Source organism: Antechinus flavipes, chromosome 4, assembly GCF_016432865.1.
Source record: "Antechinus flavipes isolate AdamAnt ecotype Samford, QLD, Australia chromosome 4, AdamAnt_v2, whole genome shotgun sequence".
Lineage (NCBI taxonomy): Eukaryota > Metazoa > Chordata > Mammalia > Dasyuromorphia > Dasyuridae > Antechinus > Antechinus flavipes.
Genome location: NC_067401.1, coordinates 324,282,045 through 324,354,133, shown reverse-complemented (window position 1 = coordinate 324,354,133; position 72,089 = coordinate 324,282,045). Strand labels below are relative to the sequence as shown.

At 35.6% G+C, this 72,089-nt stretch overlaps 1 protein-coding gene across 1 annotated transcript; it reads right to left on the bottom strand.

Annotated features, from left to right (window-relative positions):
* Window positions 1-14,098: 14,098 nt before the first annotated feature.
* HECA (hdc homolog, cell cycle regulator) lies at window positions 14,099-64,929 on the bottom strand. The gene is made up of 4 exons (XM_051997857.1): window positions 64,548-64,929; window positions 32,755-33,795; window positions 23,099-23,253; window positions 14,099-18,009 (listed from the first exon to the last, which is right to left on the bottom strand). Exons 1-4 carry the CDS (start codon window positions 64,840-64,842, stop codon window positions 17,845-17,847), a joined length of 1,656 nt encoding a protein of 551 aa, XP_051853817.1. The 5' UTR covers window positions 64,843-64,929; the 3' UTR covers window positions 14,099-17,844.
* Window positions 64,930-72,089: the final 7,160 nt, after the last annotated feature.

Sequence of the window (72,089 nt, the reverse complement as noted above, 5' to 3'; positions counted from 1 at the left end):
GGCTATGCTAGGAAGTGAAGGGGGAGTTTTCTCAATGGTACCTATAGGTTGCTGATGTCTACAGTAAATCAAAAGTTAAATTATAAGCAGGGACAGGATAGAATGAAGTAATGTTGGGGTACAGATAAAGCTGTCCTTGAAATAAGTTGTACAGATGGCTGTAGGAAGGAAGGTGGGATGCAATCCACTTTTCCACCCTCTAATTGATACATACATACTAGGGTTCTTGCAGGGCCCCTTATAAGTATATATGGCCACCACTTTGGAAAGATGGCAAAGAAGAAGCAGTAAGAATAGAGAGAAGGCAATAGATGGAAGAAATACTTCAGATGTAAATTAATGGGACAAGAGAAGAAAAGAATAATCAAAGATAATATCAATTTGTAAACAAAGAACATAATTAGAAGAGCAAACAAAGCAAGTGACCAAGGAGATAAAGCATCACAAGATTGTATATTTTAGAAACCTCAACAAGAAACAAAGCAAAGCAAAACTAGGGAGCTTAGCCTGGAGAAGATTTAGAGAAGAATATAATAACCATCTTGAAGTACCTGAAGGATATCATATAGAAGAGGGATGAACCTTGTTCTGCTCTGCTCTGGAAAGGCAGAATTAAGAGCAATTACTTTCTTAGCTGTCCTGTCATGCTCCTGAGTCATCTTGACATTGCAATTAGTAAAAACTTTGCCTACATTTTTTCACATGAATTTCTCTCCAGCTATAGCTATATCTCCTACACCCATTATTCTTCAGGTGAATTTTTTAATTCAAGAAAAATTCACATTTATAATTAATAAATTCCATGTGGTTAGCTTCAGCTTACAGTTCTAACCTGCTGAGATTTTTTAATCTCAAATCTGTTATGCAATGTATTAACTATCCATCTCATCTTCTGCTTCAAATTTCATATAAATGTCATACCTTTATGCAGATTATTAATAAAAATAGTGAAGAAAATAGAGTTGAGAACAGAGCCCCTTGACTACAGTCCTATTTTTCATTCCATTAATGATCACAATTTGGGGCCAGTGAGTTAAGTTGATGAAATGCCATTTAGCTGCCTATTTTCTACTTCATTATTCTCCATTTTGTCCACCATAAATGACTCATTTCTTTAATATCTTCCCTAAATTCCTTTCTTTCTTCTCCTTTCGTGCCCTTTTTAAAAGACTAGCAATCCCTATCTCACAAGGGTTTCACTACAGGGACTATTTATGGGCTTAGCTCTGCATGCTGTTTCTGACCCAGGCTGAACCACCTAACCCTAGGCAACTTGGTAGTCTCTCATTTCTAAAGCCTCACCATATTAGTTTTAGAATTAGTGCAGATAGCTAATTGGCTTAGCTTATCTCAAACCTCCTGAATTCATGAGCTCTACCCACCCTAACCTCTCTGATAGTAGGAATTACTAGGTAGAAGGCATGTACCACCATGCTAGACCTGAATCAATTTCTTGCCACAGTCACAAATTGAAAGAATTATCACTATCATCTTCATTATCAAGGCAGAAAAGAGGGAGTTAACAATCTTTCATTCTTCTTAATAATCTCATCAGCTCCTATGGGAGCTAATCTTAATGCAGATAAATCTATCATAGAGTTTTCTTGACAAAGATACAGGGTGGTTTGCCATTTCCTTCTCCAGTGGAGAAAGAAGTTAAGAGTCTTGCCTGAGGTTACACAACTAGTGTCGGAGACCAGATTTTAACTCAAGTCTTCCTGACTCCAATGTTCTATCCATTGAGCCACCTAGCTGCCTGTATAGTTGGATAATCTGGGTTCAAATTCTAACTCTAATACTTAATTATGTGGCCTCAATTGCTATATCTTAAACATCTTAAATATATACGTGTATATATTTATGTATATGTATATACACACATATATGAGAGGGTCTAAGATCTAAATTATCCATCAATCTTCTAGTAAATGATGGGCAATCATCATCTTTCTTACTTAGTAGATGTCAATCATGATTCTAAAGAATCACATCTTAATCTCCTCCTCCCCTTGTAAATAATTTTGTGATCAGCAACATCATCCTTGGTAAAAGTGATATTCCATATCTTCTTGTTTTTCATCTTGTTTCATTCTCCCTGCTGATTCAATGGCAGAATATGCTTTGAAGGTTAATTACCTCAATGGACCAGACTGGAAATCTGACCTAAAACACTTTCATAAAGAGCATGCTGAGAACCTCATTTACCTAAGGGGATTTATCCAACTAGGCAGCTTATGAGTGTTTCTGGTACAATAATAAATGAGTACATCTTACACAAGTCTCATAAGTCAGCATGTTATCAAATAAAACTTTCAACACAGAACTAAGAAAAATGAGTAATAAGCTGCTTTTTTCTTTCTTTTCTTTTTCTTTTTCTTTTTTTTTTTTTTTTTACTGCTGCTTCCAATTCTCAGAGGTTTCTAATAACTAACTTGAGATGATTTTCTAATCCAATCCACTGAGACACAGTAAGCATTTATTAAATACCTATAATGTAAGAAACACAAAGACAAAACCAACAGTCCTGAATATCAAGGGGTTGGGGGTAGGGAAGAGAGAGGTACATTAACAGATAAGTGCCTGTGTGATCATTTTAAAAGAGTGGAGAAAGCCTTTGAAGAACTAGTAGAAAAGGGATTCCAACAGTTGATGGTACAAGAACTGAGAATTTATCTTCAATTTTACTCTTAAAAAATATCATACCTTTAAAAATTTTAAGATTAGCAATTTTGAATGAACTCCCTCAAGGAACTTAGGTGATTTTGTTCAACAATTCTTGTCAAACTTCCCACAAATGCAAATCTGAACATGAAATGTGAAAAAGCATTAACTTTATGAAAAATTATAAAGTTTTAAGTAACCGAAAATAGACAAGTATGTGGAAGCGAATTTATCACCAGTTTGGTAATGTGTTATGCTCTGAAAGCTGTAATAAAGCATTATTACTTCCAACACTGTCACAGGAACATTTATGTTCAAAGAAAACAACTTCAAAATCAAAAGAATTAGAACCACAAGCCTTTATCCCTCCTACATAGAACATCACAGATTAAAGATGTCTAGAAAATGACTAACATTCTAACACAAATCTTCAAAATGTTCATTTCCCCTGTACACAAAGCACTACCTATGTACTAATAAAACTATCATAATTAAAATCAAAGACATACTAAACTGACATTTCCATTTCAGAAGTTTTCATTACAATATCCTTCATAACCATTCTCTTTATTGGTTTCCCAAACTCCTCCCTGCATTGAAACCAAGGATTCTGCCTCTTTTTTGATGAACTTATCTAGTTATTTACCCTTCCATAAGTAATATGCAATGATCTCTAATTTCTGTCTCCACATAGAATGATAGATCCTCTCTTTCCCCAGAGCCATACTACTGTTTTTTCAACTCTCCCAATGGCCTCTCAAATTAAGCTTAGCCAAAATTGAAAAAAATAAAAAATAAAAAAACCTTACCCCTTCTCTAGAATTAGTCTTAGACCAAAAAGGAATATTTTGAGTTACCTAGTTCAATTCTTCTCACTTTACAGCTGAGGAAACAGATGCAGAGAGCTTAAGTGATTTGGAGAAGTAACAAGAAGTAGGAGAAGCAGGATTCAAATTGGTATGAGTGACATTATCTGACATCCACTATGCTTTATTCTGTTGATTCAATTTTAGCCATCTCAAACACATATTGTTCCACTTTCATTACAACTATCTTCATTCACATTTTTCATCTCTTCTCACAGAGATAATTATCACAGCTTTGGAATTGGCCTTCCTGCTTCTGATCTGTCCCCTTGCAAAATCATCTACTGCATCCCTGCACTGCTAATCATCCAAATCTCCCAATTTGCCGTCATTGCTCCTCAAAAACTTTCAGTGGGTCCCTATGGCCTACTAAGCATAAATAACTGATCTTAGCATTCTACCTTTTTAGCCTTATCTCATAATTCTTTAATAAACTACATTCTAGTCAAATTGGAACTACTTTCTTCCCTATGTTCTTCTTGACTCTTCTCTTATCTATCTTTTATCCCATGCCTGAAATGGACCTTTGCACCACACTTAACTAAGCCTATTGAAATCACTCCTTTTTTGTTGAAGGTCCATAACAAATACTACCTTCCTCCTGCCCCTAGACTCTCAAATTTCTCTCTCCTTCATCTATTTCTTAAAATATTTTGGCTAGATTTCTTCTTTACATTTATCACACTCCCTTAAATTAGTTGTGTTTCACATGTACTATTATAAGTTCTCTGAACTGTGTCATATCCATGATATTCTCAATTCCTTGAATACAGTACCTTTCATATAATAGACACTTAACATTTAATCCAAAATTGTTCAAAATTGATCTAAAAATATTTTAACAAGAAAATTCACATTAATAATGGGGTGTGTGTGTGTTGATGTATATGTATGTATATAGATAGAATGATTGATAGATCGATTTAACTATTATAAAGTGCTTTACAATTATCTCATTTGATCCTCACAACAACCCTGGGAGGTAGGTGCTATTATTAATCCCCATCTTATAGTTCAGGTCACTGAAGCGGATAGAGGTCAAGGGGCTTGCCCTGGATCACACAGCTAGTATCTGTCTGAAATAAGATTTGAACCCATTCTTCATGTCTCCAGGCTCAGTATTCTATTCACTGTACTACATAGCTGTCTAATAATCACTCAGCTATCTATATATGTTGGGCACTGTGCTAGACCCTGAGCATATAAAGGCATCAATAAAACAGTTCCTGTTCCTAATGTGCTCACAGTCTGATGAAGAAATAGCAGGTATATAAATAGCTATATACAGATCATATATGCAAGGCAACCTTGGAGGTAAAGGTACTAATAGTTGGGGCCCCAGGAAATGTTTCCTACACAAGGTACATTTGAGTTGTTTTAATGGAAACCAGGGATTCCAAGAAGTTAAGAAAGAAGTATATTTCAGATAAGGGAGATATGATAGAAAAGGCATGTAGAAGAGAAATAGAATTTCATGCATGAGAAGCAAGAACACCAGTTTGTTTGGACCAAAGAGCATGTAGAGGGGAATAATATGAATAAGGGTGGAAAAGTAGGTTGTAAAAAGCTTTAAATGTCAAGCAGAGGAGTTTGTGCTTGATACCAGGGGTAACAGGAAGTCCATTGGATTTTATGAAGTATGTGTGTTGGGAGAGGCTTAAAACAGAATTAAATAGGAGACTTTCAGTAGTCCAGGCAAGAGATGATCTGAGTCTTAACTAAAACAGTGGTGATATGAAGAGAAAAAAGGACACATGGGAAAGGTATTATGGAAATAGAAATGATAAGATCTAGAAATCTGGAAATAAGATCTGAATATCTTGGAGGAATTAAAGAGTGAAAAATGACACCAAAATGGCAAACATGGTTAACTAGTGGTATCCTTGACAGTGACAAGAGATGCTCAGAAGAAGGATGGGTTTAGAGAGAAAGATAAGAATTGTTTCATGCATGCAAGTCAGGAGCTAGCAAATGTTTTAAAAAGCTGTTGATAGCTACCTGAAAATCTCCAAAAATCTTTTAGAATTTTGAATATAGTTATGAAAGGGAAAATAGTAGTCTCAATGGTTTGCATTAATATTTTATTTCACATTTCACAGTACATAGAAGCAGCATGATCTATGATAGATAAAGTAATGGACTTGGAGTCAGGAATTCCTTGGTTCAAACTTCATGGTTTTATAACTATGGGCAGCTTACTTAACTTCTTTGGGGTTCATGCTATTCTCCACAGTCTGGGATTTCTCAAAATTACAGACAGGTTATAATCTGTCTAGTACTATAAAAAGGACAGAGTTTTCCTATATTCAGCTCATATTACTACCCCCATTTTACAGATAAGAAAACTGAAGCTGATATAAAGTAATTTGCATATAGTCATACAATTAATAAGAGATACATTTAGCACTTAAAATCCAGAAATTCTGGAGCAGCTAGGTGGCACAGTGGATAGAGCACCAGCCCTGAAGTCAGGAAGACCTGAGTTCAAATCTGACCTCAAGATACTTAACACTTCCTAGCTTTGTGACCCTGGGCAAGTCACTTAATCCCAATTGCCTCAGCAAAAAATAAATAAAAACAGAAATTCTGGGTCCAATACTCAGAATCTTTGTACAATACCATGCTGCTTCTCAAAGTAATGTATTTGAAAACATGAGGAATTTTAGTAAATCTGCACCTTTGTTGTTCAATCATTTTTCAATCATGTTCATGACCTCTTTGGAGTTTTCTTGGCAAAGTTACTGGAGTGGTTTGCTATTTCCTTCTCTAATTCATTTTACAGATGAGGAAGCTGAGGGAAACAGGGTTGCATGTTTTGCCTAGGGTCACACCAGCCAAATTTGAACTCAGGATAATTGGTTTTCCTGACTTTACACCTGGAATTCTATTCACTGCTCACCTAGCTGCCTTGAGTCCATACCAAAAGTCAATCAATATATTTATGTGTATATGTGCACAGTAGACAGGTCAGCACTGGAATAAGGAACTGTCAGTTCCAATCCTTCCTCTGATATACTAGCTATGTGATCCCAGACAAGTCACTTAAATGTTTAGTCTCCTAAAGTAATTTTCTTAAATTATAAAATAGGAGTCATCAATCTGCCCTTATAGAATTTCACAGTGAAATCACAGGCCTACTCAACACATTTACCAAAAAATACAGACATTTATATATAGAAAGACATACATAGTAGATTCTGATGGATGAGTAAGCATATGCCTGTGTAGAGAAACCCCTCATTAATAACTTAGGCACTCTAATTCTTCCTTCATTTTTAGGTATAAAAAAACTAAACAAGTAGGGATTGTGGTAGGTCAATGTACCTTTCAGTTTAATACCTTTTAGATATATTGCTCACCTAATTTGAGCACTTTGATTCTTCCTTCATTTTTAGTACAAAAATAACTAAACAAGTGGGAACTATGGCACATAGGTGAATGTACCTGTCAATTTAATGCCTCTGATGTGTTCTGCTTCTCTAAGTTTTAGGAGGAATCAAAGTGAATTTACATGTTTGCCCAAGGAAGGCAATGATCCAAAGGAACAGGTCTCAAAACTACTTCCTGGTTTGTTGTTGTTGTTGTTGTTGTTGTTACACTTAAGTAAGGAATTCATAACTCATCTTTCTTATATCACCAAAATGGGGCAGATTGACAATTGTTTATATTCTTACTACAAAAGAGATCTTCCTGAGTTATTTCCTAGCCTTGCAGGAAAAAAAAAATGTTTCATATATAGCCTACTTTTGTGGAGTGTGATAATCAGGCTTACTCAGAATGTTTTAACGAGCTTCAAGAAGGAAGATCTATTTTTTCTTTTTTTGTTGTTTTAATTTTTTTTTATTTTCCCCAGTTACATGCAAAACATATTTTTACATTTGTTTTTACAATTTTGAATTCCAGATTCTCCCCCTTCTTCCTCACACCACCCTCTGCCTTGAAAAGGCCCATGTGTACAAAACATTTCTATAAAAGTCATATTATGGAAAAGAACAGATTCCCGTCTCTCTCCCCCCCGCAAAAAAAAACACTCAAGAAAAAAAAGTTTTTTTTTTAAAAGTATGTTTCAGTCTGGGTCAGACACAATCAGTTCTTTCTGTAGGTAAGGATAGTATTTTTCATCATAAGAAGGAAAATATCTATCAATCACAGAACCTTTCTATACTTAAATGACCACTTATACCTCTCAACTCCCTTCTCCCTTAACTAATTTATTCAAGGAAAATTTTATAAGTAGGGAATTACCTACATGGTATATGTGATCAGCACTGTATATGGTCCCCAACCCAAAAATATCTCCTCTACTATCTACTAATAATGATATTTGAAACTGCATCAATAGTGATTCCTTTCCTCAAGCCTGAGAAGCTTTTTGGGCTTGAAAAGCCATTAATTCAAATACACTTTGAAGGAGTAGTTACTAGCTAACACTTCAGCAGGACTTGGAGTGAAACATAATGGAAAGAACACTGAGAATCCATATACCTGGATTCTAGTTTCAATTCTACCAGTAATGCAACTTTGAGCAGTCGCTTAAGTCTCTATTACACTGTTTACAAATCTAGAAAATGATTTTTTTAGATACGATTTAATTTTCTTTGTAGTTCTTTCTATCTCTGACATTTTATTCTATGTCACTAGATTAAAAATAAGACTCTGTAGAATGGTCTATAGAAGTGGTGTCAAACTCAATAGATATAGTTACTAAGCCATACAAGGCTTCCTGCTGTCTACATATTGACTTGAAAACATCTATGTTTAATTGTATTTTTAGTTCTATTAAATGTTTTCCAATGACATTTTAATCTGGTTCAGCAGCACAGCAAATGGCATGTCTGACACCTCTGTTCTACAGCATGGCACCTCAGGCCAAGGCCAGCAAACCCAAAGATGGGAGACAACCTATAAAAGAGCAGGAAAGAAAATCAAGCTAACTACCTACTTCAGAATTTGCTAAGTGCCTGTATTAACCTCATTCCAGTTCATCAATCAGCTGCCACAGCATGATCCTATAAGGGCTTCTGAGCATCAGAGGATTGATTAATGAGGTACAAATGAATTTGTATGAAAACCCCTAAAAGGAAAGTATGTACATAGCATTGATTTTTAAGCCCAGTTTTCCAATGTCTTACCTCAAGGGCTGTTAACAAGAGTTCTCAAGCAAAATTAGTTTAAATTCACATTAATTTTAAAAGGACTAACAATAGTTTCTTTGGGAACATGTACAAGTACATACATGTAAAATGAATTAAAAAGCAGCACTTATTAAGCCAAATACTATTGAAAAAAATAGAATACTAGAAGCGACTCTGATGGTGAGATAAAAAAGATTCATTTTGCTAAGGATAATAAAACTGTGATATAAACCCAAAAGGGAGACATGTAGCCTAACCCGAAAAGGTAGAAAACAGAATATGTGGCATTCAAAGACATGCCTGAGTTTGAATGTCAGTTTTGCCACTTAAACTACCTAAATGACCTTAAACAAATGATAATCTTTTTGTTTCTTCATCGTTAAAGAGAGTAGAATAAACTGATTAAAGGCCTTTCCATAACCTATATTTAATTTTATACCTACTAGAATATTTCTGTTGTTAAAATTAGTTGGGAGAAGCTTAGCCCTATGAAGGGGCCTTAGTTCCATCTAAATTTTGAGTGCCTACCATCTGATGAAGAGGACAACTAATTTTCCATGGCACTTTCAAATTATCGTGTTTTTATCATAATGTGATATAGCTGAATGGATTTGAAACCATATATTAGTAATTAATGTATCAATGTCAATCTGGAGAAAATTTTCTGGTAGAATGTTTCCTTGCCCCCACTTTACATAACATTTTTATTGATAATTTAGATTAGGAGTTGGAATATTTTTTTCTGCCAAGGGCCATTTGGATGTTTATAACATCATTCATTGGCCATACATGAATGATACTTAATACATACATAATCCATACTTAAAAACTCAACCAGTAGGAAGTTGTTGTACCTGATGAGGTGTTTTAGACCAAGAGAAATTAAAGAATTGATCCCTGAGGCAAGAAGCAGAAGGCTCTGATAGAGATCAGTTTAGATCCAGAGTCCTATCCTTTAGGAAGATGAAATCCAAATTACGTCAAACTCCTGAGATTTACCATATACATATATATGTATATACATATTTCCTACAAAATCTACTTGTGAGCCATTCCATGGTGGCTACCCTGTGGGTCAGTCCACCACAGCATTCTGCCTTGTAGTGTCTTTCTCCTTATCTCTCCTCCTCCATGCCAAGTGGAAATCTCCATTGTGCTTCCCAAACCCACTTTTTCTTACATTAAACTGTTTTAGGGTGCTAATTTCCTTTCAGGATTTAGCCAACTAGCTAAGGGCATACCCCAACTTCACAAGGTGCTCCCTTTCTCCTTGATAATTGAGAGTTCCACTGAGGAATTTGTCTTTTATGTGCTCTATTTCACATTTGCCATTCCTGGTATCTATTGTATCTATTCATTTTGTCTAACTCTTTCCCCTAAATAAATCTACTTTTGCTGAAGAGAATGGTCATTGTGAATTCTTCTTATGACCAACCCCCAATTTTTTGTGCTTGCCATCATTTGGAGCCATAACTCCACATCATAGATCATATCACTACTTAGCTTTCAGCTCATTATCACCTACTGTTGCCTTGGCAGAACCAAACCAAATGATTTTGAGGTTCTTATAAACCCATGGACCAGATGTTCCCCATTTCCGACTTAAATGAAGAAATGGCCTGGTTAGCAATTTTCAAATGCTGAAGATGAATATACTGGATGGACAAGGAAGGAACAAATAATTTCTATAGTTTAGAATAGTGAATTAAACTTAGTAAGATGCAATTGCTATAGAGAAAAATGTAATGTTCTACATTTAAAAAAAAATAAAGCTTCCCATCTCTAAGCTACCAGTATTTTCTTATAGCTGATTTTAGTAACTTTTTTTTTTAGTAGACCTTTCTTTAAAGATTCAATAGTGTGACCTGGCAGCCCAAAATTCAATTTTAGACCGCACTAATATCAATTTTCTTTTAATTTTTTTTACTTCACTGGTAGGTAATGCTCTCTAGATAAGAAACTCCCCCTAGCAACGCAGATGAACAACTATTCTGTAACTTAACCTCTTATACCTGAAGTTTAGAGATTAAGCAGCTTTTTCAGGATCATACACTTAATAATGAAAGAGGGAACATTTGAACCTAGATCTTCTTGAATCCAAGAGCAGGCCTCTATCTATTCTGTCATCCTGCCTTTTCCTTTAGAAGGGATATGTTCAAGCACAACAAAGTGACTGTACTTGTCTCTGTCTTCACATCTAGAGCCCTGTGCTCAATTTTTATTTTAAGAAGGAAATTGATAGCTAAAGTTTAGAGGATATCCCAAATATTACAAAGAGTAGACAACTGCATTTAAGGATTTGCTGAAAGAACTAGGTATGCAATTTAGGCTTGTGAGGTGATTTAGAAGATATAATTGTCTTTTTTGAAGGGCTGGCTAGACCTGTTTCTTCTTGACCCCATAGAATAGAATTTGGTGAAATAGCTAGAAATTGCAGAGGTAGATGTAATTTAACATAAGGAAAAAAAATTTTTTTAACAATTCTAATTGTCTATAAGCAGTATGAGCTAACTCCTTCCATTAAACCACAAAGTGTCTTTTTTACTTATCAGTCATAGGTTACTTTTTTTTTCTCACATATTATAGATTCAGAAAGATTTTTGAACAAGAGGAGCTTCCAAATACAAAATGACTATCTTTGCCACTACTGAACTGTTGTTCTAAGGACTATGCTTATGGTACAAATAATAACTGCTTTCTTTTACATGTTGAAGGCCATTATTTGTCAGGCTTCCATGTCTGCCCTGGTGCCTTTTACAACTCCTGGTCAGTCTATTTCTATTTGGTATTGTGATAGGAATATCTTTACATTTGTTACTACAAAAATATATCCTTAAGTTTCTTTCCATCAAGGTCATCTTTGGCTTATCATCCAGAAAATTCAAAATTCTGCATGGTATTTCTCTCCACTATGTGTCCAGCATCATGTAACAGATCTGCAGCCACATTTTGATTATAATTCGCTCAGCTCTTTGGCTCCATAAAGGAGCCTAGCATTTTTTTTTTCCAAGTATCTTTAAAACACCAAATAAAACAGAACACATTTTCAACATGGTCAGATCATTTTATTCACATAGACACTTAAGAGTAAAAATGTATGTGTCCTTTTTGAGACACGGGCTTTTTTTCCTACTCCATGAACTTAGCAGCAGTTCACTCTATCTTTTGCCTCTGATTTTGTTAGATTCAGCAGGAGGCAAAATGAAAAGATAAAAGCAAGACAGAACTGAAATATAAAGGTCCAAAAGATAAAGCACTGAAGAGCAAAATAAGTTTCTCTTAATAAGGTAACAACAGGAAGGCAGATTTGGCACTCTGCAGGGGAGAAGGGAGGAAATAAGGGAATAAAAGAAAGGAGGAAGGAAAAGAGGGAAGCAAGAAGGGTGGGATTTATTAAGTAATTACTATGTGCCAGGCACTGCTAAGCACTTTACAAATGTTCTCTCACTTGATCTCACAGAATTATTCTGGGAGGGAACTGATATTATTTCCATTTTACAGCTGAGAAAATTGAGATCACTAAGTTGACTTGCTCAGGATACATAGTAAATAAATCTGAAGCTAGATTGGAACTCAAGTGTCCTTGATTCCAAGTCTAACAATCTAGATTCCTCTAAAGGGAGCAGTATTTCAGTCTTGAAGAACTTTAAGTTCAAGGCTTATCTCTCATACATACTAGCTGTGCAATCAAGCTAATCATATAACTGCCCAATTCCCTGGGCAACTAAGAAAATAAATTACACATGGTTTGTTGATTTGTATGGGATTCACAGGTCCCCATCCCCCTCTTCAAACAATGAAAACAGATAATTCTAATCAACTTTTTCAATTTACAGATTCAATCATCTCATGACTTCAGAGAAAAATGAGTCACATTTCAAGGACTGTTTTTCAACCTGTTAAATTAGGGCATAATATTTAATGTTTCCTATGAGTTTTTTCTAATTATGGCTTCTATAACCTAACAAATAATTTAAATTACAAATGAAATTCTCTAACTCTAAATTTCATGTTAAGAGATGACTATAACTGAATGAGAAGAATTTAAAGCACCAGAGCCAGTCAATGTTTTCTCTAGGAAGTATAAAAATGGCCAGCTTCATTTTAATCATAAGTAATATACTTTTTATAACAAAATAAATGAGATTGCCATCTATTTGTCACTTCTTTGGCTTGGAAATGCTAAGCAAGTCCCAATAAGATGATGATTTTTTCCTCAGTAAATCCCAGGGATTGTTATCAAGTGAATAGTGGTTCTGTGGGCTTAGTCATACTATATCTTACATTTGTTTAAGAACACTGGATTGAGTTGAGACGCATGAGTTCTTGACCTGGCTCTGTTACCAATTAGCTATGTAACCTTAGGCAAATCACTTCACCTGGATCTAGAAATCTTAAATTACCTAATCTGGAGAATAAAGTTATTGGATGAACTAACTTAGGTTACTTCTAAATTTAAAATTTACAAGTTTTGTAAGTCAGCTGTTAGTTCATTTATCTATCTACATATACACACATATATGTAAAATGATACATATAAAAATAAAGTGTTATATATACATATATGCTCACATTTTACATCTTCACATATGCATGTATGTATATACTCTCAGGTGTACATGTGCATAAATCTAACATGCTCACAATTTACATTTTCATATATACTTTAAATTTTTCAAAGAGTTTTCTCACACATTAGGTCCAAGTAGAATTAAGCAAGGTATGGCTAAGAGAAGCAGGATTAGAATATAATTTATCTGATCTCATATCTTTTTATAAAAATCTCAATCTATCTTTCTTTTACAAACCCCAGACCATGATATAATAGATCTAAAGATTTAAAGGCTAAATAACTAAGTACCTTCTATTAATCTCAATTGTTATAAACCACTGCTTGTTTAATTTATCTTTAGCTTTTCTTTTAATTATGGGAAAACCTTCTCTTTCCTTACATTTACTATGGAATTTTGTCAAAATGATTACATTTCTAGTAACCATATCCTCAGTAAGTAAAACCTCCAGATGAAACATTCTTAACACACGAACTCTGTGTAGAGAGAGGTCACAAGAATCCATTACTTTTCTTCCCTGAGAGTCTAGACTGCTTTATATGTTTGGTTGGGTTTTGCTTAGGAGGCCAAGATGTCTGAGGCAATTTGCTTCTTGAAGACAATACAACAAAAAGACAAGAAGCTTGATTACATCTAAGTTTTCCTTTCTCTGCCTATAATGAAACCGTACATAATCAAGTTTTTTTTTTTTTGTTTTTTTTTTTTTTTTTTAACTATAGGATGGTTGTTACATGGAAACAGGACCAAAGAAATGACAGTAAACCACAGAAACTTTTCTTCACATTTTTTTTGATCAGATAACCTTCCTTGTTCAAAATTCTTATGCCAAAGAAAAAAAGACAGTACATTCACAGAAGCAACAATGTGAGGTTTTTTACAACTTTATTATTTTTAATAGACAGATGACAAACAGAAATCCTCTTACACCACACACAACAGTACCATAACCAAACATTTCAGTTTCATCAACATTCATTTGCTATATACATTGTCTTTCCTTTGTGAAAGTGCAATCCAAGACATCTTGACAAGAAACCTTTACTGACAAGAACACATTTCTGAGCTGGTTTAAATAGTGCCCATCCGCTATATCTTCTCTCCATTGCCTGGCAAGAATAACAGTCAGCAGTAAATGGAAATCAACTGGGTTAGGCAACATCCTGCTGCAGGTATCCATACACAGAACAGTAGTAGCACTCCCCTCCCCCTCCCTGTATCCCACCCTCCCTCCACCCTTTCACTTCCAATCAAAATGACTGAAGGAGCCAGTTGATTATATAAAAGAGATATGTAAACTGTGAGTCACTGATCTAAGCAGAGCAGAATCCAGATAATACTTGAAATGAGGCTCTTGGACTAAATGAAGAATTGATTTCTGCAGGTCAGTTATTTTAGGTGGTCTGTCAAGTTACATATCAGTATATCAATTCCAGATATCCCAAAATTAATATGTCCAAAGTTTAGATCACCACCTAAAATAGCCCTCCTTTTAAATATAACTGTTAGTACTGGAAATTAAGGGAAAATTTTTGGTCACATCTGAGTGATATTGGGAGGCGGGAGAGAGAGAAAGAGAGAGAAGAGATAGAGGGAATTTGGGGGAAGAGAAAAAGTACTTAAAAAAAAAAGATTGGTATTCCACTTGGCTATATAATACAACTTCTACCTCAAGAGACAAGTACATGGTGTCTTCTGCTTCAGAGGGAGGTAAGGACAAGTAGAGTGCTTTGTAAAGGTTGGGCTGAAAAATAAAAAAAGATCTGACATCAAAACTATCTTTTCACTGTACTGTGACTTACAAATGCACAGAATTTTATTTGCTCATGATGCAACTGTACAAAATCTAGAACAAAGGGAAAATATCAAAGAAAACAAAGAAAGTCATCTTGAAAGCAATAGTTGCACTTAAAGAATGTTTCACTATAGAATGTCATCCTTCTCTATCCTCTTAAGAAATAGAAACTGCATTTTTCAGGTAATTCATGTCCCTTAATGCTTTTTCTTTCCCCCTATACCCTGCCTCCATAACTTTCTCATTCTCACTCACTAAAGGATCAACTATAGTAGATATATTTCTTATTCTTATCAATATAATAGCCAATAAGAAATAATTCAGCAAGTTACTTTGTGAGAAAGTTAAGAAAAACAAGTTTAATTGGTTGGCAAGACATTTACCCACATGCTGCTGTATCCCAGTTTTATTTTATATTCCAAAATAACAGTATTTGCAATAGCAGACAACCTGAAGGCCTACAATATCTTTAAAGATTCAAGAACAGTAGAATGTATTATCTTTTTGCTAAAAAAGATAATAAATATATAAATTTGTCTACAAAGACAATCCATAGCATCCTGATTTCATCACAGTGCCTTGCACATAAGTGCTTAATAAATGTTGGCTTGAACTGAATTCATTTTTAAAATAAAAAACTAAAAAAGAGATTTTACCCAATTATAATAAAAACTTGCTATACTGTTTTTCAAAGGCCTGAAGAAAACAAAAAAGAAAACACATGGTTTTGTGGAGAATTTATTTAATATGTCCCACAGGAATATTATAAACAGGTTTCAATGTAAAACTTTGTTGGGAAAAGAAATGTGCTACAGAAACTTTACTCTCTAGGCCTCTAAAATAATGTCCAAATGGTACTCTTAAGACAGAGAAGTTCTTTGAAAATTTAGATTTCGACACCTGATGCACTCAACATCAAAACTGTTCATAATTATAGCTTTGTGTCTTAAAGACAAATATTCACAGTCAGCTTCCCATAAACCTCTTTTGGTTCAATCAAATATTGGCAGACTAAGTGCAGTCTTTGGCCTCTCACAAACATTTCAAGTATTTTCTTCATGGTGAAACATTTTTCTGACCACCAAACTGCCTACAGCAAAGCACATTTGAAATCAAACGAAGCTGAGAGATAAACAGCATTGGGTAATGCTTTTGATCCTCCAATGCTACTGCCTTTCCACAAAGTATCAAACATTGTCTATGGTACACCTTCAAATCACTGGGAGTAAAGCCTCAACAATGTTAAATGAAAACCCAAACTTGGTTCCTCTGGGAATATAAAACTGGTATAAATTGGTTAAGCAATATAAAATGTTCAAATAAACCCTGACTCTAGTTTCCATTCAAGTATGTGACAATGTTTCTGGTGTTCTTTGGAAAATATTTACCTCAACACACTTGAAATGGCCAAGTTACTAAGGTCATACTTGAAATTAGCAAAATTTTTTAAAGCACATTCTAAGTCAAAATTTATAGTTTTTGAAAGAGAGGGAGGGAGCTGTGGTTCCTTCTAAAGTCACTAACAGGGAGTCTAAGGCTTTTTATAATTTAATTAGAAATCTTGAATGGAAGTCTGCATCTTAGAAAGACAAAAAAGCCAACTTTCTAAATGCTTGATATTTCTCTAGTAAAGCCAACGAGGTATTGCAAAAATCCTTAAAAGAATAACATTTTAGTATATACCTCTTATTAAAAGCAATAACTTCCCCATGTGAAAAGGATAAATCCCATATAGAAATATTAGCCCTTTTTTTCTTGAACATTCTTTAAATATACCCTCTCCCACCCCGACTCTAGTCAAATATGCGATTTTAGAAGGCTCAGTATTAACTAGGCAAGACGTGGCCATAAGTGATTCTTTGGAAAGTATGGCACTGACTTCTTATGAAGCTCACCAGCATTTTTAAGGATCATGGCTGTGAAGTTCACCTGCAAAACACCAGATGCTACTACTACCTTGCAACTGGTATAAACTTATATTTGTCAAGATCAGACTAATGGTGAATTTTTCAACTTTTAAAGCCATTTTAAACCACTTTGAAGGCAGAATTCTAACTTCTGCAGTCCTGCCTTTCTGAACCACTATGCATCAGTATAAGCCATTTAATATGCTTTCTGGATAATGAGAAAACCTTGCCTAAAATTATTTGCACCATAAACAGCTCCAAACTGATGTATCATGACTTGGAATTTAATTCTGGTAAGAATCACTTGACCTGACTGCTAAACTACAATACTGATGGAAACAGTACACCGGGGCCACTTCCAAATGATCTGTCAGTGAAAGTAAATTCCGTGTCAATGTTCACTGCAAAGCATTATGCCAGGTTGTAGACTCAAACACTGTTTTGCCTCCTGGCATAGATTTACATTCACATGTCACAGTTTTCCCAAACCCCTGGGAAAATCTAAAAATAGATCAGCTGGAACTATCATTTTAGTAAGGGCTTCTTCCCACCTCCTCAAACTGCTGGACTCTACCATGTGATCAGTTTATACCCACACCATCCCTTCCCTAAAATCTTCCCACCCTCCCTGTCTTCTTTTAACTTAAAGCTCTATCAAAGACAATCAGTGATGGTGATCCCCCTTCCCCAAATTCATAAAGTTACTCACTGGGGTTCAGGCCCTAACCACTAGCTAAATACTTAGGTGTCAAAGGAGAGTACAGGGTCAGCCCTCAGTTGTAGTAACATCCACATACAAAGAAATTCTTCTTTAAATTAGAAAAGAAACCAATGTCAACAAAGTTTCCTATAAAAGATATGTAATAAAGTAGTAATACCCATAAAATAGTTATTACTAAACCAAAGCTTTTGTCAATAAGCCTCCAGAACTTTAAAAGAAGAAAATGGCTTCACGAAGTGGTAGTCTAGGTTCCCACAATGTGGGCACTGCTGGACATTACTGTATTCTGAGAAATACTGCATTCCAATCCGTACATCTATGACTGGCTTTCCACAGTGTTTACAGTTCAGTCGGGCCTATAAGGGGAAAGAGAAATATTGTGAATATAAGCTTTCTGTGTTCTTTCTTTCCATTAAAAAATATTATGTTAGCTTTAGTAAAAAGAAAAAGAAATTGAAGGAATTAGAGTAGGTATGAGAAAACAAAAAACTATTACTCTTTGTAGATGATATGATGGTATATTTAGAGAAGTAACTAAAAAACTACCCGAAACAATTAACAACTTTAGTCAAGTTGCAGGAGATAAAATAAATTCACATAAATCATCAGCATTTCTATATTACCAACAAAGCACAGCAGCAAGATAGAAAGAGAAATCCTATTTAAAATAACTGTAGACAATAAAAAATACTTGGGAGTCTACCTGCTAAGACAAAGACAGAAACTATATGAGCATAATTATAAAACACTTTTCATACAAATAAAGTTAGACTTAAACAATTGGAAAAATATCATTTGCTCATGGACAGGCCAAGTTAATATAATGAAAATGACAATTCTTCCTAAATTAATCTACTTATTCAGTGCCATTATCACTCAAACTGCCAAAAAATTACTTTATGGAGCTAGAAAAATAATAACAGAATTCATCTAGAAGAACAAAAAGTCAAGAATATCAAGGGAATTAATTTTCTAAAAAATGCAAAGGAAGATGCCCTAGTCAATCCAAACTTAAAACTATATTATAAAGCAGCATCATTTGGTGCTGGCTAAGAAATAGAGAAGTGGATCAGTGGAACAGATTGGGTACACAAGACACAAGTCAATGACTATAGTAATCTAGTGTTGGATAAATCCAAAGACTCCAGCTTCTGGGATAAAAACTCACTATTTGACAAAAATTGCTGGGAAAATTGGAAAATAGTATGGCTGATACTATAAGCAAACTCAGATCTATAAAGAGAGTAATTTAAGGCCAAAGAAGAAATAGAAAACATAAAATACAAAATGGATATTTTTGATTACACTAAATTAAAAAGGTTTTGTACAAACAGAACCAATACAACCAAGTTAGAAGGGAAGCAGAAAACTGAAGGGGGTGGGGAGGGGAAGAGGGAGAATTTTACAGCAAGTATTTTTGATAAAGGCTTCAGTTCTAAAACAGAGAACTGACTCAAATTTATACTACTCTGAGGTATCACTTCACACTTCTCAATGGATAAGATGACCGTAAAAAATAATGATAAATATTGGAGGGAATATGAGAAAACTAACACTAATACATTGTTAGTAAAGTTGTGAACTGATCCAACCATTCTGGAGAGCAATTTGGAACTATGGTCCAAAGAGCTATCAAAATGTGCATACCCTTTGATCCAGCAGTCTCACTCCTAGGTCTGTATCACAAAGAGATAATAAAAAAAGGAAAAGGACTTATAGCTACAAAAATGTTTATAGCAGTTCTTTTTGTAGTGGCAAGGAACTGGAAATTGAGTGGAATGCCCATTAGTTGGGGAATGGCTGAATAAATTATGGCATATGAAGGTAATTTTTTATTCTATAAGAAATGATGAGCTGGTTGATTTTAGAAAAGCCTGGAAAGACCTACATGAACTGATGCTGAGTGAAGTGAGCAACATTGTATACAATAACAAGAAGATTATGTGATGAACAACTATGATGGACTTAGCTCTTCTCAGCAATTGCAGTGATCCAGGGCAATTCCAATGGACTTGAGATAGAAGATACCAATCAAATCCAGAGAGAGAATTATGGAGATTGGGTGTGGATCAAAGCATAGTATTTCATCTTTTTGCTTGTTTTTCCTCCTCATTTTTTTTTCTTCCTTTTGGTCTGGTTTTTCTTGCAAGAAATGACAGATGTGGAAATATATTTAGAAGGATACACATATTTAATCTATATAAGACTGCTGTCTTAGGAGGGAGGAAAGGGGGGAAGGGAGAAAAATTTGAAATACAAAGTTTTACAAAAATGATGAAAATTATCTTTAAATGTATTTGGAAAAATAAAACACTATTTTTAAAAATTGCAAGTACTAGACAAGTACAACTCACAAAACTACATGGACAAGCAATTAAGCTAAGCTTACTTCCTCTGGAATAGAGGATACATGTATTACTTATTCCTCACCCTCACAACACTACACAGATGTGAGAAATGTCTTTCAATTCTCAAGAATTTCATATTTCTGGTTTTTTTACACTTTTAATGACTGAAATAAAAATTAAGTTCTCCAAATTTACTTTCTAGTAGCACACAACACTACTTGTAAATCTCATGGCAATGGCAAGAACAGAAAATGGAATCATGGAAATGGCCAAGTTAAGCATCGAATAAAGGTGCTATGTTTGGATTCAGGAGGACTTAGGTTTAAACACCATATAAGACACTTACAAGCTGTGTGATTTTGGGCAAATCATTCAATCTTTCTGTGTTTCCCTTTACACTTCTATAAAACAAAGGTGATTGTACAATCTCTGAAATCTCTTCTAAGTAAAAAAAAATCTATGATCTTATGATGATAGAGGTCTCGATCTAAGCAACTTAACTAAATAATCTAGGACTTGCAAGTAACCTACATGTATCTCAATAATGATGATTTTCACTGACATGGGCTCATACTAAAAATATTCATCAGCAAAGATAACCAAAACAGGCTGCTATAGCACTAAACTTCCTGAAAATACTCACACCTCTGAATACTATTGAAAGAGTCTAAGAAAATTTTTCCATTTTGTTCCTCCTTCTTGTTTTGCATTTCCTCCCAAAATACAATGCTATTTTTTAGGATGACTACCCTTAATAACGTACACATTTAGTAGTATTTTCACAAGGAAGTGTACAGACTGGTAATTAGCTATTTTCCCTCCTCGCTGGAGGAAAAAGAAAGAGATTCTGAGTTTAATTTGTAATTATAAAAGCTATTAACTTATGAATAGTAGTGGGCAACCTGAAGCTGTATTCTGTGCACTCAGGTTTTTAGCCTGAAAAAAATCCCCTTACCTTTCAGCAGGTTCACTAGCCTGGGGTAGAAGAAAGAGCTCTTGTGAGAGCTGGGTCCTAATTCTTGGTCAGCCATAACCAGCAATATGACTTCTATGACCAGTTAATATAACCGAGCAAATCAGTTTCTCTCAACAGATTTCAGTTTCCTCATCTATAAAATGAAAGGGTTAGACTAGATGGAATCTAAGATTTCTCCCAACTCCAAAATCTTATAAGCAGGATAAATGATTTTTTTTTAAATTTTTTAAAGGATACAAACAAATCTTCACTTCCTTTATCTGTCTCAATTCAAAAGCAGCAGCATTAATTAAAATATAATAGTAATAGTAATACCAGCCATTTGTACAGCTCTTTTCAATTTACAAAGTATTTTAACATATATGATATTATTTGAATTTCACCACAAATTTATGAGAAGAGCTCTAATGATACTATCATAAATTAGAGAGTAAATGGAGTTGGAATATTTTGGTTCATATTCCAGGACCCAATGTTGTATAACTCTAGGGAAGTAACAAGCCTGAATTGAACAAGAAAACCTCTAAGGTTCTTTTATAAATCTGTTATTCAGTGAATAACAGAGTTTAAATGAATGTTCTAGCTTTCAAGCAGCTGACATAGGCCTCAAACCCAGTCTCTTAACTCTTACTCGTCTAAAATCATACAGATAGTAGATGACAACAATGGAATTTGAAATTGTGTTGTTTAACTACATATTTATTGATCTTTTTTTGATTCCCTGCATCCTTTAATTTTTTAAAACTTTAGTTTCACCTCTAAAATGAGATACTAATCCCTTACTTTCTCAACTAACAGAGAATTGTTATGAGAGAAGTGCTTATAAAACTATAAAAATATAACACACACAGTTTAAAAAAAAAAAAAACAACAACATAAAAACCAATTATACCAAAAAATTTCTTGAATAAAGAGTCAAATATGCTGCTAAGTCTTGAAGATATAAAGACAAAAATGAAATAATTCCAGGCCTCAAGAGGCTCGCATCTTCTGAAAGAAGTCAATATATAAATAAGTTTATATGAAATAGAAGAAAAGTAAATTTTAATCAGGATAGGCCTTGTGTCACCTGAGCTGAGTTTTTTCAGAAAACAAGAGATTCCAAAAAGGGGAGGAAAAATGGGAATGTATTCCAGTTATGGGACATTATATTATTAAATTTAATTTAATTTAAATTTAATTAAAAATACTAAGTAAAATTTTTTTTGATTATTGAAAGGCTGCAACATCTAATTCCTTTGAGATTTTTAATATGTTTATCTATTTGGAATAGTTTAAAGCTGATTAATTAGTTATAACTAGTAGTAGAGAAATTAAGCTCTCCACAACCTTTCCAGATTTTCTTATAGTCTCCTGACTCTTAAGGTTATTGTGGTTTCCTAGGGAAAACTCAATAGAATTATTACCTCAGATCTCTTAGACTATTTATCTTAGGATTAAAGTTCATCTGGGAAAGGAGTTTATCTGTCATGTTTCTTCCAAACAAACCTCTGAACTTCAAATTAATACCAAAGATCCTGCCAACCTGGAACTCCCACAGATATAGAAGTCTATATTCTGATGAAAAATTATCAATAAAGGCATTTTCTTTTCAAAATCATTTTATTCCTTAGAAGAATAGGATGTGATAATCAATAAAAAGTTAGGCAAAGCTACTTTGATGAAAAGTTACATTTCATTTAAGAAAACACCCACTGTTTTCTTGTTCCCCCTAATGGCAATTACTTGAAGACTGCCAATTAAATAGCAATTGTTATTTTTTAAGCATTAGAAATTACTCAAGATATTTCCAAAAATTCCAATCAAAAGTTTTTGTGAATTACCTAAATTTATTCTTTCATTTTAATCTTTTCTTCTTCTTTGGATGCCAGTGGATTGAAGGATTCCCTACTGGCATCAGAAACTGGAATGATTAGTATGAACTTCCTTGTCTCTTGGAGAATGTGGAAGCACCATCTTGCAAGCTATTGAAGCTGCTTCTTCATATGCCTCCCACCTCCACAAATAGTAGAAACTGAAAAGATTCACAGTGAATACAGTAATGCCACAGAGCCCCAAAGAACTGAGACAAGAAATAGAAAATTGACACAACTTGTTATTCTGTTGAAGAGTGATACCAACCTGACAACATGGAGAGGCTGCCAAAATGTCATAGGTATACATGGTGCCCAGCTGGTGCCAGCTTCCATCCCATCGAGATTTACACTTGATGCAGATTATTTTATGAACCCCTTCTAAGCAGTCTACACATACAGCATACAGATGCATAAGCCTCCCTGTAAATAAAAAGCAATCCTGAAGGCATTGATATTCTAAATAAAGATTTTTTTTCTCTTACAGAATAAGATATTCTCCTCTACTAGCTATGAGACAGATTTTTAAAAGTTAGTCTTTATGGTTTCAGTTAAATATAAAACCAAAATACATTAGGTATATCATGTGATCCAAAGATACTAGATGGCGAGTTGACATCCCTATCAGCAGACCACACGCTTTGAGCTAGTACACAAAATTAGGTTGGTTTTCTCAATAGTAATAATGGATTAGGCTAAGCTATCCATACCTTTTGAAAACAGGCATTTCTGAGATAGCTAGTTAGGGTCAATGACTTCAGTTTGGAACTACTCACCTTCTCTGAAGAAAATTATATTGATTATATAAAAGAACAAACCCCAAACCTTGGATTCACTGGTTCAAGCAGCTATATAACCATAGTTAGTCCCTTGACTTCCCTGAGCCTGTTTCTTCATCTGTCAGATGAAGATAATAAAACCAATAGTAACTATTTTTTTACAGAGTTTTCATGTAGTGCTTTGGATTTTGGAGCATGTTTTTCATAATTATATCACTACCCTAATAAAAAACTCATGGTAAATATCATTAATAAAGTCTAAGACCTTCCTATTCATCAATGAGTTAGGTGTTACCCTACAATGAAAAGTATTGCAGTAAAAAAGGCCAACACATGCTTTTGTAGACTTTGTCAAAATACAAACTTAGAGCCCCAAAAGTTGTGGTACACGCAACATAACCCTTTTCTGCATATTAACTTTCTATGTTTCCTGATTTTCAAGGATTCATCAACAAGAATTTATTAAGTTTCCACTATATTTTAATTTCTGGGTGCTGAAAATTAGGCTTATAGATTTAGAACTATAAGATACCTTAGAACCCATCTGGAACCATCCCCTCACATTTACAGATGAGGAAAACTAAGGCCCATTTTTTTTTTCATTGTAAATCTTAATTTTTTTCTAACACATATTTTCTTCAATTATAAATTTCAACCACTGATTTGTCTTCCAACTATTCATTAGACTCTCTTTAATGAATACAGCCCTCTACATGAATGAACAAATCTACATGGTAATAAATAACCTTGATTTTAATGGAACTTTCTATATTTTAATCAATGCATGTAATCTATATGTACTGTCAAGACCCATATCAATAAGAAGAGAAAAATGTTCCTGACACATATATGAATCAGGGGGAAAAAAAAAAAACAGGTAGTTCTTATTAAGGTCTTACTTTCAAGGAACTGGTTTCCTCACATGATAAAATAATCTAAAACTTGGCTATTACACTGTCACCTGCAATACAGGACAATATCTTCTGAGTAATTAGTATTAGAGAACCATGCTCCAAGACCTATTTGGCTTGGTGCTGAATTGCTTAGCACAGCAAGCAGTGTGATAAATGGCAAGGCTCCAATATCTCATGTGCCTATATTAAAAAATCTGAGAAAGATCAATCAATCAAAAAGCATTTATTAAGAACATATATTCTGATATATGAGACATAAATTAGGTACATACGAGACAGAGCCCATTAAGGGGATCTCAGAGGTAAGGCAGTAGGAGAACCTGGTAGAAATATCAAGAAAAATCTCTTGAAGAAGGTGGGATTTAAGTAAAAACTGGAAGGCAGGAAAACCAAGAGAGAGAGATGATGAGGGAAAGTATTCCAGGATTATAGAATAACCACTTTTTAAAAACTGAGATGGAAGATGGAGTATCAAAATATAATGAACAAATAGGCCAATGTAGCAAGAGCATAGAATAAATGGAGGGAAATAAATGGAAGAAGACTGTGAAGAGAGGAATGTAAAGAGAATCTATTAAGACTTTAAATATCAGATTCTTTTACGAAGACCTTATTTTTGATCCTGGAAATAATGGATAGCCACTGACACTGACTAAACAGGATGGGGAGAGGGAGGGGAAGTGAGTAATATGTACATGCTGTGGCTTTAGCAAAATCACTTTGAAAGATTAGTGGAAAAAGAAATTGAAGCAGAAAAAAGAATTGAGGAAGGCCAACTAGAAGGCTATTTCAATAGTGATAAAAAAACTAAATTAGGGTATGACTCTATGAGCAGAAAAAAGGTGATGCATACCAGAGTTGTAAAGGCAGAAATGGTAAGCTCTAGTTTCAGACAGGATATGTGGGTTAAGTGAGAAAAGAGTCTAGGACAGAGACTTGGGGGTTTTGTTAATAGGTGGGCCACTCAAGAAAAATTGGAAGAGAATGAAAGCAACTAGACAGATAAGAGGAAAATGGAGAGAGAAGAATATCCAGGAAGAAAGGATGATCAACAATGGCAAATGCTACACAGAAGTCAAGATTAATGAGTACTGAGGAAAAATACATTAGATTTAGCAATTAAGGGATCCCTGATAACTTTGGAGAGAGTAATTTCAATTGAAATGATGAGGTTGGAAGCCAAATTATAGAGGATTTAAAAAAGAATAAGAAAAAGAGGCATCCCCAGAATAAATGGCTTTCCCAAGGAGTTTCATTGAAAAGGGAAAGAGAAATGGAATAGTAGCAGGAACAGCAAGATTAAGAGAAAGGTTATTTTTTTGTTTATTTGTTTATTTTCCCCCAAGGTAACTGGGATTAAAGTTACTTGCCCAGAATCACACAGCTAGGAAGTGCTATGTGTCTGAAGCCATATATCGTCTGGACTCTAGGACCAGTGCTGTATCCACTATGCCTACTAGTGGCTCTGAGAAGGTTTTATTAAAGGATGTAATGGCAACGTGGACATTTTTGCAAGAAAGGAGCCAGGACATAAGAAACCAAAGATAAGAGCAAAGTAGGGATGACAGTGGGAACCATCTGTTGGAAAAGGTAAGAGGGGATGTGACCAAAGATTCATGGAGAGGTTGCCTTGGTCACCCCTTCAGAGACAAGAGTTAAGGAGAAAACATTTGAATCATTGTGAAATGAGGAAGAGAAAAGATCCTTGAAGATGCTTATGGTCTGACATTAATTCTATTTCCTTTTTAACTAGCTGACCATTTCTCCAATGAATTTTCAATCACTAGTAGAGAAACTATCCCAGGCTAATTTAGCTTTCTTTAAATAAATAAAATGAATGAATGAATGAAAGACTTAAGATATATTTTGGTTTTTAAGGGGCATACTTAGGAATTTATTTTTTAAGAGGCAACAGCCCATCACCACCAATATCAAAAAAAAAAAAAAAAAAGGCAACAATAGGACAAATTCTATTTTCACTATCTACATACAAAAAGATACTTTGATTTGCTATTGTTTTTGAAAGGTTAGTTAATAATAGTGAAAAGGATAAAGCATTTAGAGTCAGAGAACCTAAATTTAAATCCTAGCTCTAGTTAAACTACTTGAATGATTTTGGACAAAGTTATTTTACCTTCTGGGCTTTTATTTCTCAATCTGAAAAGACTAGAAATCTTTAAGTTTTCTTTCAGTTTTGATATTCTACAATCTCAGTAAGTCTGACTAATAAGGTACGCTCCTGGTTTCTTACGCCTCTACTTTCTAAATGCACCTCAAAATCAAGTAACTACACATATATAATGCATACATACACATACCCAACACATGTTTAAAGAAAAGTCCTAATTATGGATCTTTCTCAAACTTCATTTATCTAAGAAGCCAGAACAATCTCCATCAACTACAATGACTATACTACAAATTTTTATTTTGTTAATTAATATTTAACCAGCAATGTGAGAAGGGATTACTTTTTTCTATTATATTAAAAACCTATTTGGGTCTAGCATAACCCAGTTTATGAAGGAGAAAACAACCAAAATGGTCTGGGTAGAAATACTCCTTTATCCAATTGCAGGAGGCAGCTCAGTCTCATGATCAAGTCACATTTAAGCAAGAGAAGCTGAAGACTTTTAACCCCTTCTTATTAATATGTCTACCCTCATTAGTTGTTCACCAGTCAGGGTTGATTTTCACCTGGCTGGAGCACCAACATTTCCAAAAGTATTTAAGCATTCTGGGATCTCCATGGTTTGGTCTTTGGTTATCTGAGAACATTGACAATCAATGTCTTATCAGCTAGCCTAATTAATAAATTGATTATTAACTATCCCAACTATCCAAGACTCGGGTTTTTCATTCATTTCAACTGTTAGCATAAGAAAAAGAATTTCATAGACATGTCACAGAATGAGAAGAATCCAGGGAGACTATTCTGTGGAATAAATAATTTTGAAAATGAACAGAATTCCCCATAAAGATATCTATCTGTATAGCTACCTTTGCTGTGTAAACTGTTCTCTCTTTCCCCAACTCATGGTAAAAAAAATTAAATTATATCTATCTCATTGTAACAATACCCTATATTTAATTTGGGAATCAGAATCATCTTTACATTTCCATATCTTTTCTTCCTTTGAAACAATAAACTTATTTTTATGTACTAGGGTCAAAAAATCTACAAAGCAGCTGAACTCACCTTTTTCTTTGCCATTACAACCCTTATTCTTATTTATAGCACACACATTCTACTTATTAAGTGAAGTCATCATCCTACTTTGGATAAGAGAATGCTGAATTGTTGAGGTAAAACTGTCCAGTCCTCTTAAGTGAACATTACAAAGAGCAACTCTTTATTGAAGCACTAGGGAGAGCTACTGGATTAGAATTTGCTATTTAAGGGAATCTAGAATCTTCTGATAAAGAAATTAACCTAGGAGTTCTCTTATGTTCTAGATAATAGAGATTGCTCACCTGAAGTCTCATCCAGAGAGATTAGGTAAAATGAAGGGTTAGCTGACAAGGAAAATGCTAAAGGGCCTAAAAAGATGTTGATCACTCCAGTGATGCAAACAGAATTTTGAGCTACAACCCCATCCTAACCAGAAAGACTTGGAGGATATAAGGAAGAGTGTGTGCCAGTAGCCCCTAGCTTTGCTTCTTCCCTCTTGTACATAAAGGGCTACTACTGAGCCCCAAGTCTTTTCTCTCTGTTCCTGATCATGAATGACCATGAGCATTCCAAGTCCATATAACCCAGGGGCACCAGAGAGGAAGGTATATCATGAAGCACACCTTTCAGCTAAAAAGCAGAGTTGTAAAAGCACTAAACCTGGAGATTGGTAAAATTAAGTCTCAATCCTGCCTCAAACATTTGACCCTGGGCAAATCACTTATTTTTCTCAGCTTCCTCATCCTCATTTCTATTAATTTCCCTCAGTTTTCAGATCTGTAAAATGGCAATAATAATACCTTCCTCCAAAGATTGTCATCAGGACTGAATGAGATAAGATATCTATCTTAACCTATCTAACTCCCTTCTATTTACCACTTTTGGGATTTCTCCTCATCATCTGGCAATTACATTGGAGCTGTTTGCATTGGACACTGCCCTGTTGGATTAAAAAGCCTGTATTCTCCCCAACTGTAATCTCTTCCTGCCATGTGATTATTTTTAAGCTGATTGATCACATCAGAGTCCTGAACTTCTAAAGACTCTCTGGGTGTAACCACAGCTGCCATCATGCCCTACCAGTCCTTTGATTGATACCTTGGAGCTGGGCCCTGCCTCTCATTTCTCTGGGTCAATCTACATTCAGAGGCCTAGTGAAAGCCTCGGTTACATTTTGCACATGGGGTTTTGGGTTTTATTCTCTCACCCTGTCCTCTCACTTTCTGTATTTTTGCAAATGCTAGCTTTGCAAATCTTAACACTTTTGTAAATGCAAGTTATTGTTATTAATAGCAGTTTGACCCTAAATTCCTGATGGTCAATAGCATGTTAAGATCTGAAGGCAAGGGAGGGTTGTGTCAGAAAACAACAGACTTTCTATTAATCTATTAATCTACTATTTTGGAGCTGTTTGCAAACTTTGGAATAAGCCTCCAAATTCGCAGCCAGGTTGTAACATACTCTGAGCAAAATAAGTATTCAAAAGTGTTTCAAATTTCTAGAAACTACAGTTAGTATTCCAAGTGCAAAAAAAACCTGGCAGGCTCCATTGGGGGTTCATGAGCTTATATTAAAAAAAAAAAAAGTTTTAGCAACTTTTTCAATAAAACTGGTTTCCTTTGAACTTCTATGAATTTTATTTTCTGCACTTAAAATACATAACTTTGAGAAGGACTATGGGGTTTACCAGACTGCCCAAGGACTCTATGACACAAAAAAAGATTAAGGTTTTTAAAGGGAAAAAGTCCAAAGAGTTGGAAAAGGAATAAATGTTCCTTTCCGGAAGAAATAAAGGAGTTCTTCATTGGGGAAATCTTATCACATTCTAAAAACAAAAGAACATCTTCTCAAAGTCAAGACATAGATGGGAGTTGAATTGGGGTGAAGGGAAGAGAAGAATAAGAGAAAAGGAAAAGAAGAAAATTTCAACAAAGCAAAATCAATTAATGTTCTGAAAACAATGCAGCTTAAAACAAAAGTCTGTCTATTTTGTTAGAACTTCAAATAAAGTATTTTAAAAAATACTCAATGAGAATATTGTCCTAAATGGAAGGATTTACTTTAGCATCCTAGAATTGGAATTTCATAAAACTTAGAGGCTATCCTCCCAAAAAATATCAACACTTTTGTCATTGACTAATTTGTGAACACCAATCATAACACTGATGTTTGAACAATTGTATCATAATAAGCTAATTTACTTTAATGCCCTTGTGGCACACTAATAACCACAATTTTTCACAAATAGGTCTTGAAAAGGTTAAGTCTACAAAGAAGCAGACACTTAACATTTAATTAAATCTGTTGAAACAATCCAATTGCCTCTCTGAACCTGTGTCCCCATCCCAAAGTTCTATATTTTCCTCTCTTAAATTCAACAATCACCTTAGAGAGCTCATATATCTTGATAACTTTACCCACCAACCTGATATATATGATTGTCTCATATTTACTTCTAGTATCTTCTGAGTTTGAGTCATTTTTTTCTGACTAGCTACCAATACTGATCAATCCTTGGGTAACCCATTTAACATCTCAAAGTGAGCAGATCTTTCTTCCTTACCCCTATTTTCCTTACCCTCCCATTTCTTTCTGCATAGCAAATCAGTTGCCACTTAAGTTCTATCACTTAAGCTTCCATGATTTCTCTTATATACACTCTCTTCATTTTTTATTCTGTCACCACACTAGTCAAGTCAATCTCACCATTACTTCATGCCTGAGTTATTCTGATAACCTACTGGATGAACACCCTGACTCAAATATCTCCTTTCTCTAGTTTGTCCTCCACTCAGCTGTCAAACTGAACCTCCTAAAATACACATCTAATCATATCTCCCCATTTAATAAATTCTTGTGATCAAATACAAACTCCTCTGTTAAACTTTTAAAGCCCTTTAAAATGTGGCCCCTTCCTATCTTGCTAATCTTATATCTCCTCCTCTCTACTTATTTATGATATAGTTGAACAGTGACTTTCTTGCTGTTTCTTGCATAAATACTCTCATTTACTGACTCCAGGCATTTTCAATGACTGCACCCCATAATTAGAAGTCTCCTTTCTCATCTCCATCTGCTGGTTTTTTGGTTTTCAAGTCTAAACTAAAGTCTCATCTTCTATAGGAAGCTTTTCCCAAATACTCCTTAATAGTAATACATTCCCTCTTATTTCCAGCTTTTCCTACTTCTATCTTATTTAGACATAATTGATGACATACTATTTCCCCCAGTAGACTGTGAGGTCCTTGAAAGCAAGGAGTGTTTTATTGCCTTTCTTTTTATCTCTAGCACTTAGCATAGTGCCTGGCACACTGTAAGTGCTTAATAAATGCTTGTGGACTTAGTTCTCTCTGTATCCTAGGCTAGAAATCTTGAAATCTGACTCCTTTACTTTTGTCCCCTGCAAGTTAAATTCAATAGTTTCTTCTTTCAAAATGTTTCTGACACTTTTTCTTCCTTTTCTACACCCTAATTTACATCTTAATCAAACTGCACCTGGATTAATGCACTAACCTCCTATCTGCTTCCATTCTCTGTCCTTTCCACTAAGTCATTCTGTACAGTGCTACTGGATTAACCTGCCTAAAATACCACCTTCATAAGAGCATTCCTTTCAGTGGTGCCTCAACACCTGCAGGATAAAATTCTAATCCTTATCTTAGCATTTAAGGCCTCCATATACTGGTCCCAACCTATCTTTCTAAGATAAATGCTTCTCCGTAAACTGTCTACTTCAAGCCAAATCTCTCAGGTTTCCCGAAAATACACTGAATTTTCCCACATCTGTACTTTTGTTCCCATTTCTCAATCTATCAATTTTCCTACCCAAAATCCTACCTCCAATCAAAAGTTCAATTCAAATCATACCTCTCAGAAAATGCCTTCCCTGATTACCTCCAAGTCAAAAAAATCTACCTCCTCTGAATATGTCTGTATTGCTTATTTGATATTTCTCTACCTTATCATTATTTCTCTATTTCTTAGAATCCAGGAGCATATCATCACAGATTTAGATCCAGAAAGAACCTGAGGGTCACCTTATTCAAGCCCTTCATTTAACAAATGCAAAAACCAAACCCCAGATAATTAAGTCCAAAGTTACACACTACAGTCCAAATTGAGTTTCTGACTGTAAATCCAATGTCCTTTCCATGGTACCACAAATTATATGTATCTGCTCTCCCCAAATATATTTTTATCTCCTGGGTGGAGAGGTTGGCATTATTATAGTACCTAGTGAATAATATGCACTCAATAAATATTTATTTGAATAAAAAATCTGGGTTTAACCAGAAAGGATAGAGGTTGACCCTATTCTCGATGAGTTTTTTTTTTTTCCTCTCGGCCTTAATTCAACCTATCTTTATGTTTTATTTGAAATGGCAAGTTCCTCAAATACAGAGAATTCCTTTGATTTTTCTCTGGAGGGCTAAGATAAACACAAAGTACTTGCAGATTACATACAGTCAAAAGGAGCTTCTCTTAAGACATTTTCTCAATACTCTTTAATAATCCTAAATCAAATTTGCTATCCCTACTCTCCCCGCCCCCCTCATTGCATCCTTAAAACTACTTTACCAGATGTAAAACCTCTTCAAGCCTTTCCAACCTTCATCTTCCTCAATACTGATACCATAATATGGAATGAAGAGTTTAAAGTAACCTATTATGTATAGCTTTCCAAGGACATCAACAGAAAAAAAAATTGCAACACCAGCTTATTTCCTGCAAGCTGCAGAGTAAGACATTCAATTCATTCTTTGAAATCTTACATGATCAAAAGGGAATTGCTACACACCAGCAGCCTTGAAGGAAAGCTCTCTTCATTGGAAAACACAAACACAAAATGACCTTCTCTACTAAAAAAATATCCCTGTGCTGGGAAGAATGACATCAAGTTTTAAAAATATCATTAGGTAAAGCTGAAATAACAAATGTCCAAATGTTATCCAGTATCTGAGTAGAAACACCACAGCAATATTTAGCTAAAATGAAACATGAAAACAAATTCCTGGGCTTTAAAAAAGGGAAAGCAGGTAAGGCGAACTAACACCTATACCTTGAAGGTGACAGGGAACATCATATTCAATTTCATCATGTCTTGATGGGCTTAAGAACAAGGTTCCATCCACTAGGGGGAACTGTTCAAATACTGGGAGGGCCCGGTGGCAAAGGGCACAGTTTACAACATTTCTGTGGCTGGCACTGAGGGCGGCAAGAATGAATTTCCGTAGATCCTCCCCTTGGCCTACTTGAGCATCATCTTCCATCCTTACATGGAAAGTGTTCAACTTGTGCCTGGGAATATGAGCCAGGAGCTCTGAGAGATCAAGCCTCCTCAGAAATTGCACTGGAGCATCAAAATGTCCACCCCTGTGTGCTGGCAAGCCAGTTGCTCCATAGTCAAAGTGAGCATTTCGGAACATGCTCCCTCCAGTCATATTCTTTTTGTGAGGCTCCAAGTGAATGGCATTTTTCAAAAATTCCCCGAGGTATCTTGAGGAGCGGGGTCCACTGAAATGTGCTGGAGAGAGAATGGAGTACCCTGTAGGAGGAGACTGGCCAGGAGAGCCACAGGGGGAACGTACTCCATAGCCCCCTGCATTGACCCCTTTCTCCTGGGAGTTCTGTCTATCCATAGAATGTCGCCGTGGGAGGTCATGACTCAGTCCTTTCTGGGCCTTGTTAAGAGGCCTGCACTTTTTTATCTCTTCCCCAGTTTCTGTCATGGGCCTCCCTGTGCTCTTCTCTGACATCGACTTCTTCTTTTTTTCATCTTGCATGCGCTTCACCTGGTACCAATCCGTATCCTTCTTCAAATGACCCTGTCCACAACGGCAAGAGCAGAAACGAAAGGCCAGATCATAGCCTTTCTTGGTCCACATGTTCTGGCGACACTGCTTTTCATTCCAACTCCGGGCTCGGCCAATGCAGTTAAACTGGACCAGGATACTGCTTTCCCACTCATAAAAACACTGAAGATGCATCCAGGTGCTGTAAGGGCAATGCTCATTGTTGCAGACCACCTTCTGGTAATCATCCTTGTCAAGATCAACTGGCCTTCCAAAGCTGCAGATGAGTGGCGTGGCACAAGGTGCTTCTGAGGAAAACAAAACAGACAAGTCAACCAGGATGGACACTTATTGCCATTCATGTTATCCTATGCTGAACTTCACGTTGACACATGTTCTGAGATAAAAGCTATCATTCTGACCCAGTTTGACATAGCAAAAAAGTATTGTCAAGGTTTTGCAACTGAGCCAAAAAATACACACAGAATGAGACAGCATTTTACTCTTGTTTCATGTTCCATGGCCACCTCTACTTTGGGGAGGGAAGGAGGAAAGAATGGAAGAATTCCGTTATATAAAGGTAACTATCCATGAACCTGATAAAATCAAATGTTCTAAACAGTAACTATATGTGTCAAAACTCCTATCTCATGTCTTCCTGATACATGTCTTTTATTCAAACATGTTCACTATTTTTGTCACCACAGGGAATCATGAAGCAACACAATAAGCACATATTATTGCCATACATTGTCAAGTTACACCAACACAATCAACAAAAATGATTCTAAAGAAGTAGGTTGTCATCTCCTATAACTAAAACAGCATTTACTATAAGACTACTTCATGTTCATTCCTTACACAAAGAAACATCACTGATCATCACCAAAATAATAAGTGTGGCACAAATGGGACTGAACAATCAAAGTGTATTTATAATTGCTGATCAGAACTTGATGATAGGCTGAGGCTGGGAGTAGGGAAGATCTAACATATATATACAGAATAAATTCAAAGCAATTTGAGTGGAGAGAACACTGAGGTTTCAGGAAGTTTTCCTTAAGTAGAATCTGAGCTGCATTTCAAAGAAAGTAGGGGTTCCAAAAGGTAAAAATTGGAAGGAAATAAATTCAAAGCATGAGCGATGTTAAACACAGGGAACAGCTAGCAGAGAAGGTGAAGTCCTTGAGGGCAGGGGCTATTTTGTCTCTTTTTGGATCCCTAGCACTCAGCACAGTCCCTGATAAATAGTGGGCACTTAATGTTTTTGATTGATTGATAGTGTAAAAGGGAAAACTTAGAAAAGTTCAACTCAACTGCTGAAGTTGTTTAAAACATCAGATTTGTAGGCACCTCTGAGAGACCTCATGATGGAGCATAATGCTATTTACAAAGAATTCTTTTAAACTGGAGTTGTAATTTCATTGGTAAAAGAAGATAATGGTGAGGAATTTCATCTACCAATGTGGATTGGCACTATCTCTGCAACTTTTAATTTGAAAGAAATTCCTACAGGCCCTAGGAGAATTAAAAGTGATTTGCCAAGGACTAAAAATCATGAAGCATCATAGGCAATAATTCTAACCTCTTTATCAGCTTACTGCTCCTCCATCTGTGTAGATAGATACTTAGATCTGTTATCTGCTTGTATGCAAGCTCTTACTTTCTCGAAGGGATGGCCTACAATCAATTTTCTTAACCTAGAGTCCAAAAGTAATAAGAACAAGGATAGATTTCAAAGGATTCATGAATTTGGATGAGAAAAAAAAATTACATCTTAATTTTCACTAACCACTAACTTAGCATTTCCTTCTATTAGGAAGCAATAAACCATTTTTCACAAAAGGTTTTCACCACACTGCCCAAGAGGTCTGTTAAACAACAATAAAAGGTTATGAACCCTAGCCTAGATAATCTGTAAGGTCTCTTCCAGCTCTAGATATATTATCTTCTGATTTTCTGTCTCACTACAAATAAGGGTAGAAGAAGTAAACTTAAAAAAAAAAAAATCAAGATGCATTCTGCCTCTGACAATGGCAGCACAACTTCCAAAGACTTGAAATGCTGCTTACCTGACTAAATTGACAAGATCATCTTTGGTAACAGCATAGTAATCATCCTAAAAGAATAAATTCCATCAAACAAAAACCGATACAAAAGTAAATCTAAGCCTAACTAAGTATCCATTCAACTGAACTTCAAAAAACATAAAATGTTACTAATATCAGAAGACTCATTTGGTAAAGACTACTTAACTTGGAACACACGAGTAAACAATTACCAGAAATTCCACACTATTCTGCATGAAAGTTCAATAGCTTTAGTACAAGTTTTGTAGCTTCTGCAAGTCTACCAGTCACTGAAATGCATCCCATATAAACTGAACTGCTATTGAGGATCTAACAGGTCCAATAGTTAATTATAACTGAAAAATTAAAATTGGATTTTAAAGGTTAAGGTCACTTCATTTTTAAGTTAAAACAGGAGGCAAAAAATTAAAATAATACTTTGAAATATATTCCATTTCCTTTTGTGATTATGGGGAAGGGGGAATGGAGAGGGTTAGCTTCCACAGCTATAAAATGAATCATCAGAAAAATGAATTCCTAAATTCTACATCTACAATCTTGGGAACGGGAGAGTAGATGAAAAAGATGACAGTGAGAGAAGAAAGAATGGTGGGGGAAGGGAGGAATTATAGTTTTAACCAAAGAAATATCCAATTTCCAGAAACTCAAAGAGAAAACCTCCACTATCTATGAGTAAATCTTGAAAGAAATGAAAAGACAGAGAAACACAGAACCTTCTAAAATTTGAGTACTAACCCTGTCTAGAGCTAGAACTTTGGAACTTCACTATTAACACCTTTCTTTTGAAATGGTACTTAACTACCAATGCTCAGTTATTTGGACCTTTAATCTCTAAATTTTTTTTTAAAGTCAACAAATTTAATCAAATAAACATTTTTTAAACATCTGCTAGCTGTTCTTAAAATGCTGAACATAACCTGAAAGAGACAGTAAATATTCAGAGTAGGGCACAAGAAAGGAAACTATATAGTATCTTTTAAAACTGTAGTGGTAGGAATCATAATAAAATTAACTTAGGGCCAAATGCCAAGAAGCTCTGGGCTAGTTTCCCTATCGCTCATTGATTCCCTGATCATATTTTTCAGTCATCATGGCCAAAATTAAAATAAAAAACATACCATGAAAAACTTTTTTTTAAAGTACTTCAAAAACTTTTTTTTAATTACCTTTTTACACTAAATAAGTTATTATCTATCATGAGTTCTTAGTTTCCTGACTTTATATGATAGATCCCAGCTCTAAAGCAACGCTAAAATTCCTACCTTTCATCAGCTGTTTATCTCTTCAGACAATTCACTATGTCAATCTCTCTGGACCTCAGTTTCCTTATCTGCAAAATGAGATTAACTTACATGATCTCTAAGATTTTTTCAGCTCTAAAAAGTCTTATAATTCTACAATTGTCCTTAGCTCATTTTAATAAAAACCTCTATTTGCTATCTCTGTAATGCTGCTTTCTGAATTATTATGATCTTCACCAATAAAACAACTATAATAGATTTGGCTCTTTTCAACAATGATGTGATTCAAGTTAATCCCAACAGATTTGTGACAGAGAATTCCATCTATATCCCAAAAAGAGAATTATGGGGGTTGAATGTGGATCAAGGTATAGTATTTTCACCTGTTGTTGTTGTTGTTGTTGTTGTGTTTGCTTGTTTTTCTTTCTTGTGGTTTTTCCCCTTTTGATTTGATTTTTCTTGCACAACATGACAAATAGGGGAAAATGTTTAGAAGAATTGTACATGTTTAACTTATATCAGATTGCTTGCTATCTTGGGGAATGGGAATGGAGAAAGGAAGAAAAATTTGGTACACAAGATTTTGTAAAGTAAATGTTGGAAACGATCTTTGCATGTATTGGGGAAAATAAAAAAGTATTGGAAAAAATAGAGCTGATAAAAATATTGCTAGACAAAAATTCACAAGACTATAATGTAGTATAGTTTGTAAAATAGGAAATAAGTTCTAGATAAAGGATCTTTACTAAAAGGTAATAATTTTTTTAATCTAATAGAATAAAAAGAAAAAACTTCTATTATCGTTCAGTTCAACAACACTTATTAAACTGCCAACTATATGCAATATGCTGTTGATTATCAGGATGATAAACATATGTAAAAGTAAACATGATCCAAATCTGTATCAAATAAATGTGCACAGAACATCAGAAAGACATGAGATACATAAAAGACATAAGACAATTCCAAAGGACTCATGACAGAAAATGCTATCCACATCCAGGGAAAGAACTGATATAAGTTGAATGCAAAGCATACAATTTTCACTTTATTTTTTTGGTGAGGGTTTTTTCCTTGTGGTCTGTTTCTTTTTTTCACATGACTAATGTGGAAATATATTTCAAAGATAGCAACTATATCAAATTGCTTAAGGAGGAATGAAGGGAAAGAAGGAGAAAATTTGAAACTCAAAAATGTTTTAAAATTAATACTAAAAATTATCTTTTCATGTAATTGAGAAAATATACTATAAAAAAATAAAATCCCCTTCACAAATTTACCTTAAAGCTGGAACATGGCTCTCTACACTACCCAAAATAACTAGTTTGCTATTCTCTCACAAACTTCTTTGTTACCTTTTCAGTCTTCTTACATTTTAAGTACATTCTTTTCAAGCACTGGCCTCTTTGCTGTTCCTTAAACAGGACTCAGTGGTACCTCCCAGTTCTTGGCATTTTCACTCATATCCCCTAGGCTTAAAACTCTGTCCCTACTCAACTCTAAACCTAAGCTGTAATGAGATATCCTGATAGCCTTACCCAATGAGCCATGCTGATTCTGGCCTCTTGTTCACGTTGTTTCTCCCACCTGCAATGCTCTCTTCTTTGTACATATTGAAATACTACTTATTCGTGTACCATTGAGAAAATGATCCTTTTAGTACTATTTGCCATTGTATTGTCAGTCAGCAGACAAGTGTTTAAAGAGCCTATTATGCTTATATGCCAGACTCTGTACTAAGATCTAAATATTCAAAGAAAAGCACTCCTTCTCTCCTCCCCCCAAAAGTCCCTGCTTTCAAGAACTAAAGGAAACTGAAAACAAAAGTTTTCACCATTTATCCAATTCTCACTCAATTTGATTGAATAAGCTATATTTAATCAGTAAACATTTATAAGGACTTTTTACTAAACAGTATATATTTCAGACACTAAATTAAGCCACTGACCAGTAGAAGGAAAATGACCCTAATATGATGAAAAAAGAAACTGTCATACCATTGCTATGTACAAGATCCCCAGGGATATCCCTTGACATCACACTATTTACTTATATACATAAAGAGTCATGTAGGAGCAACTAGTTGGTACAGTGGATAGCGCATCAGCCCTGAAGTCAGGAGGACCTGAGTTCAAATTTGACCTCAGACACTTAACATGTCGTAGCTGTGTGACCCTGGGCAAGTCACTTAACCCATTTGTCTCAGTTAAAAAAAAAAAAAAGTCCATGTAGTAGATTCTTTTGAGCTTGTGTGAGCACTCTAATACCCTAATATTTTTCTATCACATTAACAAAGAGCCACTGTTGCTCACTTTTTAATAGCTTTCCTCCCTGTTATTTGGCTTATGTCCCTCCCAAACATCAACCTACTTACCTCTGAAATCTTCAAACACTTGTCATCCTGATACTGAAATTACCACATTATAGAAATGCCAAGAGGCAATGTTGCCTAACCCAGAGTCAAACACAGCTGACACAAAGATTAGGAAGTCCTGAATTCAAGTCCCATCTTTCATTTATATTTTGAGACCTTTCTCTGCAATCTCACTCCCCATCTCATTTCCCTGCATTCTAGTTTTGAAACCTTTTTATGAAATTAGTTTTCACATTGCTCTTGGAAAGACTATGTCCCAATTCCATTCCTCCATGTCCCCACTAAACAACTTAAAGTGTGTGCCCATCCTTGACCACTACTCCATAGTTAGCCCTCCGTTTTTATAATAATGAAAGCTCCAACAGAGTCAGGACTATCTTTTCTTTTGCTTTTTATTCCCCAATATTTAGTGTAATGCTGGCATGCAAAAAATAATTCATGAAAATTTATATGTGTATGTGTGTATATTTAAGACAATTATTAAATCTCTCCTTTCTTGATATCACTGAAAATTTAATGATCAGTTTTCCTTCACATTAATTATTTCACTGAGAAAACTGAAACCATTTACAATGGGCTCTTTTTTCTTCTGCTGCTCATCTTAAAGCCTCCTGACATCATTCCCTACTGTCTCCTCCTTTCCTCCAGTATCTGATAATGAGATGGCCTTTCTTGCCAAGACCAAGAATGCCTTTGATCTCATCTTTCCTTTTCCAGCAGATTACACATTCAATTATTCACTTTCTTTCATTAATCTACAAACCTTCCCTCTATCTACTGTTTTTTCTCCTTACTACTTTCAAGTGAGGCCAACTCTCCTTCATCCATCTCCTCAATCCTTCATCCTATATCTTTCCTCCTTTTCTCAGCCAACTATCAGAAAATGTTGCCTATGTTTCCTGCTTTGACACCTACTTTCTTCTTATTTTAATTTTGTTATGAAATTAACAAACATTTAACAAATATGAAAATTGTAATGCAAGAAGAAAAATACAAAAAAGGAAATTTTATTTAAAACTGCTCCCTCACTTCTCTACCCTTGATATTGGCTTCTTAACTCATCACACTTGAAAAAGCTTTCTCCAAAGTAATCAATAATATAAATGTCTGATTATTCTTTCTCAGTTCTCATCTTTCTTGATTTGCATTTAACATGGCTTGATAACTCTCTACTCCCAAATAATGGCTCCTCTCTCCAGGTTCTGCACTAATTTGATCATTTTTCCCCAGCCTCCTCTGCTGGTTTATCATTGTTTTGGGCCCCCTAAAGCATATATGCCATAAGACTTTGTCCTGGGTCCCTTAATTTTCTCTCCCTATGAGCTATCTGTTGACCACATTAGCTCTTTTGGATTTATAATCTCAATGCAAATGACTCACTGATTTCTGTATCTGCTCCAATCTTCGTCCCTGAACTTTCAAATGCTATATCACCAACTATTGTATATATTTCAAAATAAACATGCCAAGAACATCTCAAACTTAAAAACAATCCAAAACAGAACTCATTTCTTTCCAAACCACTTCTCTATTCCAAACTTCCCTATTTCTGTCAAAGGTATCATAATTCTTCCAGCCTCTGAGGTTTGCAACCTGGTTCATAATTCTAACCTTATCCTTAAATCTGCACTCCTCCTCAATGAGGGGGGAGTTGCCAAATTTTGCCATTTCTAACTCATAAATCTTAACCCTGATTTATTCTCTCTAATCACAGTCATATTAGTTCAGGCCCTCATCACCTCTCCACCTGTTGTTCCTGCCTGAAGTTTCTCCTTCTATGCCATCTATATAATATCCAAAGTGATTTTCTTTAAATGCAGAGCTTAACCATGTTACTGCCCTTTTCAGAAAATTCCAGTGGCCTCCTACTATCTCTAGGATAGACTATAAATCTTCTGCCGGGTTTTAAAATCCTTCACATATTAGAGCCAACCTCTCTCTAATCATTCCTTTTTGAGTACTCTTTCATACAACCTTTGTTCCTCCATACATGACACTCCCATCTCCAGTCTCCATACTTTTGCCACTGCCCTGCCCTTCACATGCCCCAGAATAAAACCCCTTCTCCTCACACCCACCTCATGGAGATTCTTCTTTTCTTTCAATACACTAATGTCCATCAATTGGGTAAAAACTGAATGTGTTATATAAATGCAATGGAATATTATTGTTCTATTAGAAATGATGAGCAGGCTGATTTCAGAAAAGCCTGGATTTACATGAACCGATGCTGAATGAAATGAGCATTGTGCATAGTAATAGGAGACTGTGAGATGGTCAACTCTAACAGACTTAGCTCTTCTGAGCAATACGGTGATCTAAGACAATTCCAACAGACTTGGGATGGAAAATGCTATCCGGATCCAAAGAGAGAATTATGGACATTGAATGTTGATCAAAGCATACTATTTTCACCATTTTTTTCTTTTTTCTTTCTTTTGGTTTTTCCTCTTTGTTTTGATTTTTCTTTTATAATACAACTATATCATATCAGCTAATCTGGTATTTTAGAGAGGAGGGAGGAAAAGAAAAAAAAATTGAAACTCAAAATCTCATAAAAGTAAACAATGAAAAGTATCTTTTGGTTTTTTTGGTTGTTATGTTTTTTTCCTCCTAAGGCAACTGGAGTTAAGTGACTTGCCCAGGGTCACATAGCTAGGAAGTGTTAAGTGAATGAGGCCAGATTTGAACTTAGGTCCTCCTAGCTTCAGGGCTAGTGCTCTATCCACTGCACTATCTATCCCCCCCCCCCCCCAAAAAAAAAAAAAAAAAACTATATGTGTAATTGGAAAAAATAAAATGCGATTAAGTGAAAAAATCAAAAATACTCCATGCACACAAAAATCACTTTCTACATAAAGCATTTCCTGAGCTGATGTCCTCCCTCTCCCTACCCTGCATCTCTCTATAAGGTTATTCTGTACAATGGATGTCTCAAAAGACCCATCTCCCTTATTAGAATGTGAGCTCTATGTGAGAACAGGGACATTTTATTCTTTGATTTGTACTCTCAGGAACAAGTCCATAAAAAGGTGCTTAGTAATTGCTTTTTGACTAACTAATAATATTGTCCATAGGATCTTTACAATTGCCAATCTTAAACCAACAAGTTCACGTTCACCTGATTTGCCACATGATTGTCCATACTGAAGAGGGAAAAAAAAAGGGAAAGGGAAAACTGCAATTTAACAAAAGACAAAGGATAAAGTTTTTATTTAAATAAGAACTGGAAAACAAAAAATATTTTTAATTTTGTTCTGTCATTTTTTCAATTGTACTGACTCTTTATGACCCCATTTGGGGTTTTCTTGATTCTGAAGTGGTTTGCCATTTCCTTCTCCAGCACATTTTACAAATTAGGAAACTGAGGTCAACAGTATGAAGTGATTTGCCCAGGATCACATCTTTGACCAGGCCAACTCTTTATCTACTGTACCACCTTGCTGCCCAAACATAGATATGCTGAAAATTCCATCTTCAGCAGATGGAATGTACCATAGAGTACAGATACTATGATACACATCACAGTAGGCAAATAATATTTGGCAACCGTGAAACCATTCCATTATTAATGAAAATATTAAAGAGTACCAGGCAATAAAAATGTTGTGAACCATATAATATACTTTTCCTCAAAATTAAAATTCAAGCCTAATTCCATCTTATAAAAATAAAATACCTTTAAAACCATTAAGATACAGTACTAAAATTAAGGGTACACAATCCCAATAAATAGCCAGAGATCATTGGAGATAACATGAAGAGCACTTGTTCTTAAATATGAAGGTTCAAAATTATTTTTCTGCCACTTACTATATGTAACCATGGGCAAATAATGACCTCCTTTGAGCTTCAATTTCCTCAACTAGAAAATGGAGGCGTTGGAATATACAGCTTCTGAGATCCCTTCTAGTTTTAGATCTATTATTTAATATTTATTCTGCTAATACAAATAGTAAAAGTAATTAAATTATGTGGCATTTTAATATTTACAAAATATTTTATATATTATCTCATCTGAAACTCATAGCCACTGTCACATTCAGGTGTTATTATACCCATTTTACAAATAAGAAAAATAAGAGTCCCAGATAGGGCAAATGTTCTGTCCATGGTTATATAGTTGGTAACTGTTAAGCAGTAGAATTTAACTTTATTTCTTCTTTCTTCTGTCCTAAGTCTACAATTGCCTCAATAATTTCTTACAATTTTTTCAGACCTAAAATTCTGTAGTTTTAAGAGAAAAGTTGTATATTTTTGTCCCGAGTCCAAATTAAACATTGATTATACATATTGAAAATATATAACTACATGTTATATTTTGGGGGTCAGTTGCAAGATTTCACCTCAACCAAATTAAATAGCTCTCACCAGGCTAAATCATTGCCTTCCCTCCTCCCCCCGCTCCCAAACTGAAATAATAATGTTAGTTTACTGGGATACTCCCCAAGCTAAGAGAATTATTTTTAGCTGTCAGCAAGTATTTCCCCACAAATTGCTGGGATCAATTAAACCAGTAAGGCTCACTGTTAAATTTTCAGTATTAATATTTGCTCCTCAGAAATACTATAAATCAGGACTTGATTGTTTTCTTGAGAAAATGCTCATAATGCAGATTAGACTCAGAATTGTATAGGTACTTTTCCCCCCCAGATAATTAACTGTGAAATATTTACCATCATACTCAGAGTTTTCTTTCATTCTGGTCAAGATCAATTTTCTTTAGGATACCTACTCAATAAAAAAAAAAAAATTCTTCACCACAGTGTTCTGAACTTCAAATGATTTAATTTTCCACATAATTTCCACATGTGGAAAAAATTCTACATAATTTACCTCATATAGTAAATAAACAGCTTCTGACGTACCCAAGATACTAATCGCATCTCACTCAACTCAAACATACAAATTTTTATTCTTTTCCCCTTTTAGTGAGGACCCTCATTATTCCAAAAGAGATATAATGAAGTACAGCACAATGTATGACATATAGTAAGCATTAAATACATGTTTACTCATTTCTAAAGCAATCCACATCATAGTTCTAATGACTAAGAAGCTTTTTTCCTTATATGAAGACTAAATTTGCTCTAGTTATTTCATTTTTTATATTTTTATTAAAGCTTTTTATTTTCAAAACATATGCATGGATAATTTTTCAACACTGACCCTTGCAAAAAACCTTATATTCCAAATTTTCCCCTCCTCCCCAACCCCTGCCCTACATGGCAAGTAATCCAATATATGTTAAACATGTCAAAATATATTAAATCCAATACATGTATACATAATTATACAATTATTGTGCTGCATAAGAAAATTCAGATCAAAAAGGAAAAAGATGAGAAAGAAAACAAAATGCAAGCAAATAACAACAAAAAGAGTGAAAATGCTATATGTTGTGATCCATACTCAGTTCCCAAAATCTTTTCTCTGGGTATAGATGGCTCTCTTCATCGCTAAACCATTGGAACTGGCCTCAATTATCTCATTGTGGTGGAGCCACACCCATCAGAATTGATCATCCTATAGTCTTCTTGTTGTTGTGTACAATGATCTCCTGGTTCTACTCCACTTGGCATCAATTCACATAAGTCTCAACAGGCCTTTATGAAATCATCCTTCTGATCATTTCTTACAGAATGATAATATTCCATAACATTCATATACTACAATTTACCCAACCATTCTCCAATTGATGGGCATCCACTCAGTTTCCAGTTTCTAGCCACTACAAAGAGGGTTCCACAAATATTTTGGCACATGTGGGTCCCTTTCCCTCTTTTAAGATCTCTTTGGGATATAAGCCCAGTAGAAACACTGCTGGGTCAAAGAGTATGCACAGTTTGATAACTTTTTGAGCACAGTTCCAAATTGTTCTCCAGAATGGCTGGATCCATTCACAGTTCCATTGACAATGTATCAGTGTCCCAGTTTTCCTTCATCCCTTCCTCCAACATTCATCATTATCTTTTCTTGTTATCTTAGCCAATCTGTTATTTCTACCCATTTTTGTTAGTTCTGCTCTCTGAAGCCAAGGAAGGATTAATCTAGTATTTCTTCCACATGACAATTCTTTATCTATTAGCAAAGACATATCCCACCATAGTCCCAACCACCAAGTTCTCTCCTCCTTAGTCCAAACATCCTAGAACACATAACCAGTCTTCCTCAGAGGACAGCTTTCAGTCTCTTCCTGATAGGAAGGAAGGATGTTCTCTAACTTAATATTGTTTCCAAAATGTCATATTCAGAAAGGAATACAAGTAATAGGAAATGCTAGCTATCATTTTAAAGACATGGCAATGATTTATTATTAATGCCAATTAGAAGCCAATTATATATCTGAACTGTCTAAAAGAATATTTTTAGAGGAATCTTTCAAACAAACAAAAAACACTAACTAGTAAGTTTAAATGTTCAAAAATCAGTGTCAACTCAAATGAAATTAGTGTTAGATCATAGGTATATTCAAAGATCTCTTTTGTATATGTAAATATATAAAATGTTTTACATAAATGTGTAAATAAATGTCCAAATCTGCTCCCCAAAATGAAATAGTTGTCTCCACATTGGATGGGGAAATAAATGAACTGTTGTTTTCCTGACAAAGAATGAAATTTTCCAATCAACTTCAAAACCTATATGACCTCTGACATGTCACTGAACCTGAACATCCTTATTTGTAAAACCAGAGGAGCAAAAGAGGTCTGGGGTTCTCAAATCTTTTTGAATCATGTTATCACTTAACAATCTAATGATTGTTTGTCCAAAGTATTTTTGGACAATGCTACTGTAGTTTGTTGTCCAAAGGAAATGAGGAAAGGAAAAGAGAAAAGGAAGAAGGTAGGAAGGCACTGTATAGTGCAATCTCAATAGTCAACTAGAAACATTCTTTTTTTTCCCCTCCACACTCCTTCGATACATATAAACTACTTAGAGAAACCTGGTCTTTTCTTCAAGATACCTAATCTCTAGTTCTATTCTCTATTATTGGTTGCTACTTCTTTCATGTTTCTAACTTGCCCCAAACAAAAGGAGAAAATGTCATAATTCTTACCTTACATTAATAACTTTAGTTCACTACCATTCAGAAGCCTATCTATTCAGATTTGAATAGTTCCCTCACTTCCCAGATAGAATTATTACTAAATCTTGTGGAATCTAACTCCACAACATCTCTATTTATCTCATTCACTTCATTTTTGTCTCCCACACCCCACAATCAGTCCTCATTACCTCTCACCTGGACAACTACAACAGCATCTTAACTGTTCTCTCTGTTCCCATTATAATTTCTCTCCAATCCATTCTCCCCATAGTTGCCAAAATAATCTAAGACACTGGTGTGACACATCACTCTCCTGCTCAAAAATCCTCAATGGCTCTCCATTCCCTACAGGATAAAATATAAACACCTTAGCCCAGAATTTAAGGTTATCTACCATATAACTTTCACCTACCTCTCCAGTCTTGTTTCATGCTCTTTCCAATAAACTGCAAGATAAATTCTGTATTCTAAACTAAATAGCTATTTCTTCTGTACTTTCTGTATAGTTATAAATTGTTCCTCAGTGCACTCCTCCTTTTAACTCTCATAGAAGTCTTTATTTTCCTTCAAAAGGCTTATTTAAGGTACCAACTCCTGATTAAATTTTCCCTCATTCTTCCTCTTCTTCCCCACAATTGTTAGTGGTTACCCCCCCCTCAATTTTCCTTGTACTATATTTCTTTGTGTACATGCTGAACTGCCAAGTGGAATATAAAGCTCTTTGAGGTTAGGTTCTATTTTCTACTTGCTTTCATAGCCTCTGTACCTGATACAGTATCTTACATATAATATGCACCTTTAAAAAGTAAATTCAATTGAACTGAATCTCTCTCTGTATGTATGTGTGTGGGTTTATGTGTGTGTGTATATATATTTATTATACAACATATATATATGATATATATGTATGTATATATAAATGTATATATTTGGCACAAGACTTGCCTAGGGTCACATAGCTAATAAATGCCAAGTGTCTAATGCTGGTTCTGAAGTCATAGCACTGACTCTGGAGTCAGGAGGACCTATCTACTATGCCATTTAGTTACTCCTGAAAATATATTTTTTACAAGTTATTAACAAAAATGTGGAATTGAAAAATAGCTAAAAATAGAGACTCATGACATTCCATATCAAACATTTTCACCCAAGTTGATGTGTGAAAAAAACAATACTCTTTGGGATATATAAACTCTTTGTTTTTAAACTGATTATGAATCCATCTAAATGTTCCATTATTTGGCTAAAATCTTCCTATCTTGGGTAGAAAAACTAATTTGGTATAATATAGCATATTGGTATAAAGACATACTTGATGTAAATGTAGTTTTAAAAAAATTTCTCATATAGATGATGATATGTGAACTATTAGAAAAGGAAGCAATAATTACTAAGTCAGAATGGTGAACTCATTAACACTAACATTATGTCAGACTAAATCTCAGGTTGCTTTTGGATTGAATTATTAAGCCTAATAAACTAGGGGAGTACAAGAACATAATACTCATGGATTTGTGGCTAGATACTTGCCAAAGTCGGTCAAGTTGATAAAAAGTACAACCTAGGATTCAAACAGGCCTGATTCAAAATCCTATGTTCTTTGCATCACACCACACTTCACTACCACCCAACTCACTTCATTGTATGGGCTTTGTTAGCATCTGGGCCAGGACCAGAACCCAACTCTGCACTCTACCATATCACAGAGGACATCTGTTAGAAATAATCTGATGCCTAAAACAGTACAAAGTGAAAAACATTGTAACATAATTCAAATTATAGTTTAACAAATCTACTTTTGAATTTCCTCCCAAACCTAATTTTTTTCACACCTTCAGTTCAAACCTACAAATCTTTCTAACTTTCAGAACATGTCAACATGCCAAAGCATCAGGTTTTTTTTTTTTCTTCAACATTTTAACTTACTGTTCTTTTTTAGAAGTATCCAGATATCAGTGGAAGACTGACACACATGAGGCAAATGTATGATGGGGACCAAGATGAAAAGCCCTATATAACTAATCTATGCCAAATATCTCATTAAGAAATTAGTATTATACTCTTCCAGAATGCATCCTTCAAAAACCAAGTGAAGTTCTAAGAGTATGAAGTAGGCAATTATCCCTTTTCCATTTTTAGTTACAGTCACTGAAGGAAAAATAAAGAAAGGGCAGGAAAGAAATTAACAATTACAGCGACTATGACATCTTACCCCCTAATTTATAACAATTGTATTTCACCTAATATGTTCAGAATGCCCCAAATCAAATGAATTTTCCTATATACTTAACAGTAGGGTTGGATTTTACCCAATATGGCAGCTATTCTTGTTAGTATCTTCTTAGTATATGGGACTCCAGTTTTCCATGACTTAGATACTACAGGGAAATTCATCCAATTTGTGGACTTGACCAATTTATAACCAACTGATTTTACTAAGTAATCATTTAACTAAAAATTAGTTCACTGACTTCAAAGCTTTAGTTCTTTATACCAAGCAGTCTAAATGTACCTTTATACAAAAAAAAAAAAAAAAAAATTAAGCATCATTTGTGAGGACCTAATTTTTGCCATTTAGTTAAAATGAAGAAATTCTCATTGGCAATGAAGATTTAAGTGGAGGAATACTAGCTATTTCAATAATATTGAAAAAATAAGCAATTTAGCAACAGAGAAGATAGTGCAAAGGCATTTAGAACTTGAGGCTTCTCATTGTTTCACATTAAGAGCTCCAATTTCCCATGTGTTTAATTCATCTAGGGGGAGCATAAACTTGCCAAATAGAAGAACACATGGGGAATGTTATTATATGTGAAGACTATTTTGTGATGATACATATCTTATAAAAGCGCCGAATACATATACACAATATTCCTTTCCCACGTGCACCACTTTCATGTCAATACATCAATGCTGTTGAAAACAAGACTGTTTTCACAGTAATACATTTTAATATAGCAGCAAATTAGGCCATCACTTTCAACTTAGTTTTCCTGCTTTGCTATACCCTCTGCGAACTAACTAATACCAGATATTGTCTTGTAGCATGTAACCATTGTCCTACAGTGTTCCTTGAAACATCGCCTTTTCTTTTCCAACTCTCCCCTCCCAATTAACCTTTTAAAAAGCCTTAGAAAGATCCCACCCAAATAGCTTTTCTCCTAGGGTGTGGAGCTGACAGATAAAGCCTTGGGGGCTTCAGGTCAAAAATGTTTTTAAGAGCAAGACCAGCAACCAACAGACAAGTTACAAGATCTGTTTCAACAAATAAAGGCTTGCCAAAGGAGAGGGAGTGTCAGCACATTTTATATACTTAGAATAAAATTAAACCACACATTCAAGAACCACAGTCATGCCTAAATTCTAGCAATAAACTTAGCTACCAAATAATACACATAACATAAGCTAGAAGCTTTAATAAAACTCTTCCCTACTATAGGAAGTTCAAAGTAATGGGAATCATTGAAACTTTAAATTAGTCATGTCAAAATATTAATACAGAGCCCTCTTTTATCCCAAAGACAGTAGTTTTAATAGGGAATACTGTGGTATTATTAAAACACAGTAGTATTTTAAGTTACAAGTACTGAATGGATATTCCAAAATTATAAACTGCATTTATACATTTTTCATTCACTCTTCTCCATTGCATTACTAAGGCCAATGTGTTAAGTGACTGTAGATCTCATTAGGATGATTAAGATTCAAGTCAAGAAGAGACCTTAAGAGATCATCTAAATCCAACCTCATTTTACTGATGAGGAAATTGAAGTCCAGCAAAAATAAACGTATTGCTCATGATCACACAAAATAGTAAGTAGCAGAGCTTTAATTTGAATCAGACCCTTATTTCAAATTCAGTGTTATTGCCTCTAACTGACAGATAAGGAGTCTCTATAGAGAGTTAGGATTCTATGTAATCAAAACACCTAGAAAACCTCATTATCTATAGTAGGAGCTCTTAACCTGAGGTTTATGAACTTGGGTTTTTATTTTTTGTCTCTTTACTTGCTTGCATTACATTTTGATAACTATGTTTCAATATAATTTGATCCCTTTGTAAATCTGAGCATTCTATTTTATGCATTTAAAAAGATTATTCTATGAATAAGTGTATAGTGTTTCCTAGACTTCCAAAGAGATCTACAGCACAAAAAAATGTTAACAACTCTTGACCTACAGGGAATGCCTCACCCATCTGGACTTTGTGCAAAGTATGCTTCATTGGTAGATATACATTTGCCAATTTTATGCTTCAATGCTCAGCAGACTATTGAACAATCATCTTTGTGGTTGCAGCTATCATACAGTAGAATCCTATACAATCCTAACATGTGCATAGTAGAGCCTTCATCAGAGCACCACCTTAAATTGGCTATATTTAAATTGGTCTACCAACTCACAAGCTCAGTCAAACAATAAACATTATGGGACCTTATAATCACTATACTATGAAGTTGTAGTCTCATGGAAAATATCTGTCAAAATTCATTTGTTTTCTCTAAAGAGAAATGGTCAGATAGCATCTGAGAAATTGCACATCATTTCTAATATAGCCAAACTGCTCCCTGCTGCAAAAGTCAGTTATTTTTTTAAAAATTATCTACAGGGCAACATGTGGCAATTAATAAATTACGGAAAACAATGATCTCAGAAGAATCAGAATTACAGAGGACTCTGACAGTAATGGAAAGATGCATAATTGGTCAAAGTCTGTAGCAGCATATTACCAACAACTAATAGCATGCAAGTATAGTAAAAGACAGCAAAGATGGACATGATTGGAAAAGAAAATGAGTCACTCATGTATGAAGAATGAAATATTAAAAGAATCAGAGGACGGCATGCAGGACATTTGACAGATTATCTATGGGAGCTATGTAGCATTTTATAGACAAGACCCACGGAGAATGAAAAGGTATGACTAAACTGATGTGTGGGTGAAAGAATCAGTCAGTTCATTAGGAATGCTAAACCATGAGGCAGCCACAAGAAACAAAAATGCATTCAGTTTAAGAAGCCATCAAGAAAACAATTATAATTATTAATTTTGCTATAATAAATCATTATTTCAATATAATATCTTACTTCCAAACAGATCTATTGAAAATCTTTAAATAAAAAAATTTCAAACTAATAGTCTCCCCCAAGATTCTTCCTTCAACTCACCAATAAACTATGACACTAAGATAGATTAAAAAAAAAAAAAAAAAAAAACTAAACCAAATAGTTAAATTTTTAAGTGTATCTGTTTCAAGGTTTAATTCAAAAAAAATTTTAATTTAAACCTCAAGAAAAATTTTCAGTCAAGATGCTGAATCAGTATGTCCAACTGACATCATGTCTAACTAATTCAACTCAGTAAAATTTATAAGATTTTTTTCATAGAATTCATGCTGGTATTATAGCTTAATTTAATAGAAATAGGTACTACATCTGTTATTTCATTAATATAAGGAATTCCCTGATGAGGAGCAATGTAAGTAGATACTTTCTCTACAACCTATGGTCTTTATAGAGTTGCCTAGAATATCAAGATATTCAGAGTCTTACTTAGTGTCACACTCACCATCTTATCAGGAATAATATCTAAATTTGAGTCATCTTGGCTCTGAGGTCTGTACTTTCTCCATTATAAGACAATGTTTCTTCCTTAATTTTAAAATTAATAAAAGTATGACAAAGAAATCAGTAAAATTGAACTATTAGGACACTCATGACATTGTCCCAAAGAAATGGAACTGTTTTAGTTAAGACAAATCAAGCAATCAAAGATGGGATGCGGCATTTATGTTTGCTAATTTAAAAAATAAAGAAAAAAACAAGAATCCATTTGTCTGTGGTTCTATGCTCCTATTAAACTATGAAAACAACAAGAGATCCCAGCATTTGTCATTGTGCCTGGCATGTAGCTTAATAAATGCTTATTGATAAACTGATCAATCCAGTTTGCCTTTTTAAATGTATTTCACGAGCTTGATATATTAACACAAATGAAAGAAAAATTCACTCTTCATCTACAACACAAGCTTGTCTAGTTCCTCTCAAGGCTTTCTTATTAATCTGACATATACCTTGTGTCACTTCAGAAGCAAACCTATACTTTAGGATTGCTTAATTCTGGCCCCAGCCCTGAGTTTAACTCCACCATGGAATTAGGAAATGGTTTGGGGGAAATGACTCACAAGTGCCTTGGTAACTGATTTAAAAAAAAAAAAAAATTTCTGCAGAAGGAAGAGATAAATTCAGAAGAGGCAAATTCAGATAGGTCTTAGTAAAAATCCTAATTCAGATAGCAAGAAAAGATGACTGAACAAATCAAAATTAAGCATCCTCTTTTCTTTTTAAAATTGTAAATACTAACAACAACAACAACAAATTATGTTTGGCCTTGAAAGATCCCTAAGGTTCCCTTTTAAGCTTTAATGCCCATATTAAACTAACCATATAACATTACAATCCTAGAAGTCTTACTTCATGTGGCAGCAGAAAAAAATAAATCGTATAATTATAGAAAATATATAGAAATAAAGAAAATATATAGCAGTGAATAAAATGACATAGGAATAATGAGGAATTAATGAGGTATATACTAATATGATAGGTGTACGCCTTTAAAAAAAACAAAACAAAACAAAACAAAAAGATCAATTAGCCAAAAAAAAAAAAGTTATTTGTAGTAATCTAGGAAAATCAATACCTTTGGAAAGTACTTTCTTAGGGTTGAACAAGAAAGCTAACAGAAGGAGCAATGGATTGGATTAAATAGAATCCACTTTTGCTACTTAATACAGATTTCTGTTAACTATGAGCAAATTAAATCACTTTTGCTCTCTGAGCCTCAACTGGAATAATCTCTAAATTCCCCTTTCAGTTCTAACATTCTATCACTCAATGGTTCAAGAAAGTAAAGAGTTTACACAATTGAGGAGTTCATTTAAGGATCTACATGTGAATCCAAAGACTAACACTAAGACACAGTAACTGTGTGTTACTCCCAAGTATTAAAAAACAAATCTTATTAGCCATTTAAATCATCTTGGGGGAGGATCTATGTTAGCATAATAGCCAAGCAATCCCCATATTTGAAGTCTCCACTGTGAGCTCTGGAAGCAAAAGTTTCTTTTTTCAAGAGGAAACATCCTTGTTGATTATTCATCTCAAGTTGGAAAGAAAGCACAGTAATCACACTCAGATTTGTCAAAAGCCCACTTGTGCCCAGAAGAGCAACAAAGTTAAAATATGATCAACAAAGCACTAAATTCAGGGAATTCTTCTGGCTCATAGTTACTTGGGAAGATAGAAGAAATTGGGTCAATACTGGTGCACAAGGTGCAAAAAAAGTGAGGCTTTTGTTAGTGTCACACTCTTATTAGTATGCACATTTAATTTCAATTAAATAACTAAAATGAGAACCATGAGGTCTTTCTTTATGGTCTAGGATTTAACCTTGTTATTATAGTAAGGAAACTGTGGCATTTTAGATCCAGTTCATGGATAGGATCCTGGGGGAGAGGAGATTCGGTAAATATTGAATTTCAGCACCTACAAGTTTCACAGTAAGAAACTAAACTACCTTGGGATGAGAACAATGTAAGGAAGGTAACAAGGCAATTTAGATCTGTGCAAGGAAGCTGAGGGTGGCAGAAGTTGAGGTTCATCTGTCAACATGGCAAGGAGAGAGGAGAAAGGTAAGGAGTGGTGTGTTGAACTGAAAACTTAGAAATTACATAGAAATTTAGCAGAACAATAAAACTTACTGAGTTGAGTAAGTTTTTTTTTTTTTTTTTGCAAAGTTGAAGTAATTGCCAACTTTCTATTGCTCATACTATTTTCCTACCTGTGAGTTTGCCTGTCTCTCTGAAATCGTACAGACACAGAGGTTCATTATTTGTCTATTTTGCTTGCTGCACCTTACCTCACCCAAAAAAATTATTCAGCTGGGATACTACAGCTGTTACTTACCATCCAAATGTCAGTGGCACCCTTCCCTTTTATGGAGTTTCCATAAATTAGCTCTAATCCACCTTTACTGTTACCCCTTTTCTAATTTTCTGCTTCAAATTTACTGTAGAAGTGAAACACCATTTGATAGTTTGTGTAACCTACAAACATTGTAAATAGTGTTCTGAGTAAGGGCTTATGGACTTGTCCAGGAAGAAAAGTTCCTAGCTTTGTGACAGTTACTTTGAGTGCTGTGGGAAATTTCTAACTTGAGTTCTCAGGTCCAATCCACATTGCTGAAAGCACCTGATTCCAAGCTTTAGTTAGGAAGAGTATTACTATAATAATTAGCCATAGTATAATTTTATACAATAGTCACTGCACTTATATATGCTCATTTAGAAACTTAGAACATATGAGCTTCAGAACTGGAATGCCAAAATAATTCCTTTGGCCATAAGCTACTATGACCTGAAGAGAGATGGTATAATGCTAACCTGATCCTTATGCCTTCCTCTGAGGAAAACAGATGCACTTAAAAACTGTCAATTATCTCTGTACTTGATATGAGTAATTTGGGTTCCCATTAGATAGGTTACCTAAATATATATAAACATTCAAAGTCTGAACTTAAAAAAAAAAAATCTGAAACTAAAAGCATCATCTATTTGCACCAATATAAAAATACAATAAAATATTTTTATAATTTCCAGTATAAGATTAGTAACAGAATCACAAGAAAACATTATTTTCTATTAGGCTTTTGCCACAAGTATATAGTTATTTTTAGGGAATATAAGTTGATATTGGTATACTGGAGTTCATGTGACATAAGCTGTGTTTTAAATGTCTAAGAAAATTCAACTAAACTTGTTGCTACTACAATTTAATTAATAAGATGACTAATATTTAACATACTTCCTCTTAACTCTTCCTATTGGTTTAAACTTCCCCTAAACATCTTTCCCTTGATTATGCCTTTAAAATTGTGCTTATTTTTAAATGAAATATTCTGGATTCAACTTCTACTTAAAAAATAAAAAATATAGTTTTTAAATTGTCTAAAATCACCCACTTTTTGATGGCCATGTAGTGTTTTTTTTAAAAAGACAAAGTAAACATTCTAATTCAATCAAACTAAAACATCCTGTGTCAGAGTTATTGTTTCACCAGCTAATGAGAATTAGAGATATAAAAGACAGAAAATTCTTCATTTTTGAAATAAAAGGTTCTCCAGCAAGAGTCTGTTGTTTTAAAATGTATTTAAATCATGACCAAAAAATAAAATGATATAACAAGATAATTAGCCCACTGTCAAAAACAGGAATTAGCCACTTTCTACTGATGCATGAAAAACAAAAGGATGCCCTCCTCTCTCTCTTCATTGAGGAAGGTTTTCTACTCAGCTCCAAAGGCTTGCTCTGGTATTTAATTGTCCAAAAAGAATCTTAATTAGCTAACCCCCCATGGTTCAGGAAGCAGAGAGATGCCCATAATTACTAAGGACTCTGCATACAGCAACAAGTGTTATGAAATTCTTAATCCCGAGTACTGAAGCCAGTCAGTCAACAAATATTTATAAAGTACCAACTATATGTAAGAAACTGTGCTAAGCATGGGAAATATGACGAAAAGTGAAAGGCAGCCTCTGTTCCAAGGAGCTCACAAGCTAATGGGTTGTCTAATGAGAAGTCAAGATGCAGAAACTGAGGAAGAAGAGCTTTCCAGGCTTGAGGGAGAGCCAGAGAAATTGTCTACAATTAAGAAGAAACGGTGTGTCTTTTTAATGGAACAGCCAAAGGCCAATGTATTGGGTCAAAAAGCATATGGCTAGAATTGTAGGAAGAGGCAAAATTATGAAGAATTTTGACTGCCAAACAGAATATTTTGTATTTTATTGTAGTAAACCAAACAAGATGGTGACATGGTCCAATCTGTGCTGTAAGAAAATACTTTTAGTAGCTAAATAAAGAATGGATGGGAGTGATTTGAGGCAGACAGACCCATTGGCAGGCTATTTCTACAGTCCAGATGTGAGGATATGAGAGTCTGAACTGGAGAGGTGGCAGCAACAGAGTAGAGAAATGCCAGCCTAGGAAGATGTAAAAGTCCACATCAAATTTACTGCTGAAGACTCAGGCCCCACAGCAGATCTCCAATCAGTGATATACCTTCAGATACTTTAAAGAGAAATCCAAGGAAGTCTCTCCTATCTAATATTTGTGATCTAAAGAAGTCAAAACACAAGAGTTGAAATATTCTGGCCAAATCTTGATTCAGATCCCCTTAGTAATTCTCAAATTAAATCCCCTACAAAGGACTCTCTATAAACATTTAGCTGCTACTTCTTTCTAAAGCTCTTTTCAAGGAAACATTTTATTGGACTCGCTTAAATGGTTAAATTCCCAGACCTTGTGATAAGCAATATGAAGTAAGCAGTAAGAAAGAAGCCACTTCCAGGGTTGAGAATAATTCATCATTCCCTTTAGTAGATAAAATGTAAAGAAAGTAAATGACGTGAAAACATCTTTTACCAATCCCAATTACAAAAAGGATTTTAGAAGATAAAGTCCTTTAAGTCCAAAGTCTTTTAAAATACCTGACAGAGCTGCATTCTAGATAAGGAAAGAAAACATCTCCAGTTAATAACTCAGAACAACTGCTGTTGAATTGAAGGGCAAGTGAATGCTCATATTTTCTTCAATGCAAAGAGGGGAGGAGAGAGGGAAAGAGGTGAACACAACTGAAATGACAAGTTGAATCGATTACTTAAGTTAGAAATTACCCAATATCTACAGTTCAACAGGCATTACAAACTTAGGACAAAAATATATAAGGTGATCTAGTACACAAAAAATTGGGTCATATTCTCAAAGTTCACTGACTATCTAGAACTCAAAACACATCTTCCCACAAGGGTAAATGGTAGCTAGATTCAAAGGTTAGACCACAAAAGTCTTTTTCATTAACAATAATAAGCATTTAGTATACATCTGCCAGCTGCAAGGTAGTAGAGCTAGAATGGTTAAAGAAAGACAATTCTTGCTCTCAAGTTTACCAAACCATTTAGTTTAAGATTTATATTTCTTTACTTTCAAAAGGAAGCCCAATGTAGCTGAACATTAACAAGAGGGACAACTCATTTTATGTCGCACTTTAAGGTGGAAAAAGTATTTTCCTCTCAACGAGGTGATGAGATAGTAGTTCACATTTCTTCAACAATGTAAGAAATACAAAGCACAGTCTTCACAACATACTGTGAAGTGAAGTAGTAGTTTATTATATTTATCCAGTTTTACAGAGGAACCCTCTGAGACTCAAGAGTTGCCCATGATTCAGTAGCTAGAATTAGAACTCCAGAGAATTCTGGTCTTCTTTATTTTCTTTCCACTCCATCTTCCACCAAACTTTTTGATCTTAGGATCCCCTTTACACTTTTAAAAAGTGTTTTAAAATGATTGTGGGTTTATCTATCAATATTCACCACGTTAGAAATTTAAACTGATAATTTTTAAAATATTTGAGTCATTTAAAAATAATAATACATTACATATTTCTAAAATAAAAATATTGTTGAGAAGGATGGCACTGTTTTACTTATTTTTGCAACTGTCTTTAATGTCTGGCTTAACAGAACACAGCTAAATTTGCATACCTCTTCTGCATTCATAATCTATTGCAATATGTTGTTTCAATTGAAATATATTAAGATCTAGCTTCATACCAATATGTAATTGGGAAAGAGAGGTGTATTTTAGTAGACACATAACATCTGAATATTATTATAAAAATAGTTTTGGCTTTTTGGACCCCCTTAAAAGGATCTTGAAGGACTGGTCCATAGACCATACTTTCAGGACCTCTGCATAAGAGCATATATTTCACTGAACCAAAACTACCATGCATATATTTCTAATGTAATTTCTATGTGTTCAGAATTCAATATCAAATGCTAGGGACACATCCTCTCCACCCTGAGGATGCAAAGACAAAAATAAGAAAAAAGCAGCAGCTAGGTAGGGAAGTGGCTGAGTTCTCGGCCTGGAGAGGGGGACACTCGAATTTAAATCTAGACTCATAAACTTATGGCTATGTGAATCTGGGCAAATCACTTAAACTCTCTATGCTTCAGTCTCCCCATACCTCAAAAAGCAGTTGTAAGGATCAAATTAGATAATATAAGTGCTTAACAGCTGCCGGGCACATGGCAGACACTATATCAATGTTAGCTATTGCTATTATTATCTTGACCCACACGAGTCTCCTTAAAAGCTCATCTTAAGTTCTATCTTCTCTTTGAAGTCTTTTGTGATCCCTCCAACTATCAGTACCTTCTCCCAAAAAAAATTTCACCTTTAAAACATTTTGTATATGCTTATTCTGGAAATATGCTTATTCATATACACAATGCTTCCCCTGATAATATACAGAGTTGTGAGGGCAAGAACGGCTTCATTTTTTTGTCTTTGTATTCTCAGAACCGAACACAGCATTTAGATAAATGCATGTTGATTACCCAAAAAAGCTTACATTCCATTTAAACACCCAATTTTCCCTTGTACCCATGAAATAAGATTGGGGACTTTCCAGTTCTCCCACCATTGTCTTCAGAAGTCACAAAGCATAGGATAAAATAACATATTAAGAATAAAAAGGGGATCTGGGAGGCCAACCTCCTTATAATACAAGTGAGAATTTAGGCCCAGAGAGGCAAGATGGGATTTGAATTGACTCCATCAGTAAAGCCAAGGTCCATTTTACTTACTCTATCCAGCTGCCTCAAGAAGAGCTACTCACATGAGGGAATCTAGAGGATGTTGTAATAATGAAGACAGGTTGCATATCAGCTTGGAGTGATCTGTTTCTTCCTTTCCCTTCCCCACAGCCACCACCACCCTAGTTTAGGATGTAATTTTTACCCCATGTCTAAACTACTGTAACATAATCTTAATTGATCTCTCTGCTTCTTACACAAAGCCAGCAGATTAATCTTTTTAAAATATCACTTTGTGCCCTGACTCTTCTCAAAAATATTCACTGGCTCCCCACTATCTATAAAATAAGCCCTAAATCTAACACAAACATTATATTCCAGACAATCTGAACTACATTTTCCTCTACCTGAACTCTACTTTCCACTTCCACACTTTTCTTCATGGCATTCTCTGTGCCCATAATGCCTTCACATTATATCTTTGTCTATTAAACTTTCAAAGCCCAGCTCAAAAGCTAACTCCTCTATGACACCTTATCATATTACCTCAGCTACAAATAACTCCCCCTTTCCTCTGTAATTTACAGCATGTAGTTCAAATACCTCCTATTATATTTATCCTGAATTCTCTTGTAAAATGCTATATTTTTGTATATGTCTTATATCCCCTACTCAATCACAAACTCCTAAAAGGCAAGGGACAATATCTGCTAAAAATTTGTATATCACACAGTGCCTCATACTAGTTAACACCCAATCTTTTAATTAATATGGTGAATGAATAAATAACAATCATCTAGCCAGTGATGGTAACAGGAATTAAGAAAAACAAAAGCTGGGGACTATTGCATCAATACAGTACAGAGATTATATAATATACTGGGAATCAAAACTTTACCAATTTATATAGCGTAAGAGATAAGATGTAGTCCTCAGAATTTCATAGATGCTAAAAAGAGTGCAAAGGGGCAAATGTTATGAAAACTATAGCTTATGATACACAGTATAATAAATGTATCTCCTCTCTACCCCCCTCCCAAAAAATGTGAAAAAAGTATTTATCTGTTGTCATAATGCTACAAAATGAAGCTTTTTATATTTTCCCATAAATTCCTACAAAAAGTCTCAACTATCCAGTTTTCTATAAGTAAAAAGAAACATCTCATATTCAATCTCTTCTCAGAAAGTAAAAAGGTATTACAAAATTAATACCCAAGTTATCCAAGATCTATATACAAATTCCTATCTCTCTATTCCAGCTGTACTTACTACAATCACAACACAGTGACTAGTGTTTTCTCCACCTGTTATGAGAACCAGTTGATATTCACTTGGATAAGAAATAAAAGAACTAAGAACTAAAACACACAACTGCTTTAGGTTAAGTGAAGTTGCTTAAGAGTATGTTGCACCTAAAATTGATGGTCTAAGGAGAAAAGAAGAAAGAGGAAAAGGAATAAGAAAAGTAAATGGAAAGTGAGAACAATGTAAAAAAAAAAAGGGCATCAATTTAAATTTTTGATTTTTTAAATATAGGAAGCTCAAGGGGTCCTGACTACTATAGCTTAGCAGCTATATGATCTTCAACAAAATCACAATTCTCTGAGGTTGTTTCTTTACCAACAATGATAAAAGAGAATGGCTAAATCTACCTTTTCTCAAATATATGAACACACTCAAAAAATACTGTTTTAAAAAATATTTCACAGATCCTTTTTGTTGCCTTTTCTTTTCAGTATAAATTTACAGCATAACTCTTCCAACACTACCCTCCTCCTCCCCCTAAATGGTAATCTCCTTATTCAGAATACAAAAAAAAAAAAAAAAAAAAAAATCTGACAATGGATAGACTTGGCCCACATGCAATTAGTTTGAACCAGTGCCTTCTCAGATCTGTGCCAATTTTACTCCCATACTAGAGATAAGGATCTGACCTCATACAATTCTGACTATCTCCCACCATGAATCCTTTAATAATTTTGCTTTGTCATTCTTTTTTTAAATTTTCCTACTATTCAATAAGACCCAAACCAGTAACATATCCTAAAGTATCCTCTATCCATCTTTCAACTCATTCCTTCAGAGAATAATTACATTTCCAGATTATTTTAACACGTGTAGAACTTCCAAAAGATTTCCAGCGCCACAAGAAATGACATCTCCCATACAGTCCTGACTCCTAGACTATCTGCTCAGTCCACACTCTGTATTACAGAAAGAAAAAAAGGGGGGTTGGAGGGTGGGGGGAGGAAATGGCCTTGAGTTTCCACATAGAGACCAAAATATACTGAAAATAAATTGACTAATTTATTGGAGTTCTTATAAAAATAGGCATTTAAACAAGAAAAAATATTTCTCTAAGTCCCTTAAACTTTTAAAAAGCCTGATAAAAAGTTGAACACCAAAGACTAACAAAAAACTAAATCAATCACACAGAATTAGAAGTATGACAGGGCTCTGTTTTCTCGGACAAGGAACTGAGAAAAGAAAGAATAAAAAGAGATTCTGGATGTGAAGTGAGAAGGCCTTTCTTTAGGAGTTAGTGCTAGGATGGGTCTTATTAAATATATTTTGTTAATTACCTGAAAAGTGTACAAAAAGTTCTACATTTTCAGATGATACTAAACTTTACAATGTAGAAAAGTGCCAAACTAAAGGGGACAGAAGATAGGAAGAGCTAAGAAATCTATTCCAGGAAAGAAAAAAATACAAAATATAATAAAATAAATACAAGACAGTCACTAACAAAAAGAATGGAGGTATAAATGAAAATCTTTAGGCTAAGTGAAACAGAAAGGGGAATGATCATTACTTAAAGGTATCATAGAATAGACAGCACAATGAACTTGAAATAACCCTTGGTCTGTCAGTTCTTAAGACACTGTAACTTGTAAGCAAATGTCAGGTGTGTGTGTGTGTGTGTGTGTGTGTGTGTGTGTGTGTGTGTGTGTGAGAGAGAGAGAGGGAGGGAGGAAGGAAGGAAGGAAGAAGGAAGGAAGGAAGAAGGAAGAAGGAAGGAAGAAGGAAGGAAGGAAGGAAGGAAGGAAGGAAGGAAGGAAGGAAGGAAGGAAGGGAAGAAGGGAAGAAGGGAAGAAGGAAGGAAGGAAGGAAGGAGGGAGGGAGGAAGGGAGGGAGGGAGGAAGGGAGGGAGGGAGGAAGGGAGGGAGGGAGGAAGGGAGGGAGGGAGGAGGGAGGGAGGGAGGGAGGGAAAGAAAAAAAAAAAAGAAATTACAGTCTGGGACAAAAATTACTCATTTAACATGAGATTTATTTTGTTCCTTTCTCACAACAAGCTTTTTTGGGATAGATATGTGTCCATATCAACCTAGCAGTATCACTGTGAAGATCAAATAAAATAGAGTTTATGTGAAAGGATTTCTATATCCGACAGAAAAGCAAACTTTTTTTCAATACTTTAACGGACTTCAGCACATGGATAATCTCCCCAAAAGATACAGATCACAACTCATCTATGCCCCCTAATTCTATGTGCCTCTTGTCTGAGTCCACAGGGTGTCAATCCAATGAGCTGCGTACAGAGGGAAAGAAGATGCATCTAGGATACCATTATTATTACTATTGTTCTCTGAGAATGTCCTCCCAGAACCAAAAATGGAGAAGAGGAAAGATCACAGGATCATAAACTTAAAAGTAGAAAGAACCTTAGAATCATTCATTTTAAAGATGAAGAAACTGAGTTCCAGAAAGTTTGTAAAGCAATTTACCTAAGATTACAAAGATGATTAAGTGGAAAAAGCATACTATAAATCCAGCTCTTCTTACTCAAAAAACAGTATTTTCCCCACAATATCATGTAAACACTCCCCAAAATATTACATTAGACTATAATAAAGTTAAGGAATCCTCATGCAAGGGGCAAAGATTAAAAGGAAGCAGAATGGAAATCTAAAAGGTAATCAAAGACATGGGTAGGAGGGAACACAAAATTTGTTCACCAAAATACTCATATAAGGACAGGGGGATACTTTCAATTTGAACAGGGTATATTTAGGACATATCAAGTTCAAGTTAGTGGAGCAGGTTAAAAAACAGAACTCATTATTACTTCCACCCTCCCTCCTCAAGAGGTGGTAGGAACAGATAAATGGAATTCTAAAAGCCTAAACATTTATTAAGGAAAAACTATAAGCAGTTACTAAGTGAAACTGATGTGTATATAGCTATATAAAAATATACAAATATAGATATAATTACAAACATACACTTAACTTTTCACGCTGAATTCAAGGAGGAGCCATATTTCCACTGCAGATCCCTTGGACCTCTATAAGCAACAAATACCAACAAAAAGCACCATGGATCTAACTAATTATGGAATGTCTCAGGTTCCTTTTGGAAATCAGAAACAATCTGAAAAGTCCATTAGGAATTAATAAACTGTCTATTTAATGCATTTCTGCCTGCAAATCTCAATCTTTCACTGGCATTCCACCAGGGGCATTCACATAGACTGTACTTGGGTTTCTCAAGTGCAATCTTTTATTATAACCCAAAACTGTAGAAGAATGTCAAAGGGGGAGGAAAACAAAAACCTAAGTTCAACTGATCCAGTAAGTTTAAAATAAAATTAAGTATCCAAGTCTATCAAAATTAAGCATCCTTTTTTTTTTAAAAAAAAAAAAGGGGGGGAGGGGGAAATCGCTCTAATTATTCAGTTATTCAATTATTCAAAATCATGTGTAAAAGATCAATTCAAAATCACAGAGGCATAAGAAATGAAGCTTGCAGTTTTATTTTTATTAACCTGCACTAACTTCAATCTTTTAAAGTGCAGGTGCATCACCTAGATATGGACATATATCTAAGAAACGCTTCCAAAAGTTGAAAACGACCACAGAAACATTCTCCAAAAGCATCTCTCTCTCTCATTCTCTCATTATCTCATTCTCTCTCTCTCTCTCTCTCTCTCACACACACACACACACACACACCCATTTCAAGAATAGGTTGCACTAGATCAAAGCAACACAACGTACTACTTTGAAACTTTTCTATGCCTCAAGAGCTGCTAACCACCCAAACACCTTTCTCCGAAAATGTATTGTAATTTAGGATCCACTGAAAACCCGGGATTCCTCCCAACCAAAAAAAAAAAAAAAAAAAAAAAAAAAAAAAAAAGGAAATCCGTAGAGCAGAATTACAAATAGTTTTCACTCCTATTAAGAACGGAAGTCAAGTTGAGAGTCTCTTCCTCTAACAAATTAAACAGCCTGTCTCACCCTAGTGTGAATTTCTCTAGGGAGCCCTGTCACCTGCAACCATGAGGACAGCAAACCCCGAATTGCAGGAGCTGATGTTCCCCCTTCTCCCTCCTTTTATTTAAAAGAGGTGGGGGGAAGTGGTGATGCCCAAGTTTTCCATTGGCTCATTCTCCTTAACTTCGCAGCCCCTTCCTTCCTTCGGTCGCCCTTACAAAGCAGGGAAGGAAGGGCGGGGGTCGCGAGGGACGGACCCGCAGCGGCCCGTGCCCGCCGCAGCAGAGCTACGGGGCCCGGGCCGCAGGGCGCTGTCACCGGTCGGGGCTGGGGGTACTTCCCGACTCTCGCATTGTCCTCGAGCCCCAGGCGCCAGCCCGAATGAAGTTGCAGCCGGGGCCCCCTCCCAGGTGAGCCCCGGTCGGCTTACCGCTTTTAGCGTCATTCGAAGCGGCCGCGGCCGCCGCAGCCGCCGCTCCCGCTCCCGCTGCCGAGCCCGCGCCGGGCGCCGCTCCTCCAGCTCCAGCCGCTCCCGCTCCGGCTCCTGCCGCTCCCGCGCCCGCAGCCGCTCCCGAGCCCGCCGCCGTGGCCAGGGCTCCTCCGCCCGCCGCGCCAGCCGCGGCCGCCGCCGCCGCCAGGGCCCCTGCTCCATTTTCCTGCTCGTCCCCGCTGCTGTTGGCGCGTTTGTTCTTGCGGCCGCCTTTACTGCTTTTGGGGTTGGGCATCTCGCGAGGATCCGGGGCTGCCGGGCTTCAGCGAAGGCGGCTCCCCCGGGGGTGGCTGTTCATGGCCCCCGCCCCACGCCCGGCGGCTGCCGCGGCCACCCGCCCCTTCAGCAGCGGAGCGGAGAATGAAAGGCGCGGGCTAGGGTCCGGTCTATTCATGCATCTCCCACTCCATCCCTCGTCAGGCTCCCCGCCCGCCCAGCTTCCTGGGGCTTGGCGGCGCACTCGCAGGGCCAGCGGCAGCCGCGGCCACCGCCTGCTTCTGGGGCGTGAGGGAGACACTTGGGAGCCGGAGGGAAAAGGCGGGTCTCCAGCTTGTTTTGATTCTGCTTCTCCTACACGCTCTGTCCCCGCCCGCCGCCCGTGACGACACCCGAGGAGTCCTGCTTGCCACGCCCACATGGTGATCTCATGGGTAGCGGGTCCGCCCCAGTGGCGTCACGAGTCCTCCGCGAGAAGGGGCTCACCTTCTTTTGGTGGAGTTCTGCGAATTGGCTTTTGACAGACCCCTCCCACTGTGATGTCACTGAACGGCCCCGTGCAGCAGTCCTTTCTTAAGTGCTTCTGAATTCTCTTACTGTAGCAACTGACAGCAGTAGAAATAGGACATTAAATTACTAAGGAATTGGAGACCATAGTCTATGTATTAGATTAGCTTCAATCAAACTTTTGTCAAGAGATAATAATACTACAAAGCTCATCATACTACAAAGACAGAACTGCTGAAAAGCTAGATGGTAGAAACAAAATTTAGGTAGTTACGAGTAAAGGCTCAGGGATTTAGGGCTGGAAGAGAATTTAAAGACCACTTAGTGTAGGGGCAGCTAGGTGGCGCAATGGGTAGAGCATCAATCCTTACTGAGTTCAAAAGCAAAGTCAGATAATTGCCACTTATTTGTGTGACCCTGAGCAAGTCACAACCCTAATTGCCTCTCAACAAAAACAAAAAAAAAGATCTATCTAGTCTAGTCCCCTCTATACAGAATAGGAAATTTAAGCCCAAGGAATTAAGTAAATTATCCAAAATCAGAGCCAGAATTTAAACCTATTTCCTCTGACTTCAAAGGCACCCTTATAGAAAAGGAAGGAAGTGAGAGGGTAGGCTTTAGTCATCATCCTACAGGATCTAATTCAAGTCGGACATCGGATATTTCCTACCTGTGTGACCCTGGACAAATCACTGAACCTGTTTGTCTCAGTTTCCTCATCTGTAAAATAGGGATAATAGTATCCACTTTCCTTAGTTGTTATGCAAAATAAAATAATACTTGTGAAGCACTTAGCATTGTACCTGAAACATAGCGTTATATAAATGTTAGCTATTTAGTTAAAATTTCACAACTCCACTAGGTAGATGGTATTATCCATATAGGGATACTCATGGGGAAACTAAGGTTGAAAAAGGTAATATGACTTACCTAAAGTCATACAGTTAGTATTTCTCTACTAATTAGGATTTGAATTCAGGTTTTCCTGACTTCAACCCCAGTACTTTACTACTGTACCTGGTTGTCTTAAAGCAATTGATATCAAAAAGGTCACCTCTTGTGTAGTTTCATATTGCTACCTTCCAAGTACAGTCTTGACTCACAACTCTGAAGTGAAAAGAACAATTGCAGCCTTATTCTAGGTTCTGCTTCTATGTTTTCTAGTTTTGTGACTTGTCAGTGTTTCCTCATTTGTAAAATACTGACAATAATGTATACTGTATCTTGCTAGGTTGTTGAATGGAAGATGCTTTGTAAATTTAAAAGCATTATATAAATGTGATTTCACATTCTAATAAACAGTGAAGGATTCAGAAACATATTGTTAATTTTAGCTCTAACATACATTCTCTTAAGAACATACAAAAACTGAGATGATGTAGTACAAGGTTTAGTATCATCTAAGGGACTTCATTTATGTAAGTAGTTGTGAATATCTTCCAGAAATTCTCAGCTACCACCAACCATTCATCCAAGACCTAAGATTGGAACCCTTCCTTCCTTGCAAACAAGATTGTAATTGGTTCAAAGGGTACCACCATCTGAGCTCATTATTATTCCTCCTAATTGAATGAACTATGCATGTCTTTATTCAAATATGAGGAATAAAAAAAAAAAGAGGCTGAAGAAAAGCCAAGTGATTCTCTTCCTAATTCATTCCATCATTCCAGATACTGTTTCATCAGCCTAAATCAAACTTGTGAGGAGATAATAGATCTAGTAATCAACTACAAAGACAGAAATGCTGAAAAACAAGGTGATAGGAACAAAGTTTAAGTAAAGGAAACCTGAGAAGCAGCATAACAGTGGATAAATAGCAAGTCTTGGAGATTCATTCTCTCTCTCTCTCTCTCTCTCTCTCTCTCTCTCTCTCTCTCTCTCACACACACACACACACACACACACACACACACACACACACACATCCATCCAATCTATTGCTAAGGCTTGTCTATTTCATTGTTGTAACATCTCTAGCATATTCTTCTTATTCTGATGATTACATCACCACTGCGCAGGCCTTTCATAACCTCATGCCTGGGCTATTGCAATAGCCTGTTGGTAGTTCTACCTGCTACAAGCCTTTCTCCCACTCCAATGCATCCTCCACTTTGTTATCACTACATCCTGAAGCACTGATCTGACCATGTCACCACTCTATTCAGTAAATTGCAGTGACTCCCCATCACTCCCAAGATCAACTTAAAATTTTTCTGTTTCAAATCCATTCGTAACCAGTCTTCTTTCTTGGCACTTTCACACACACACACACACACACACACACACACACACACACACAATGTGTGTGTATGCCTTTTTTTTTTTTTTTAACATCATGGGACCCATGAACTCCAAACTTAAGGGGATTAAAACATACATCTCATTTCCTATCTGAGGCTTCTTTGACTTCATTTTATTGAAGATGGAGCCAGAAACTCCAAAGCACCATTCCCCATCACTATCTTTGGACCCCTATCTCCCAACCTTTTAGCTCCTTGTTGTGAATTGCCTTCTCTTGTGAACTTTTTTTTTTTAAACCCTTATTTCTAATCCCTGCTCTTAGCTTAGTTCCTGGCACATAGTAAGTGCTTAATAAATGTTTAGTGATTATTAACTGCCTTGCTTCTGAAAGCTCAAATGGTAAGATGCTGAAAAATATGAAAAGGAAAAACAATTGAAATCCTTCTCATATAAGACACCCCAGAAGTAACATTATGTTTTATCAGTCAGTAAAGCTTTATTAATTTTGCCATAATTAATAATGGACTTGTTTATAGGTTTTAAAGTTTTCAAAGCACTTTACATTGCTATTTGAGCCTCAAAACAACTTTGTAAAGTAGATAACTGCAGATTTTATTACTTCTCTGTCTTACATACAAGACAGGCAGCATGGCATATTGGTAAATTGGTGGTCTCAGATCCAGAAAGAACTAGATTCAAGTCCTACTTGTGATGAATTTAGCTGAGTGATCCTCATTCAAGTCATCTAAATTCTCAGTGCTCTGAACAACTATTCAAAATTATACATAGCAGAGAAGGTAACAAACTGTAATTAGTACAGGAAGTTTCCTTCTCCAGGAGTTTCTAATACCAATAAAATCCTAATCCTTTAAAAAGCAAGGAACTGAAAATCAGAGAAGTTGTGACCCAATGTCCACTCTCACACAATTAATGAGGCCAGTCATATAAAAAAATCTAGTCTATCAGCAATAGAATGAAACTATATTCCTAGATAATTTGAATTACCTCAACTAAAACCGTTCTGTCTCCAGTGTTATGGACAAATTAGCCTCTGGCAGAAAGGGGTGGGAGTGGTGGCGCCATTATAGGAGAGTGAGGTCCCTAGAGAAAAGGACCTCCAGTTCTGGATGGTATCCTCCAAAGTTCAAATAAAACAGTCATTGTTCCAGTGCCCTAGTTTTTAGACACTTTCGATCTGTGTCCTGAGATCTAAGGTAAATTGAGTTCCACTGGTTATTCATTAGCAACCCAAGTAGTGAAAAGTTGGTTATCAAAATGGAGATTATCAAGAGTCTTAGAATTGACTATAGGGTTAACTTTGTGTGGGACAGGTGCTAGCTTTCCTTACCAAATTGACTACTCAGAGGCATCCTCAGATAAAAGAGGAAGCATTTATTCAGTCCTTACAAGGAGAGACCAAACATACCAGCTGAGCAGACCCAGAGCCTCTCAGCTCCCATCTCCCAGTATTGTGCCTGACCTAGTAAGCTGGAAATAATGAATTTGGTTAAATAGCAAAAGATGTGGTTCATTGGATGGATGGACCAGTGGACAGCAATGCTGTCTACTTTCTGTGGGTCACGCAACTTCCTGAAGCTCAGACCTAGGGTCTAACCTTTTCTGCCTACAGCCCTCTGAGAATAGGGATCACGTGACTTCCTAGAACTTAGGCCTAGGGTCTGATGTGTTCCATCTCATAGACTTTTTGAAAAATCCTCATTTGGTCCCATTCAACTTTGATTAACATAAAGTTACACATGCAGCAGTTTGGAAACACAATTAATGAACAATAATTCTAAATCCAGCACTGCAAAAAGCTTAAGGTGATACCACTTAATAATTGACACTACATTTGTGTTTCTTTTTCTTCTTTTGGAAAATAAAAATAATTTATCATGTTATGATAAATGACATGTATATTGTAGACAAAATGTGTGACTATCTTTTTTCAGTGATCAGCAATTAGACCACAAACATATCTCAGAAAGACATCTGTGAATGTAAATACTGAAAGATTATAATGTAAATATTAAAAAAGTATAATAATTACTTTAATTCCTATAACACTTTAAGATATATCAAACATTTTGTTTGCATTTTCTCTTGAAGTCCTATAAGGTAAGTGCTATGTATTATCATTTTATAAATGAGTAAATGGAGAAATAGAAAAATTCAGTGTTTTGACGATGGTCATATAGCTAAAAAGAGTCAGAGGAAGAAGTTAAACCCAGATCTTTCTAACTCCCAATCCAATAGAGAGTTAATTAGGTCATGATGTTTCTTAATAGGCCTATTACCCTCTGGCTTGTTGTGTCATTCAGTTGTACCACACTCTTCATGATGGGGTTTTCTTGGCAAATAGCTGGAGTGGTTTGCCATTTCCTTCTCCATTGGATTAAGGTAAATAAAAGTTAAGTGCCTTGCTTGGGGTCACACAAGTAGCAAATTATACTGTTACTGTATTTGAATTCAGGTCTTCCTGACTCCAGGCCCTGCTTTCTATCCACTGAACCATCTAGCTGCCTTGCATCCTCTGACTAATCTATTCTAAAACATCATAAATAGATAAAAATACATATAAACACATGCCTTAATGATGAGGTTCAGTGCGGGGCAGGGAGTTGTGGGAATCCCTCTCTGGTCAGTGCAGGTCCTTTGTATATTACAAATTTACAAATCCGAAAAGTTAAACTGGCAAAAGAAGTTTATTATTAAAACTGAGAGGTCAGCTTTTGCAGGCTGACTTTCTTAGTGGCAAGATCCCAACTGAGAAGTAAATATCTAGCAGAGAAATGCTCTAGCAGAGAAATTCTGACAGATAGGTAAAGAGGGGTAGGGTCCTGTTAGGGAAATAGGTGAAAGAGATAAAGAGGGAATGAGGCTGAAAGAGAATGTCTTTTCAGCCGGCAGAGGGTTGCAGCCATGCCAAGGGGAGAGAGAGGTTCCTTGGCATGATTAGGTCCTCTGCAAGGAATGAGCCCCAAGTTGCCTCTTTTTATAATTGAAACTTTGGCTGAAGGCTCGGGGACAATTGAGTTGGAATCAGACAGAGATTTTCAGAATCAAATAGAAATTTTCCAATTGAATGAGTGTCCCTAGACTAATCTCCAACTCAATAGAGTTGGATAGAAATCTCCATCTCAGGCTAAGAAAGAGTGGTCCTGGACTCAACTAATCCCACCCAGGTAATAGAATGAAACCACTTTATCTTGATTCCATGGGGCAGGTCTCTCAGGGGAAAGACTCTCTGGGGGAATTTCCCAAGCTTTCCCCACAAAGTCTGAGAGAAAGAGAGTTTTGGGTCTCCCCTCATCAAAAGGGAGGCTTATTCTGTGGTGATTCTCAATGACACCGTAGACTCTAGGCAACATAACACTTTTATTAAAGATGAGAACTTTTTGCTCCTAGCATTTTCTCTCCTACTTTTCTTTGATTGGCATTTTATACCCCTGCCAGCAATTAACTCCTTAACTAACTTCAACTGGGGAGCTCTGTAGGCAGTGGGGGTATTGGATATTGTTAGGTAGACTATCAATATTCTTAAAGGCAGCCCACAGATGGGACCTGATGCATTTTCTGCAAAAGGCCCCATTCCCAAAAGTCATCTCAACCCCACTTTTAATCTACTCCTGAGACCTGTTTTCCCTAGGCTTCAAGCTTCCGATTTTCAACTGTCCTTCAGCCTGGAGAACATGGGATGACTGATTGGGACAATCGCCCCTTAGATGCCCTGCTGCTATTTTCAGACCTCACACCTCCCCTTCTGGCATGAACCCCCAAATGAACTAGGGATATCTCTATGACCCTTGCCAACTCGAAGCAATTACAAAAGAAGAAACCTTTGCCTTTTTACCCCAAATGAATTTGGGGGTGACTGCTTGAAAGAGGGAAATGACGAGGGGAGCCCTGAGGTGGGACCTCACCACTAAGAAAGTCAGCCTGCAAAGACTGATCTCTCAGTTCTAATAATAAACTTCTTTTGCCAGTTTAACTTTTTGGGTTCGTAAATTCATTTACATAGAACCTGCACCAACCAGAAGGGGGTTCCCACAACTCCCTGCCTTGTGTCAAACCTCCTCATTTACATACAGATACATGAGTATGTGAATATATATGCATACATATATACATGTGTGTATGTATGTATGTGTAGGTATGTGTGTATGGCAGCTAGGTGGTACAGTGAATAGAGTTCCTGACCAAGAGTCAGGAAGAGTTCTTTTCCTGAATTAAAATCTGGCTTCCTATACATCCTAGGTCTGTGACCTGTGCAAGTCACTTAACCCTGGTAGCCTCAGTTTCCTCCTCTGTAAAATGATCTGTAGAAGAAAAAGGCAAAGTACTTCAAAAACACTTTTCTTTGCTAAGAAAACCTTAAATGGGGTCAAAAAGAGTTAGACACTACTGAAAAATAATTGAACAAATGTATGTTTCATGTGTATATTTATATATACATATATACATATAATCCTAAAATTCCTTGTGCAGATATATATATTATATATATGCATATTTATA

Bases quoted from the DNA above. Each gene is read 5' to 3' on its own strand.
- HECA (XM_051997857.1), bottom strand. From the start codon at position 64,842: ATGCCCAACCCCAAAAGCAGTAAAGGCGGCCGCAAGAACAAACGCGCC. The intron at 33,796-64,547 runs GTAAGCCGACCG...TGTTTTCCTCAG, and splicing joins TTCGAATGACGCTAAAAGCG to AAGCACCTTGTGCCACGCCA. The intron at 23,254-32,754 runs GTATAGGTGTTA...TTTTATTTACAG, and splicing joins TGTTCCCTGTCACCTTCAAG to GGAGGCTTATGCATCTGTAT.